This window comes from Lathyrus oleraceus, chromosome 6 (assembly GCF_024323335.1).
Source record: "Lathyrus oleraceus cultivar Zhongwan6 chromosome 6, CAAS_Psat_ZW6_1.0, whole genome shotgun sequence".
NCBI lineage: Eukaryota > Viridiplantae > Streptophyta > Magnoliopsida > Fabales > Fabaceae > Lathyrus > Lathyrus oleraceus.
In genome coordinates, this window is record NC_066584.1 from 303,150,275 (window position 1) to 303,222,363 (window position 72,089).

The 72,089-nt window shown below is 35.5% G+C and overlaps 5 protein-coding genes and 1 long non-coding RNA gene across 7 annotated transcripts; 2 read left to right on the top strand and 4 right to left on the bottom strand.

Moving 5' to 3' along the window:
• Window positions 1-4,450: 4,450 nt before the first annotated feature.
• LOC127098053 (uncharacterized) lies at window positions 4,451-8,664 on the bottom strand. The gene is made up of 3 exons (XM_051036553.1): window positions 8,517-8,664; window positions 7,051-7,647; window positions 4,451-6,489 (listed from the first exon to the last, which is right to left on the bottom strand). The coding sequence occupies exons 2-3, from the start codon at window positions 7,645-7,647 to the stop codon at window positions 4,537-4,539; spliced, it is 2,550 nt and encodes an 849-aa protein (XP_050892510.1). The 5' UTR covers window positions 8,517-8,664; the 3' UTR covers window positions 4,451-4,536.
• Window positions 8,665-24,701: 16,037 nt separating this feature from the next.
• On the top strand, window positions 24,702-25,172 carry LOC127095328 (uncharacterized mitochondrial protein AtMg00820-like). The gene has a single exon (XM_051034033.1). It carries the CDS (start codon window positions 24,702-24,704, stop codon window positions 25,170-25,172), a length of 471 nt encoding a protein of 156 aa, XP_050889990.1.
• Window positions 25,173-41,271: 16,099 nt separating this feature from the next.
• LOC127098057 (uncharacterized) lies at window positions 41,272-47,531 on the top strand. Its single transcript, XR_007793291.1, has 2 exons — window positions 41,272-41,754; window positions 47,223-47,531. It is a non-coding gene; the product is annotated as an uncharacterized LOC127098057 (long non-coding RNA).
• LOC127098056 (protein SIEVE ELEMENT OCCLUSION B) lies at window positions 41,993-45,472 on the bottom strand. Its single transcript, XM_051036557.1, has 7 exons — window positions 45,203-45,472; window positions 44,659-44,736; window positions 43,983-44,395; window positions 43,721-43,809; window positions 43,494-43,627; window positions 42,934-43,404; window positions 41,993-42,832 (listed from the first exon to the last, which is right to left on the bottom strand). Exons 1-7 carry the CDS (start codon window positions 45,350-45,352, stop codon window positions 42,224-42,226), a joined length of 1,944 nt encoding a protein of 647 aa, XP_050892514.1. The 5' UTR covers window positions 45,353-45,472; the 3' UTR covers window positions 41,993-42,223.
• A 278-nt stretch (window positions 47,532-47,809) lies between the features above and the next one.
• Window positions 47,810-50,815, bottom strand: LOC127098055 (protein SIEVE ELEMENT OCCLUSION B). 2 transcript variants are annotated; one of them, XM_051036556.1, is made up of 7 exons: window positions 50,500-50,815; window positions 50,355-50,408; window positions 49,818-50,230; window positions 49,651-49,739; window positions 49,355-49,494; window positions 49,019-49,251; window positions 47,810-48,935 (listed from the first exon to the last, which is right to left on the bottom strand). In XM_051036556.1, the coding sequence occupies exons 1-7, from the start codon at window positions 50,734-50,736 to the stop codon at window positions 48,092-48,094; spliced, it is 2,010 nt and encodes a 669-aa protein (XP_050892513.1). In that variant the 5' UTR covers window positions 50,737-50,815; the 3' UTR covers window positions 47,810-48,091. The 2 variants fall into 2 exon arrangements, with proteins under 2 accessions (XP_050892513.1, XP_050892512.1); XM_051036555.1 differs by having other exon boundaries at window positions 50,491-50,815.
• A 2,461-nt stretch (window positions 50,816-53,276) lies between these two features.
• LOC127098054 (protein SIEVE ELEMENT OCCLUSION B) lies at window positions 53,277-56,479 on the bottom strand. Its single transcript, XM_051036554.1, has 7 exons — window positions 56,160-56,479; window positions 55,821-55,889; window positions 55,308-55,720; window positions 55,088-55,176; window positions 54,859-54,995; window positions 54,237-54,722; window positions 53,277-54,144 (listed from the first exon to the last, which is right to left on the bottom strand). Exons 1-7 carry the CDS (start codon window positions 56,415-56,417, stop codon window positions 53,539-53,541), a joined length of 2,058 nt encoding a protein of 685 aa, XP_050892511.1. The 5' UTR covers window positions 56,418-56,479; the 3' UTR covers window positions 53,277-53,538.
• Between the last annotated feature and the right edge of the window lie 15,610 nt (window positions 56,480-72,089).

Below are 72,089 nucleotides of genomic sequence, written 5' to 3' on the forward strand. Positions count from 1 at the left end.
ACGGGTTCAAAATCTACTAACATGACAAACTGAATAATTTCTCCTTCAGAATCTACTTCAGTATCTTGCAGCACATCAAACTCTGCAAATCTTCTCGGAACGTTTCTGATTCTTTGTGGCCTCTGAACTTACTCAGAACCTTCCGATTCTGGAACTCCAGAAGTACCGACTTCAGAAGCATGACCACCTTCTGAATCTAGAATATTCTCATAATCTTGACTACCACTAGAATCTGAATCACCATCAGAATCTAGATCAGAATCAGATGCTTCCTCGGAATCAATCTCGCCTTCTGATTCTGAGTCACTCTCATAATCATTTTCAGGCTCTGACTCATCTTCAGAATCAGAATCAATATCTTCATAAGTTAACTCTGTACTGGAGTTGGACTGAGACTTGCTCCAATTCCATACTTCTGACTCTTTCACAACAACATCTCTGTTGACTTCAACTTTATTAGTGAATGGACAATAAAGCTTATAAGCACCAGTACTGTGATACCCCACCAATAACATCACCTTGCTTTTATCATCAAACTTCTTTCTAGTAGCATCTGGAACATGTTTATAACAGACATAATCAAATACTATGAAAAACTCACACTTTGCTTATCTCCAGTTCACCTCTCAAAAGGAACAGTTTCCTTTAACTTTTTGGTTGGACACTTGTTGAGCACATATGTTGTAGTGGCAACAACTTCTCCCCACAAAGTGTTAGGAAGCTTCTTCTCCTTCAGCATGCTCCTTGTCATATCAAGCAAAGTTCGGTTTCTCCTTCCAGTTAGACCATTGTGTTGAGGATTATATGGATCAGTCACTTCATGCTCAATTCCATTCTCCTCACAGAACTTATTGAACTCTGTAGAGTTATACTCACCTCCACCATCAGTTCTGAGAATTTTCAACTTCTGACCACTTTGACTCTCAGCCTTGATTATGAATTTCTTAAATTCAGCAAAGACCTCGTGTTTGAACTTTATAAGGGATACTCATGTCATCCTTGTGAACTCATCCATAATTGACATAAAGTATTTATTCCCTCCTAGTGAAGGTTCTGGAAATGGTCCACACACATCAGAATGCACTACTCCCAAAGCATGCTTTGCTCTTGGAGCTACTTCCGATGCAAATGGCAGTGTGGGTTGCTTCCCTCTCATGCACATATTGCATGACTTTTCTGGTTTCTTAATTGCAGGAATTTCACATACCGGTTTCTTTGAATTCAGGTGTCCTAAGCTTCTGAAGTTCAAATGACCAAATCTTTTGTGCCAAACCTCACTTTCCTTCACAACACTTGTTGCACTAAGGCATTCAGAGTCTGAAGTTTTAACATTCACCTTGAATGTTATATTCCTTCACTGTTATGACTCCATAATTAGCTTCTGATTACATTCATACAACTTCAAAAGATTGTCCTTCATGGCAATTGAGAATCCCTTTTAAATTAATTGACCTACACTCATCAGATTGCTCTTCATGCCAGGAACATACCAGATGTTCTGAATTAACGCAGATTTGCCATTATTCAGAATCACTCTAACATTCCCCATTCCTTCCGCATTTAGATACTTATCATCAGCAGATATGATCTTGGTCCTCTTCCCAGAATCAAAATCAACCAGCCATTTCTTATTTCTAGTAAGATGGTTTGAACAACCAGTGTCCATATACCATCAGTCTTCTAGAGATGCACCATCAGAATCAGAAGCCATTAATAACACATGTTCATCATGACAACTTCTGGCCATATTCGCTTCTTCTGATTTTCTCTCCTTGTTTGACCAACAATCTGCAGCAAAGTGGCCAAACTTCTTACAACAGTAACATCGAACTTTTCTCTTGTCATATTTATCTTTTCCCTTCGGACTCTCAAAAGTTGAGGTTTCTAACTTCTGAGACCTACCATGTATTTTCTTGGACTTTGACCAAGACTGCTTCTGGTCTTTCTTGACAAAAAGAGCTTTCAAAGCCTACTCTATCTCTCTCTCAAAGGTTCTTTCAGTCAGACGCAACTCTTGCGCCTATAGACTGCTTTGCAACTCTTCTATTCTCATAGTGCTTAGTTACTTAGGATGTTCAATTGCTACAACGATGTAATCAAACTAAGGAGTAAGAGATCTAAGTACCTTCTCAATGATACTTTCTTTAGAGAGAGTTTCTCCACACGACTTCATCTCATTTGTGATCAGAATCATTCTGGAAATATAGTCAGGTACCTTCTCATTATTCTTCATGTTGAGATTCTCGTACTACTTACATAGAGATTGAAGCTTCACCTTCTTCATTGATGCATCACCGTCGTAGCACCGCACCAGTGTGTCCCACGCAGCTTTCGTCGTCGTCGAATCAACGATTTTCTCAAACACGTTCACATCCACACACTGATGGATGTTGAACAACGCCTTCTGATCCTTCTTCTTCAGATCACGCTGAGCATTTCTCTGTCATCTGTTGCATTTTCTGGTAGTGCAGCATGAACGTAACCTTCGTTGATGAGATCAAGAATATCTTGAGCTCCAAATAACACACACATTTGAACCATCCAATGATTCTAGTTCTTGCCATCGAACACTGGAAGCTTGGTGCTTAGATTGTTTCCGTTCATTTTTAACCTTGTACAATACACTTATTGTAAGATAATGAAAATCGTGTCCTTCTCATTGATCTGAATAGAATATATATACATCAATGTGTAACATTTGGTCAACTATCTAATTATGATACAATATAATTATAGGAAACTAATTATGACTAATTATAACAAAATATTCTATTCTATCACACCCCCGCAGTCGAAGCGGGAGGTTCACGGACGCTTAGACTGGTCCGAAAATCATCAAAGAGAATGCGAAGAAGTTCTTTGGTGAAGATGTCTGCGATCCGATGTCTTGAGGGAACATGAAGGACGCGAGCCTGGCCACGAGCTACCTTTTCCCTAACAAAATGAATGTCCATCTCAATATGCTTAGTACGCTGATGATGCACAGGATTACCAGATAGATAGATGGCACTAACATTGTCACAATACACCAAAGTGGCCTGAGGAATAGGAAAATTGAGTTCCAGGAGAAGATTGTGAATCCAACACGATTCGTAGACAACATTGGCAACCCCCCTATATTCGGCTTCAGCACTGGAACGGGAGAGAGTTGGTTGCCTTTTGGAAGACCAAGAAATAAGGTTGTCACCTAGAAAAACACAGTAACCAGATGTAGAACGTCTGGTGTCAGGAGATCTCACCTAAACACAGTGTTTCTCAATCTCGCAGAATCAAGATATGTGATTCTGTTACGATTTTAAACAGAAATTCAACACGAATTCTACGAACAAAAATCAATCACACAACGCCTCACTATTTCACTCGTGTTTCCCCGTGGATCTGAACCGGAACTCTAAATGTCAATTGTTGGTGCACAAGATGATAAAGATGAACAATGGAAACAAGAAAAAGAAGATTGAATAATAACAAACATCCACTACTCTTAAAATGATTAACAGAAAAGGTGCACACACAATGCAAAAGGAATAAAGGTACAATTTGTTAACACCACTCACTTGCTTAAATACAAGTGGAACTTTAAGAGAAATACTAAAATACTCTCTAACAAACTTTGTAAAAAAGCTTATGAAAATATGAATTAATTCTAACACAAATCTCCTAATTTTGGGGACGCAAAAAATATGTTTCGAAAGAATTTTGCTCCCCTCGCTTCTTTTCCCCTCCTAAAATTTGAACTAAAGACATTAAATTAGAAATATTTTCTCCGCTTTTACCATTTATTTGTTAAAGTAACAAATAAACTTCAAAAATCAACCAAACCAAAATTCAAACTCATAACACATAACCAATACACCAACATAACATTCTATGTTATAAAATTTTCCTTAAATGAATTTAATCACTATCATTCATCAAACAAATATTTTGAAAATTTCGTTAACAGTAACAAAACGTTGGCCTGCTTAATTGCATTGTTCGTTTTGAAACTCTCAAAATTTGTAATAGAACAGTTGCATCTTCAATGTACAAATATTTTGGAAATTTCGTTAACAGTAACAAATCATTGGCCTGCTTAATTGCATTGTTCGTTTTGAAACTCTCAAAATTTGTAATAGAACAGTTGCATCTTCAATGTTCTTCAAAATTTGCACTGAGTTTGATTGTATTTCTGTTCATTTATTTGTTTCTTTCAAACCATAACTCAATTATTCATACACATTTATGTCTCAGTTAAGTTATTCATTTATCTCAAACCATAACCATTTATTTCTATTAAGGTCTTTGTGTTCGTAAAAATCTAGTTTGTGATGTTCGTAATAAAATTCGCAGTAGGAACTAGTTCATGCGACTCAACCATATAGTTGAGATAAAATTCACTAATCCGGCACCCTATAGTTGAGTCTATAACTGATTCAAATTTAATAAAACTGCTGTGAGTTTTTTTTTTATTGAAGAATCCATATTCATATAATAATCTATCTATATGTATATCTATATTCTATCTTAAAGAAAAATCTGTAAACAACTGTGCAATATTTAGCTAACACTGCCATCTCCATTCAAATGCTTTTCCTCTTGTACTAAAACTGCATTCCCATTATCTAAGCAATTACGACTTATCATTGTTTTGCCTCTTGTACGAGCCTTGCGACAAGGATTGAAAGGATCTTGGTGCATCTGGCTGTTTTTCTTTTTCTGTCTCTTTTGCACATGCAAGAATTCATTTGCTATACATTCCAATGCTCTAACTGTCAATGGTCGGGTTCTCGTGCTCTGTCTCCTGGGATTCTTACCAGGATGCTGTTCCAAAGAATCAACATGGCAAGGGGTTCTAAGAAGCTCCTCAACTACTTTATGAGTAGAAGATGTTAGACATGGACCTTTTGCCTTTTGGTCTTGCTCACCTTCCTCCTCCATTGCCATGGTTTTGTTATTTTCAGAATTTGACGGAACCTGTGGTACGTTGAAGGTGAAAGATTCACATTTCTCAACTTTAACACAAGAAACACTCCTGCATTGATAACTTTCATAGAGAATGTTCTTCTCAGTATTCTTTTCCACACTTCGGACTGCTGAAGAAGCAGTTGAACTCCCATTCTGCTGAAGACCAACTGGCTCACACACATTTTTGTTGGAATCTGGAAAGCTAGAAGACCGGGAGAATCTTGTTTTTTCTGATCCCAAACCTCCTGAAGAATTTTCAATGATGCGGCTTTTCTCAGCCTTGACACAAGCAGCCAATCTCCTCCTTTTAATAGGAACAGCTGCATGATTAGAATCACCGGATCTTACTTTCCGGTTGAATTGATGCTTTCTGATCTTGTTAAGTGGATTATTATCAAATACACTGGTGTTCTGATTTTTCTGGCTTTGGAGCATCTTGTTTGCATCATTAACAAGATTATCACATGCGCCTTTTTTACTGGTAGCACCACTGTTAGATACACCTCTGAGACTACCAGTTTTATTGATTTTCCTTTTGCCATATATCAGCATATTAGCTTCCGCCATGCTCGGTGAATAATCTGTTGGAGAGCCTTGGTTACTTTCTCTCAAAAGACCATTAGTCATCGTAGAAGCATCTTCTAATTCAACTGGCGGACATTTCAGTTTAACTTTCAGCTTCAATAGTTTTCCATCAGAAAGTCTATTTGTATCAATAGCTGTCAACTTTGTCAAATTTTGTTTAATGCTTTCAGACATATCCTTGTTATGTTTCACTTTCCTCATATATTTGTACCCTTTATATTTTTTACCAGCAGCATTTACTTCAACTCTAGGTACTGAATTAACAGGATTAGATTTCAATTCCCTTAAATCGGATGGCTTTCCCCGATGTACCAAACTGGTATCAACAACCATGAATTGGGTATGATCTTTATTGTAGGTAGAACATCGGGGCTTGAGGTAACATTGACGATGATCGTCTGATAAATCATCTTCATTTGATTCCTTTATCGGCTCGTCCTCATTGTAGCTGCCAACTTTAGCATTTTCTTCTTCTTTGAGAACGAGAATATTCGGTTCAGCCACTACTTTGCTCAAGACATCACTAACAGAATCAAAGTAATGATCACCTTTCACAAGTTTCCTCCTTGAAAACTTGTCAATGCCGGGAATAAGAAAAACCAGATAATCTTCGGAGGTAAGATAGCCTCGATTCTTTGGTTGCTCGGAGTGCCAACCTCTTGCCAATAAGCGGGGCCATACAGCTTCCCAGAAAAGATCATTACTTTTGGTTTTGCTCAGCCTGAATCCTCCTGTCAGAGATTGTATTATTTCGCTGGGTCCAAGAGAAGACAAATCTTTGCATGTTTGCGCTGGAAGAGCACGATTCTTCTTCGCAGGTTCCATACCAAACCTAGTCAGGTCTCCCTTCTCGTTACCAATACCTACTGCTTCCACAAGAACGCGGAGTCCAACAGCCGACTTCAAAGAAGATATGTATTCTTCTAGAGAAGTTTTTCCCTCCGCATAAGATTTAGAAACCTGAGTATAATAAATATAAGCAAAGTGAGGACTGAAACCTGATTTGTCAATAGTAAAATGGTAAAAATCACTCGGTTATTCCATCAAAATTACCAATGTATCAAATGCAAAGAGCATGTTGTATTACAGAAATAAGATGCTCCATAAACTAGTGAAGCTTTCACTTTCTAACATCAAATAGACTACGAGAAACAATCTAAACATCGTTTGAAGCTAATAAATAGAAGGTATTTTCAAAATATATGAAGTCTCTTATTCCTAATGGCTTCTATTCTTCTGCATGGATAATAAATCCATAAAATATGGACAGACAATTATTAAACAAAATTATCATTGAAATATGAAATATCACAGCACTCCAAGAAGGAAGTTAAAATTACAACTTGCAAGAGAGTGAAGAGTATATCAGAAAAGGGGCACAAGAGAGGGAAACAGATTTCAATCACAAAATGCAGGCAGCCATACAGGCTAAGTCAATCATCAGGCAACTCAAAGATATACTTATGCGGTTCATTAACAACAGAGGAGACGAGATGGAAATGAGATAACACAGCTGAATACCTGTAACATAGTATCTTGAGATTCTTCAGACACATGGGGATTCAAGCGAGACAATAGTTCATGTTGCCTCAGCCCGGTAAAAAGTTTCTTTCCAATCATACATTTTCTTCCTTTTAACTTCCTGCACTCCGACCATCTACGATATCCATCCGTTTTGTAAAACATTCCGTAGTAAAAAGAAAGTATTTCTCCCATCCCTTTGTTCTCCAAGAATCTTTCTATCTGAATAAAGTTCTTCCCGAAAATAAACAAACCAAGTATAAAACTTTTTGTATCAGCATCACTCCAGGTGCTACTCGATCTTCCAAGGGCCAGCTTATGATTTTCACTTTTGCCCAATTTACCTGAATCAATATCCTCATGATATCCCAACTCCTCATGTTCCCTATCCTCTAAACCAATTGCAAAGGAAAAGGATTTATCATGCAATGCCTCAGAATTTGCAGGATCCATTCGATATGAATGCTGCTCTGATTTCTTAAGTAATGAAGGAATTTCCGCCTGGTATTCATGACCTATTCTAGGACTCACATCATCACCTTCATTGGACGCATGCTCGGAGAAGATATCATTACCATTCTCCCTAAAGGACACCATCTGCCAAGAAATATAAGAAAACAAAACCCGATTATTATAAACTCAAATCAAGGCTTAAGAGGAAATGTAGATCAGATAACATCATCAAGAAGCATAAAAGTAATATACATTGATACTCACAACCCATATTCATATTTACAAGGCCACTGGTTTTTCAAAGCATCATAGTTATTGAAGGATTTCAGATTTAAAACTATTAGAATCCAACTATCTCTATCGAACCGATACTTTGTTTTGTAATTTTCCAACCCTTTGCCTTTTGAACAAACTTAAGAATACAGAAATTGTCAATACGACCTAGAACATGAAAATCCTAGCTTCAACATGGTTACCTAAATCAAAAAATTGTCAACTAATTTATTTCCCAAAGACAGTATTTTTGAGACAGCTTCAACATAAATAAATACACAATACAATGACCAAGGGAAAACATATAAAATAAAGATGAAGAATTTTGATCAGAATCAAACCCCTTATATGCATGTTCATTATCAAAACACACAATCAATAACAATAACAGGAAGATATAACCAAAAGCACATTGATGGATGACAACAGGAAGATTAAGATTGAGCATACACAATCTACAGGGAAATAGTGTAACCAATTATGACATAACAGAAGCACGTTGAACAAAGTTAAGGGTTGGTTGTTGATAAGACAGAGAGAAAAATGGTGAATGAATATTTGCTTGTTAAACTTTGAGGAGCGAGCAAGTGATAGAATTGTTAAATGGTAAGGTTTTGAAAGGAACAACAAGTATAGATAATAATAAGAAAACAAAATAAACAAAAGAGTGAACAAGATATATGTTTGATTATATGCAAGAAAAGACATTAACGTAAAAGGAGAAAGGAAAGAAGGAGAACCTGGTTTTTATGGAATGAGATGAATTTGCGAGGAATGAAGGAACAAAGCAACACAATGAACTATATAGTACTTGTAATACGTCGAGTTAAAATGTGACTCGAATGAGTTAGTCGGGCTGAGTTATATGTTGTGTTTCTGTGAGTTTTGACACAAATTGAATAAACCACCACCCTTATTTTCTATAGGTCTTTTAAATAAGTTTTTAAAATTACAAAAAAAAATTTTAAATATGTGACTTAGCCTATTATATTTATTTGGGAGTTTCTCTTTCCATTCTCACGAGAATCTCACGTCAATGTGAAAAGATTTAAATGTCTTCGGTATTTGGAGATGAATCTTCAGACGTATCTTTTTTTCACACACATGTTTATCGGTGTTTTTGATAAACAATTACTTAATTTTAAGTTAGTTACTTGAATGATCAAACTAGTACATCATATGGCAAATTTGTGTTGAGTTTCTAAGAAAAGAGAATATGCATTTCGATTTTGTTGGGAATCTTGCCATGAATATTTGGTGTTTCAATAAAATGACTACGTTGTAAATATAACTAGCAAACTGATTCCGACTGTGTCAAAATTAGTCTTTAAACGCTAAAGAAATAAGTATAGAAATACTTTAAATAAACAAAAGGTGTATTTGCATAAATGTAAAAATGGTAAGTAAGTACATTTTTTATCTTTAGGAAACACGTTTCTCTCTAATGTGATGGTACTTTAAGTGTGATCGAAGTTAACTATATTTTTTGTCACCCCTGATCCTAATGCTAGAATTCATATTTATAATGTTATAAATGTGATGACAAAGGTTCTTAGTTCTTATTTTAATTATGTCAAACCTTTTAGTAGCTCATACTGTGTATTTTGGACGGTGTCATCATATCGTAGAGTGCATTCATTCTCTAACATGCTCAAAGTATAAACTTAACGTGTATATGCGTATAGGAGCATCTCATATATGTCAATAATGCACTTGATCATTGTTGGTACCTTAGGTCCATAAGAGAATGGTTTGGATTGACCAAAATACGTCTCAAAAATTCATTTTTGACCATTTAAGAACTTTGAGTCGACTCATGCATTGGAGCGGTCGACTCATTCATGCATATCACATTTTATGTAACTCTCGGGTCTGGACAGGTCGAGTCATAGGTCGACTCAATCCTGGAAAAATAAGATGAGTCGACTCATCCACCTGTTGCATCGACTCATTACCTGTTTCATTTGAACCATGTTGCTACGGGTCTGAACAGGTCGAGTCATAGGTCGACTCAATTCTGGAAAAGCCTGTTTGAGTCGACTCGTCTCCTATTTGAGTTGACTCTTCGCCTGTTTTTCAACTGTCAACAGAAAAGTGAAAGATATACACTAAAATTCCTATTCATCTTCATTCTTCATTGCATGTTTCAACAACTACACATAACAATTTTGTTGATCATAGTGCATTGTTGTGGTGATAACGTCCAAATAGGATTGTGTAATCTTAGTTTGGGTAGAGGTTTTGAATGGATTTTTCTTGAATAAAATCGTAGGTTTTGTCCTCCAAGAATTGGGATTTTTTGCACAAATCTTTGCTTCATAGATTCAGCCGAGTGAAAGGTTTGAAGAACGGTGGATTCGTTCGAACAAGTAATGGTAACCGGAGGATTGTGAAGAAAGGTTTGGGTTCAAGCGTGTCGCGATTGAAATCAGCCGAGCTAGAGTTTTGGAAAACTTGGAGTTCTTGCAATAAGGTGGCTACAATCAGAGGTTTCACGCATATCCGTTCGAAATCAATCAAGCTAGAGTTTTGGAGAACTTGGAGTTCTTGCAATAAGGTAGCTACAATCGGAGGTTTGTTCGGAACTTTTGAAGCACTTGGTTCAACTCGAATCAATGAGAGAGAAGTGAATATGATTTACAACAACACTTAGGTTTGCTTGGTGGTGATCATTTCTTCTCTTGTATAAACTTTGCATTTGATAATAAATATCCCAATTCTAGTTTTAGAATTGGGGGCAGACGTACCCTAAGCGAGGACGAAAGGGGAACTGTCTAAACAAATCTAGTGTTGTTCTCTCTTTCTCTAATTCCTTAGATTATGCATAAATTAAATCTTGTGTGACTTTAATTGTAAACTTCATCTCGCTTAATTGTTGTGCATTAAAGTTGTTCGATAAATTGTTGCAATCACTTTGATTGCAACTAAGGAAAATTCTGCATAATTAATTCTAGTGAAATTGAGACTTGGTGTAGTGTGCACACCAAGTGTTTGATAAAATTAACTTCGCACAAGTTTATCGATATTTTGCTTGTTCTCTCATTATGTTAACTCATCATTAGTGGTAACTATATCAAGGATTTGTATATTTGATCGATTAATTAAGATAGTTGTTGATTATCTTTATCTTAGTCATTCTATTAGGTTTCACGCATATCCGATCTTTCCATTAACGGATGGTTTAGACGATCGTGATCTAGGGAGCTTTCGGAACCTTTAAAAACAATTTTAAAAAAAGCACTAAATTTTAAATACTAATTTATTCAACCATCCTTCTAGATTGGTATTATCGTCTAACAATAAACTAATTGTCTTTCAATGTTCAAATGATCATCTGCCCGACACGTCATTCTTGCATGTTAACTGATGCTTGATTTGGTTTTCATATGTCCTTGATGATTTGGATAAGACCAAAAAGCAGTTACTTCAGTTTGAATTTTGAATTTGTTTCTAGTCGATTCCAATGACCCGTCGAACTTCAAACCTTATTCAACTCCTTGAAAATTTTCTAAGTCCTCATCCAGACTCTTCGACTCCTACCGTTCCTGAGGTAAGTCTTTCAGTCGAAAAATAACTTGACTTTACCCTATGTTTGAAGAAATTCTAGCTGGCTTCCTTGTCGAATTTCTTTTTGGAATTTCTTGGCTAACAAATTGTCCCCAAAAATTCCACTTTCGAATTCATAGTTGAAAGAGACATATGGAATTTTTGAAGTTCCTACATTGTTCAAAGTCGTGATGTGACTTCATCGTCATCATGGCTACTCTCTATAACGTATTTTCGAGACGTGTATGCCCAGACTATCCATCACGGCTCCGAGTTTTCAGGAAATCGTGGGACATGTTTAGAGATTCAAATTCCCACTCAATCAAGCTCTAGTGGGACACATTTCAAAAAAGTTCATTTTTTAATTTCTTTTTCAAAAAAAAATTAAAACTAAGTTGTTTCTCTTCTCCAGAACTATAAATAGTTTATTCCTCACCTAACATTTTTTATTCCAAGCTTTCTTTCATCTTCCACAAAATTTTCAACTCTTCTTCTTGCAAAATCTCAGTTTCCTCTTAGATAAAAATGACTCACAAATCATCCTCCAAACCAGAGATCCCTGTGGTTGCATCCATCATCACTTCTACTCTTACATGGAACCAGCTATATGTTCATGAGCCTCATCTTCAAGAGGAAAAAGAACTTATTTGGAAGTCATGGGTATTGATTCCTTTTACTATTACTGAGATAACTCATGTTTTCTCTGGTCCTTTTCCTTATATAAACACCAATGTGGCTAGGGTTAGTAAGTTTTTCCCCTTTTACCATCTGACCCAACCTTTAGCAGCGATGAAAGAAACTTTAGATTTTAGTTACATGATCAGTCGCATCTTTCACTCTGCCCCTTACACCAACCAATCAAATTATATTAATTGGTTGAATAAGGTAGAGTCCCAAAAGAGACAATTTCGGAAGGATCAAAGTCTCTTCGACCTGATTCAAATATCTAGAGTAGGCCCCACATGTAACACCCCGATAATAATAAAATAATTATTTAAATTGAGTTAATAATATATTTATTAATTTAATTAAATAATTGGAATTTTTTATTATTATTTTTTGGGAATTATTGAATTATTATTATTATTGGAAAATATATATATGTTGGAATAAGGAAAAGTTCTCATTGGGAAAGGCATTTCACGTGAAAACAGAACAGAGAAGCATCGTGAGAAAAAGGGAAAAAGGGCAGAGAAGAGGAGCTGAAGAGCAAAGGTTGGAGAACGAAAGCTTGAAGCTCAAAGATTCTGCCGGATTGTTAAGGTAAGGGGGGTTTATCGTCGATTAATGGGTATTTTGGGATAATATGTCATGGGTAGTGATAAGCCGTCAATTTGACCCTAATTGGGATTTGAAATGCTGAAAATTTGTGATGAATAGGTTGAGTGAAAACCGTAATCAAATTGATAATTGTGTGTAATCAAACCGATAAATTGGTGATGAATGGCGACGAGTAAGTTTGAGTGGGAAGGGTCTGGGATGGGCACATGAGATCCCTGCCCAGAGAAAACGCGTCTGATGAACTGTCATGTTCGCCTAGCGAACATAACCTTCGCCTAGCGAAGGAACGCGCCTCAACCTCGCCCCAGCGAGCTTGAGAGGTTTTGCTACTGTAATGTTCGCTGTGGACTCGCTGGAGCTTCGCCTAGCGAGTGAGTGCTAGCTGTGTTTTTCACCAAAACAGAATGAGTTCGCTATTACCTTCGCCTTGAGCTCGCCTAGCGAATTAATTTACCAATTTCCTGGAGCTGTTCGCCTTGAGCTCGCCTAGCGAACCAGAGCTTCGCCACTGCCTCGCCTAGCGAGCAAGGCAGAAGAAGTGTTTAGACATGCGTTGCTGAGGTGTTTCATACATGTGTTGAGGAAGTGTTTTATACATGTGTTGATGATGTGTTGATACATGTATTGATGATGTATGAGGATATGCAAAATGTTGTGAATGTATATATTATGCATGTATTTGTGAATGGACTGTTGTATGGCTTAGAGTGTGAGCATATGTCCATTGTGAGTTGTTGTTGATGCTGCATTTCTAGATGATTAGTGTGCATGGCATAGCCTGTGGGGCTGTAGCTAATTCCCATTGTGAGGAATTAGTGAGTGAATTGTTGTGATAATTGTTGTTGATGTTGCATGCTAGATGATTAGCTTGCATAGTCTAGCCTTTGGGGCTGTAGCTAATTCCCATAGTGAGGAATTAGTGAGTGAATCATTGTGGAGTCTAGCCTTTGGGGCTGTAGCTAATTCCCATAGTGAGGAATTAGTGAGTGAGTCATTAGATCTCAAATGAGTGGGACTAGTGAGCTTAGTAGCCGTATCTGGATTGATCGGTGAGCTTGAACTATATGTTCAAGAATAGTCGGTACCGCATATGTTGAGTCTCATTGCATAATGAATGCATGGCATAGCCTGTGGGGCTGTAGCTAATTCCCATTGTGAGGAATTAGTGAGTAAATCGTTGTGTTGTGTTGTTGGTGTTGAATATGGTTTGAGGATTATACATATGATATATATTATTGTTGAATATGATGTTTGGACGGATATTGCCGTTGCTGAATGCGTAGTCTGGTTAGGTTGAATTAATGTGTTATTTACTTAGCATTACATGTTGTTCTATAATGCTTATTATATTGATTGAGGAACTCACCCTTACAACCTATTTTTCAGGTAACGAGAAATGAGTTGAGTAGAAGCTAATGCTTGGAGTCTAGAGTAGTTCTTATGGTCATGCTCTGATAGATGTAACATCGGGAGGGGATGTCTTAATTGATTTGATATTGGTTGTTGATGAGTTACATGTATTGTGTTACATGTTTTACATTGAGTTGAATTTTGTTCCGCTGCGAATTATGCAAAGAACCTTATTTTGATTAAATAAATGAGCATGACAGGATATTTTAATGATTTTGTGACATGATTGTGTGACACCCTTCGGGGCATAATTACTCTGATGAATATATTGTTATTTTAATTATAATCATTTGGGGTATTTAGAAGGGTGTTACATTAGTGGTATCAGAGCATCGTCGGTCGAGTCGAGTCGTAGTTATTCTGTTTCCCCTGTACGGGATAGGTGTTGTGTAACCCTATCAGTACTTAATTGTTTAGCTTGTTTGGGTTTTCAGAATAGAGATGGCTGGAAGAGGTAGAGATGATGCTGCGATTGCTGAGGCTCTGGGTATGCTAGCTGGAGTACTTGGAGGAAATCCGAATGTTGCGGGAATGGGAGCTGCTCGTCAGTTGAGTGAGTTCCAGAAGAACAACCCTCCAATGTTCAAGGGAGCATACGATCCAGATGGTGCTCAGAAGTGGTTGAAGGAGATTGAGAGAATCTTCAGAGTAACTGAGTGTGCTGATAACCAGAAGGTCAGGTTCGGTACACATATGCTATCAGAAGAAGCTGATGATTGGTGGGTTGCTACCCGCACTGAGTTGGAATCTGCTGGGAATGCTGAGATTTCTTGGGCTGTGTTCAGGGAAAGATTCCTGAGGAAGTATTTTCCAGAGGATGTCAGAGGAAAGAAAGAGATAGAGTTTTTGGAATTGAAGCAGGGTAACAGGTCGGTTACTGAGTATGCTGCGAAGTTCACCGAGCTGTCAAAGTACTATACTCCCTATAATGAGGCTGCTGGAGAATTTTCGAAATGTGTGAAGTTTGAGAACGGGTTGCGTCCTGAGATCAAACAAGCTATTGGATATCAGAGGATCAGGGTGTTTTCTGACTTGGTTGACTGTTGCAGAATCTTTGAACAGGATTCCAAGGCTAGAGCAGAGAGCTATCAGCAGAGGGTTGATAGGAAGGGTAAGAATCAGATGGATCGTGGAAAACCGTATGCAGCTGGCAGAGGTTTTCAGAAGCAGAGTGGGATGAAGAGGCCTAGTGGGGGAGACTCTAGTGCTCCTGCTAAGTGTTATAGATGTGGTCGGGCTGGACATCGTGTTCATGAGTGTACCAGTGCTGAGATGAAGTGTTTCAAGTGTGGAAAAGGTGGTCATTTGGCTGTAGAGTGTCGGTCGAAGAATGTGACTTGTTTCAACTGTGGAGAGGTGGGTCATATCAGTCCACAGTGTCCTAAGCCGAAGAAAGAGAATCAGTCAGGAGGCAAGGTTTTTGCTTTATCGGGTTCTGAGACTTCTGCAGATGATCGTTTGATCCGAGGTACGTGTTATATTAATGGCTTTCCTCTTGTAGCTATTATTGACACAGGTGCGACTCATTCTTTTATATCTTTGGATTGTGCTGTGAAACTTAAGTTAGGGATATCTGAGATGTTTAGTAGTATGGTGATTGATACTCCTGCGAAGGGTTCAGTGACTACTACTTCAGTTTGTTTGAATTGTCCTTTGAGTATTTTTGGTAGAGACTTTGGGATAGACCTTGTGTGTCTCCCGTTAGTGCAAATTGATGTTATTCTGGGTATGAACTGGTTGGTGTTTAACCGAGTCTATATCAACTGTTTTGATAAGACTGTGATTTTTCCTGAGATTGAAGAAGAAAAGAGTTTGTTTCTATCGGCAAGGCAAGTGAATGAGGAAGTAGCTGGTGGAGCAGAGTTGTTTATGCTGTTAGCGACTTTGGAGGCTAAAGGTAAACTGGTGATTGGCGATTTAGCTGTGGTGTGTGATTTTCCTGATGTGTTTCCGGAAGAAGTGAATGAGTTACCGCCAGAGCGTGAAGTTGAGTTCTCGATTGAATTGGTACCTGGTACTAGACCGATATCGATGGCTCCGTACCGTATGTCTGCTGTTGAGTTAGCTGAATTGAAAAGTCAGTTGGAAGATTTGTTGGATAAGAAGTTTATTCGTCCAAGTGTGTCACCGTGGGGTGCACCAGTGTTGTTGGTTAAGAAGAAGGAAGGTACTATGAGGTTGTGTGTGGACTACAGGCAACTGAATAAAGTGACGATCAAGAATCGGTATCCTTTGCCGAGGATTGACGATTTGATGGATCAGTTGGTTGGTGCGAGTGTGTTCAGCAAGATAGATTTGAGATCTGGGTATCATCAGATACGTGTGAAAACTGAGGATATTCAGAAGACTGCTTTCAGGACGAGGTATGGACATTATGAGTATTCTGTGATGCCTTTTGGTGTGACTAATGCGCCTGGAGTATTCATGGAGTACATGAATAGAATTTTCCATCCGTATCTAGATCAGTTCGTTGTGGTGTTTATCGATGACATTTTGGTGTATTCGAAATCTGAAGAAGAGCATGCTGAGCATTTGAGAGTGGTTTTAGGAGTGCTGCGAGAAAAGCAGTTATTTGCTAAATTGTCTAAGTGTGAATTTTGGTTAGAAGAGGTTAGTTTTCTTGGTCATGTGATTTCAAGAGGTGGTGTTGCTGTTGATCCTTCTAAGATAGAAGCGGTATCTAAGTGGGAAGCTCCGAAGTCTGTTGCTGAGATTCGAAGTTTCCTTGGGTTGGCTGGTTATTATAGGAAGTTCATTGAGGGATTTTCCAAGTTGGCGTTACCGTTGACGATGTTGACTAGAAAGGGACAAGCATTTGTTTGGGACTCAAGATGTGAAGAAGGTTTCCAGGAATTAAAGAGAAGGTTGACTACTGCTCCTATTTTGATATTACCGAGTTCGTCGGAGTTATTTGAGGTTTACTGTGATGCTTCATTGTTGGGTTTAGGTGGTGTGTTGATGCAGAATAAGCAGGTTATAGCTTATGCTTCGAGACAGCTGAGGGTTCATGAGAGGAACTATCCGACGCATGATTTAGAGTTGGCAGCTGTGGTATTTGTTTTGAAGTTGTGGAGGCATTACTTGTATGGATCAAGATTTGAGGTTTTCAGTGACCATAAGAGTTTAAAGTATCTGTTTGATCAGAAAGAGCTGAATATGAGACAGAGGAGATGGTTAGAATTCCTGAAGGATTATGATTTTGGTTTGAATTACCATCCGGGTAAAGCAAATGTAGTGGCTGATGCGCTGAGTCGGAAATCATTACATATGTCTATGTTAATGGTTAAGGAATTTGATTTGATTGAACAGTTTAGAGATTTGAGTTTGGTATGTGAGAGTACTCACAATAGTGTTAAATTGGGAATGTTGAAGTTAACAAGTGGTATTTTGGATGAGATCAGAGAGGGTCAGAAATCTGATATGCTTTTGGTTGATAAGTTGACTTTAGGGAATCAAGGCCAAGGTGGTGAATTCAGAGTTGATGAGAATGGTGTTTTGAGATTTGGTAATCGAGTGTGTATTCCGGATGTTATGGAACTTAAGAAGAGTATTCTGGAAGAAGGACATCGTAGTGGTTTGAGTATTCATCCTGGAGCTACGAAGATGTATCATGATTTGAAGAAGTTGTTTTGGTGGCCGGGAATGAAAAGAGAAATTGCAAGTTTTGTGTATTCTTGTTTGACTTGTCAGAAGTCAAAGATTGAGCATCAGAAGCCGTCTGGGCTAATGCAACCGTTGGCTATTCCAGAGTGGAAGTGGGACAGTATCAGTATGGATTTTGTTTCTGGTTTGCCGAGAACAAGTAAGAATTTTGAGGCTATTTGGGTGATTGTTGATAGATTGACGAAATCGGCTCATTTCATTCCGATCAGAATGGATTATCCGTTAGAGAGATTGGCTGAGTTGTATATTGAGAAGATTGTAAGTTTACATGGTATTCCGTCGAGTATTGTTTCGGACAGAGATCCTAGATTTACATCGAAGTTTTGGGAAGGTTTGCAGAGGGCTTTGGGAACTAAGTTGAGATTGAGTTCTGCATATCATCCGCAGACTGATGGTCAGACTGAGAGGACGATTCAGTCATTGGAGGATCTTTTGAGAGCTTGTGTTTTGGAAAAGGGAGGTGCTTGGGATTGTTATTTACCTTTGATTGAGTTTACCTACAACAATAGTTTTCATTCGAGCATTGGTATGGCACCGTTTGAAGCTTTGTATGGTAGGAGATGTCGGACACCTTTATGTTGGTATGAGTCCGGTGAGTGTGTTGTGGTTGGACCGGAGATTGTTCAACAGACTACGGAAAAGATTAAGATGATTCAGGAGAAGATGAGAATTGCTCAGAGTCGTCAGAAGAGTTATCATGATAAGAGGAGGAAGTCACTTGAGTTCCAAGAGGGAGATCATGTGTTTCTTCGTGTTACTCCGATAACTGGTGTTGGTCGAGCCTTGAAGTCGAAGAAGTTGACACCTCGATTCATTGGTCCTTATCAGATTTTGGAGAGGATAGGAGAGGTAGCCTATCGTATCGCTTTACCGCCGTCGCTTGCGAATTTGCATGAGGTTTTTCATGTGTCTCAGTTGAGGAGATACATTCATGATCCGTCGCATATAGTCCAAATAGATGATGTACAGGTGAGAGATAACCTGACTGTTGAAACACCACCTATGAGGATCGAGGATCGAGAGTTGAAGCAGTTGCGGGGTAAAGAGATTGCCTTGGTGAAGGTAGCTTGGGGAGGGCCAGCAGGTGGCAACGTGACTTGGGAACTTGAGAGTAAGATGAAGGAGTCTTACCCAGAGTTGTTCGCTTGAGGTATGTTTTCGAGGACGAAAACTCTTTTAGTGGGGGAGAGTTGTAACACCCCGATAATAATAAAATAATTATTTAAATTGAGTTAATAATATATTTATTAATTTAATTAAATAATTGGAATTTTTATTATTATTATTTTTGGGAATTATTGAATTATTATTATTATTGGAAAATATATATATGTTGGAATAAGGAAAAGTTCTCATTGGGAAAGGCATTTCACGTGAAAACAGAACAGAGAAGCATCGTGAGAAAAAGGGAAAAAGGGCAGAGAAGAGGAGCTGAAGAGCAAAGGTTGGAGAACGAAAGCTTGAAGCTCAAAGATTCTGCCGGATTGTTAAGGTAAGGGGGGTTTATCGTCGATTAATGGGTATTTTGGGATAATATGTCATGGGTAGTGATAAGCCGTCAATTTGACCCTAATTGGGATTTGAAATGCTGAAAATTTGTGATGAATAGGTTGAGTGAAAACCGTAATCAAATTGATAATTGTGTGTAATCAAACCGATAAATTGGTGATGAATGGCGACGAGTAAGTTTGAGTGGGAAGGGTCTGGGATGGGCACATGAGATCCCTGCCCAGAGAAAACGCGTCTGATGAACTGTCATGTTCGCCTAGCGAACATAACCTTCGCCTAGCGAAGGAACGCGCCTCAACCTCGCCCCAGCGAGCTTGAGAGGTTTTGCTACTGTAATGTTCGCTGTGGACTCGCTGGAGCTTCGCCTAGCGAGTGAGTGCTAGCTGTGTTTTTCACCAAAACAGAATGAGTTCGCTATTACCTTCGCCTTGAGCTCGCCTAGCGAATTAATTTACCAATTTCCTGGAGCTGTTCGCCTTGAGCTCGCCTAGCGAACCAGAGCTTCGCCACTGCCTCGCCTAGCGAGCAAGGCAGAAGAAGTGTTTAGACATGCGTTGCTGAGGTGTTTCATACATGTGTTGAGGAAGTGTTTTATACATGTGTTGATGATGTGTTGATACATGTATTGATGATGTATGAGGATATGCAAAATGTTGTGAATGTATATATTATGCATGTATTTGTGAATGGACTGTTGTATGGCTTAGAGTGTGAGCATATGTCCATTGTGAGTTGTTGTTGATGCTGCATTTCTAGATGATTAGTGTGCATGGCATAGCCTGTGGGGCTGTAGCTAATTCCCATTGTGAGGAATTAGTGAGTGAATTGTTGTGATAATTGTTGTTGATGTTGCATGCTAGATGATTAGCTTGCATAGTCTAGCCTTTGGGGCTGTAGCTAATTCCCATAGTGAGGAATTAGTGAGTGAATCATTGTGGAGTCTAGCCTTTGGGGCTGTAGCTAATTCCCATAGTGAGGAATTAGTGAGTGAGTCATTAGATCTCAAATGAGTGGGACTAGTGAGCTTAGTAGCCGTATCTGGATTGATCGGTGAGCTTGAACTATATGTTCAAGAATAGTCGGTACCGCATATGTTGAGTCTCATTGCATAATGAATGCATGGCATAGCCTGTGGGGCTGTAGCTAATTCCCATTGTGAGGAATTAGTGAGTAAATCGTTGTGTTGTGTTGTTGGTGTTGAATATGGTTTGAGGATTATACATATGATATATATTATTGTTGAATATGATGTTTGGACGGATATTGCCGTTGCTGAATGCGTAGTCTGGTTAGGTTGAATTAATGTGTTATTTACTTAGCATTACATGTTGTTCTATAATGCTTATTATATTGATTGAGGAACTCACCCTTACAACCTATTTTTCAGGTAACGAGAAATGAGTTGAGTAGAAGCTAATGCTTGGAGTCTAGAGTAGTTCTTATGGTCATGCTCTGATAGATGTAACATCGGGAGGGGATGTCTTAATTGATTTGATATTGGTTGTTGATGAGTTACATGTATTGTGTTACATGTTTTACATTGAGTTGAATTTTGTTCCGCTGCGAATTATGCAAAGAACCTTATTTTGATTAAATAAATGAGCATGACAGGATATTTTAATGATTTTGTGACATGATTGTGTGACACCCTTCGGGGCATAATTACTCTGATGAATATATTGTTATTTTAATTATAATCATTTGGGGTATTTAGAAGGGTGTTACACCACATATAACCAAAACATGTTATTAGTTGCACTGCATTTTTGGGAGGTTTTGATGGACACCTTCCAATTGTGTTATGGCATGCTAACCCCAACAATATTCCTCGTAGCTTCCATCACTGGTCTTCGACCAACCGGTGAAGTGTTTGACCCTTTTGTCGACATTGATGATATCATTGGATTTAACTCAAAGAGGGCTAGCTTCACCAATTTTATTACTGATCACTTCGATGAAGCCATCACTGAAGTTTCTGATGAAGACAATGTGACCTTCTTGTCTTTATGATTGTCCCATTTTATATTCTGCTTGAGTTCTCTACAAGCGGAAAAATCTTTTGTCACTCTCGTCAATCAGCTTCGTGCAGGGAAGAATGTTTGTCTTAGGCAATTAATTTTGGATACACTCTATGAATCTTTAAGCTTAGCATCCCAAGCCATGAAATCATTCAGTCCGACCAAGAACCCCAAGGGTACACTTATGTTGGTAAGCCCCTTCTGGCTTCCTTAACTTTGGTTAAATGCTACCTTTGAGCCCTCATTGACAGCTAACCAAACCGATCACTCTGCTGGAAAGCATATAGACTGACCTATTGAAGGGAGTTGACTAGCCTTACTTACGCCTACTGACAAAGGTCTTTTGACATAAGAAAGCTTCACGGAGTATTATATGATGTTTTCAAAAAGATATAGCTTTACTGAAATATGGCACCTTTAGTATATATGCTCCATGGGCTTGCGTGGTTCCAAAGGGAATTTTCTGCTCGCAACCTTGCTGAACAAGTTGAATCTGTCAAAATCTAGAAAGGTTTTCTCACACCAAGGTTGCTTTCAACTAGGACCTCTTCTAAGAAAACTCAAGTAGACTTTGTTGGATATCAACCCAATCTTGTGGCTTGACAGTTCAGCCTATTGTCAATTCAAACCTAGCTCTTATTTCCAACGCAAAAAGGACTTGTGTTTGAGTGTTGTCGGAATGACTGAGGAGACATACCTTGCACTTATGGCTGAGCAAACCGATGATCAATTGGAGCTTACCCCCTTCAAGTTACAAAGGTCTTTTTACTGTACCCAGAAATTCGACGCCTCGCAAAAATACTACTACACCGTCAAGTTTGTCGATGTGATGACCAAATCGATTCATTTAAGCACAACTTTCCTTCCTTTGCAGACAAAAATTAAGAAAGATATGAGCACACATATTAAATAAATTAACGCTTTCCAATGTTACTTCGATACTGTGTATGATCTTCGCAACCTTCGTTGAACCATCTCTAAGGCAGCGGCCACTTTGAAAGAAAAACTTCTCGAAAAACTACCAAAGCTAAAGATTCCTTCATATGTGGTGGATAGGTATCTTTTTGATTTGTTTTACTATAATCCAAAATTTCCACCTTTATCTTCATGTGAAATGGCTCTGGCTTTTTCGCCTCCATTTCCAAGATAGTTCGTTATTGGAAGTTCTTTAGATGACTTTAAAAAACTCGTAGCAAAAACTTGTCCAGATAGTTGTTTTGACCAAGTTTGACATACCCAACTATCAAGGACACCTTCATGTCGACATCAATCACGTCGAAGGTCTTTGCGACACTGCCGATGGTGAGGCCTCAAGGTTCGTTGGATTGTAATTTGTTTCTCTTTGAGTCTTTTTTGCTTAACCTTTTTTCTTCTTTGCAACTATCCCTATCAAGAAGAACCCTATGGACGTTATTGTCAGTGGCCAAGTTGGTCTGACATCACAGGTATTTCCAAGCTCAGTTATTATCTCCTTACTTTATAATAAAGCAATGTAAATTTATATATTTTCTTTTCACATGGTCATAATAAAGAGATCACTTCTACTACTGCTACCCCCAAAGGGAAAGCAAAGCAGCAACTAGGTGCCAATATTTAAAAGGAGGTAGCAGCACAGGCATGCTTAGGGATGGGGATTTGATTCATACCTATTGGGTACCCATAACAAATGCCCACAACGGGTAGGATAAAAACCCTCAAAACGGACTCGGGCATGGGCATGGGTAAATACCCACTAAAATAAGTGGATATGGGTGTAGGTGCGGGTACGAGTACCTTAGTATCCAACCCGCCTTATACTCGCATAATATATATTTATATATTATCATGTATATTATTATATAAAAGTGCATGTCTATCAATTTTTTTTTATAAATAATATAATATATTTTAATATAAATATTTGTTTATTTTATAATTCAACAGTAAAATTTTGGATTTTTTTTAAATATTATTAAAAAAACTTTAAAATATTTGATATTTCATAATTGATCGATTTATTTTTACTAGAAATGCGGGTAACGAATACATGTATGGGTATTTAGGTACCCACATGGTACGTGTATTGGTACAGACATTGACGCCCATGTGGGTATAGGCTCGGGTAAATGGCTTTTTTTAAAACATGGGTATGGGGACGGGTACTATAGTACCCTGCCCAAACCCTACTCATTGTCATCCATAGGTATGCTTCATATTTTTTTCTCTACTGTCGAAATTTATATGCGTTTATTTGACTTATAATTTTTTTATTGTTGAGATCACTCATGTTTTCTCTGGTCCTTTTCCTGATATAAACACCAATGTGGCTAGGGTTAGTGAGTTTTTCACCTGTTACCATCAGACCCAACTTTTAGTAGCCATGAAAGAAACTCTAGATTTTAGTTACATGATCAGTCGCGTCTTTCACTCTGTCCGTTACACCAACCAATCAAATTATATTAATTTGTTGAATAAGGTAGAGTCCCAAAAGGGACAATTTTGAAAGTATCAAAGTCTCTTTGACCCGATTCAGATATCTAGAGTAGGCCCCACATATAACCAAAACATGTTATTAGTTGCACTCCATTTTTGGGAAGGTTTGATAGACACCTTTCATTTGAGTTATGACATGCTAACCCCAACACTATTTGATGTAGCTTCCACCACTGGTCTTCGACCAACCGGTGAAGTGTTTGACCCTTTTGTCGACACTGATGACATCATCGGATTTAACTCGAAGAGGGATAGCTTCACCAACTTCATTACTGATCACTTCGATAAAACCACCACTGAATTTTCTGATGAAAACCATATGGCCTTCTTGTCTTTATGGTTGTCCTATTTTATCTTCTGCTCGAGTTCTTTGCAAGTGGCAAAATCTTTGTCACCCTCGCCAATCAGCTTTGTGTTGGGAGGAATGTTTGTCTTAGCCAATTAATTTTGGTTAAACTCTATGAATCTTTAAGCTTAGTATCACATGCCATGAAATCATTCAGTCTGACCAAGAACCCCAAGGGTACACTTCTGCTGACATGCCCCTTCTAGCTTCTTCAACTCTGGTTAAGTGCTACCTTCGAGCCCTCATTGACAGCTAACCAAACTGACCACTCTGCTAGAAAGGTTGATTTGAAGCTGCATTTTCGTACGTACAAAAGGTTGACTCGGAGATGCATCTTTGAAACCCCCTTAGTTCATTATTTTGTGAGATTTTCAGAGATGTATCTACAAAATATACTATGTTAGTTCAGACCAGAGATAGGCAGAAAACAATGGCAGAATGAAAAACCAACACAAATTAACATCAAAGTAAACATTACATAAATTTAACATTACATGTCATTACAAACAGGTGGTTTAGGACGTTGCAACATCCTTATAATATCTCTGACTGATCTTTGAATTATCGCATTCACTTTAATCGAACCATTTGTTGAGTAACGATAAAAGTTACTCCACACAACCTTTAAATCATCATTCGTCTTCAGTTTAAGCATAATAAACTATATCTTCCCTTTGTCAATGGAAGGTGAAGGAATATCTGAAAAAAATATAAGAATGTCCAACATAACAAGAACTAAATCAGTAAGACTAATCGATTATGAAGGATTTCCAGACCAAGCAATTGATGCAGAATGCGACTTAATAGAAGAGGCAATGATGGTTGAGTCAGAACCAATTAATTTGAATCAACTCATGGATGATTCAAATTGGTTGGCAACTATGCAAGAAGACCTTAGAGCAATTGAAAGAAACAAGACCCGGGAGCTCATAGACATATCAAGCAAGAAACCAACTGATATGAAGTGGATTTATAAGTTGAAACTTAGAAAAAATGGTGAGATTTCTAAATATAAGGCCAAACTAGTGCCAAAAGACTTCATACAAAAGGCTTACACTGACTTTAATGAAGTCTATGCACCTATTGCAAGATTGGAAACCATTAGAATTGTTATGGCTACTCCAACATACCAAGAATGGAAGATGCACTAATTAGATGGAAAATAAGAATTTTTGAATGGACCATTGGATAAAGATATTTATGTTAACCAACCACCAGGTTTTGAGATTAAAGGTCAAGAACTGAAAGTGTACAAGTTAAGAAAGGTCTTGTATGGTTTGATACAAGCTCCAAGAGCTTGGAATAAAAGGATAGATGACTTTGTAATCAAAATAGGATTCACAAAGTGCACTTCAGAGCATGATGTGTAGGTTAATGGTTCAAGCAAGCTCAGTCAAATCATCATAGGCCTGTATGTAGATGACTTACTAATCACAGGATCAAATGGATATGAGATCATGAAATTTAAGGCAAACATGATGCAAGAATTTGAAATGTCTGATATAGGGAGTTTGTCATATTTCATGGGAATGAAGTTCAATGACACAATCTAAGGAGTGTTACTTCACCAAAATAAGTATGCATATGACATTTTAAAAAGGTTCAAGATGAGCAAGTGTAATGCAGCAGTCACACCATTTGAGACGAGAGCTAGGTTGAGAAAGGATGCAATTGATGAACTTGTAAGTTCAACATTATATAAGCAAATAATTGGATCCTTGAGATATATATATACAACACCATACATTATATTTGTCAAAATGTTGGGCTGATAAACAGGTTTATGGTGAAACCAAGAGAATTCCACTTTACTGCAGCCAAGAGAGTACTTAGGTAGATCAAAGGAACAATTTGTCACGGTGTGTTGATGTTAAGGCATGAGAACACCAGTATGAATGCATTAGTATTCGGATACGCTGATTCAAATTTTAGTGGAGATCAAAATGATAAGAAGAGTACTGCAGGCTATTTATTCATGATTGGAGATGCTCAAATTTCTTGGAGTTCAAGAAAGTAGAGAATAATAGCATTATCATCATATGAAACTGAATATGTAGCAACATCCTATACAACATGTCAAGCTATATGGATAGAAATGTTGTTGAAGGAACTTAAGGTCATGCAATATGAGAAGGTGAAGATGTTTGTAGAGAATAAATCAACCATAGACTTAGTCAATCATCCAATGAAACATAAAAGAAGTAAGCACATAGAGAGGATGTATCACTTTCTTAGCGACCAAGTGAATAAAGGGAATCTTAAACTAGAATGTTTAAGATTAGAAGTGCAGTTAGCTGACATACTCACAAAACCATTGAAGAGGACATGGTTTTATAAGTTGAAAGAGCTTATTGGAATGAGAAGTTTAAATAATATGAATTAGGTGGAGTGTTGAGGATGTATAATCCATATTATAGATGTTCTTGTAGTTACAAAGTTTGTGAGATTAGTTCCAAAGTTTGTAAGACTAATTACAAAGTTGTGAACTACAAAAATAACAGTTTGGTTATTTTAACTTCTGTTCAATTCAGTTCAGTGGTTCTGTTCAGTTCATAATTTTTTTGAATAGTCATACTTGTAAACATGTATATATACATGTCACTATGTTGTAAATATCATCTCTTCTCTCACAATAACCAAAAAAAATTACAATAATATTAACTTACAATCAACTTAATCTTGTTCTTTATTCACTCTTAAGAAACACAATATTGTTCCAACACTTTAAGACAACTCAATTAGTAGTTGTGCAAAGACTCAGATGCAGAGGTACATGTTCGAACCCGCAACATCCCATTTGGTCACCTTTTAAGAGTGAATTCTAGCAACAAAATAATAATAATAATAATAAAATAAAAAAATAATAAAATCAGAGAATGTTTTTTAACCAAAAAAAGAACTAGTATATTGAAAGACACAAGCAAGCAACACAAAGGGGGGGGGGGGACCAAAACAAACCCCTTTAAAAAGTGATTCTAAGTCTTAGGGAGCCAAGCTTATCTGGAAAAAAATATTGTCTATGTCACTATGCACAAAATTGAACCAATTGTTAGTTCTAGATATGAAACCAATGGTAGCTAACAAATCCGCACAACCATTGGCTTCCCTAAAATATGAGTAACCAAAAAATTCATGTCAAGAGTAATAGCTACACATTCAAACATCTAGTTCTTATCTTTAAAGGAATAATACTAATGTTGGTAAACACTTTTACAACATAAGTAGAATCAGATTCGATCCATAGATATCCCATTTATGCTCCCTAACATGCTTAACTACTTTCATAACTACAGTGAGCTTCGCAAGCAAAGGATTACCATGACCCAAAAAATTAGCAAAGCTTACCACGTGATTAGCAACCTCATTTATGAAAATACCCCCCCCCCACCAAGAGCAAATAGAGGGAACTCCTAAAGCAAATTTGTCAATGTCGCATTTGATCCAACCCCTATTCGGAGGCTGCCAAAGGATATTGATTATTTTCTTGACCATGGAGGGATGAATTGAGATATCGAGTTTCTTAAGAATATAGAAATTCTCAATGGAAGAGTTAGAAGCTTTGTTGGTTTGGTTTCCAGCAAAACTGGCAGTCGCAGAAATGGAGGCAACACACGATTTCCATATGACCTTTCTACCCTAAAATCTAGCAAGGTTCCTAACTTTCCAAATTTCTAGAAAAGACTAACCAAGGTTGCATTGAATGTAACAACCAGATGGACACACCATTCAATCTTCATGGCCAACTTGCAATCCAAAAAGCATCCCAAAGGCCTGTGGATGTTGAACTGGTCGAAGAACCACCTCCAAATAGGAGTCACAAAATTACAGTCAAAGAAAATATGAGAAGATGTTTCAGAGGACTTACTGCAAAGGGAGCACATTGAAGAAATAGCAAAACCTCGTCTGGCCAAGTTCTCATCAGTAGAGAGACGATTGTGAAGAAAACGCCATATCAAAAATGATTTAGATAGAGGAATGCAAGGGTTCGAAGGGAAGCCATTCCACAAGTTTGAGCGTGAAGGTTTCACATGAAAATTATTAGCTTGTTTAAGGTTGATTTCGACATTCTCAGTACCAATTCACACCAACATGTCATCAATGTGTTGCTCAAGAAAGAAACACGCAGAAATATATTTCAGCAACTCAGGAACAACATATTGCAGATTTGAGGGCAATGACCAAGCTTTATCATGAAGGTAATCAAGTTAGAGTATTATGATACTTGGGGTGTGAAGGAGAAGAGCGATCCAAAATGCAGTGGAATTTAAAATTTCTCCTTTAGTGATCCTTACGAATGGGCATGATCAATGATAGAATCGTTACCTCTTGTGGCGATTGTAACCTTTGATGCAGATCTACGGAGCGATCACGAACGTTGAACAATGACAACGCCTCTACTCAGTTCACACGAACGGATTCCTTCAATCTCAGTGCTAGCTTTTATGAATGAAGGCTTTGAGTGAGAGAGAGAGAGAGAGAGAGAGAGAGAGAGAGAGAGAAACGAAATTGCAACTGCACAAATGCTTCTACACAAGGGTTCTATTTATAGAACCACTTGCGTGGGATGCAAGCTAAAAAGCCCACTCAAGTGTATGTGGCCCATATCTTATAATATGCCAAAATCACTTAAGCGCGTGGTACCTTACCATATTTCGTATTCTACTTAAGTATACCGTACCTTACGATGTTCTACAATTCACTTAAGTGCACCGTACATTACAGTATTCCTTAGTTACTCTATCTCTCATCAATCCGTCCTTTTGTGTGTGACCCTGTAGGTTTTCGCGGCATTGGCAATTATATTAAATCATGTATTTAACATAATAAACAGTGAGCGATATCTAGCAACACATCATTGCTACCCAAGACACGAAAATGTCATGTGATCTGACAAATCCTTTTGTGATAATACTTATGTGTACAATTACCCTTTTTCCCTTATGTCTATATTGAACACAAGGCATAGACCGTGTCATCCTTGTCCAGTTCAATATTAGGCCCATAGACATTTATCCTGTTACGCAGGATGGGCAAATTCCATCTAGGTCACTCATGTCCCTTAGCATGCTTCATGGAGTACCCATCAACTGTCTTTATGGTCATCCAATTACAGACAATGTTTGATCAGCAATAAGGCACTCGACTCTACATCTAGGGTCCATAGTGGTTTCAGGTGGAAGGGTGGTATACACCATTATCACCATGAGAATAACTTATGACACTTTGCATAACATTCTATATAGTATTCTCATAGCGGGTCAATCCAGTATAAATATTACTCTTAATATTCATACTTATGTTTAAGACTTGATAACTCCTTATCCATGATCCATGGGATGTGATCGTCAGTCTATATACATAACAGTCTTAATGCTTTAATGTTATCCCACTTCACAATAAAGCTCGACTACAGATACTTTAAGAATATTGTCCTTATGTTTAATGTGATCTCATGATTAAGTCACACTTGATACATTAAACAAACTAGTTATTCTAAGGACTTTATTAAACAAACATAATAAAGAAAAAGCCTTTTATTATTAATAAATAATTCGATACAAGTACCAAAAGTATTGGCCTCTAGGGCTTACACCAACAGGGTAAATATGAAACTTAATGACAAGAGGAATGATGACACTCTGTCATTGCATATTTTTGGTCAAAGAAACGGATCAAAACAAGTTAAAGAGTAGCAAAAATGAAGAATAAAGCCCAAAGAAAGAGGCAAAAATGACGAAGTATGGAGAAACAAGGACTTAGTGAAAATCAGGTGAAAAGGGGGGGGGGGGGGGGGCAAAAGCATGTAGCCACTGGAATAATCACGTAAGCCATCATGCAGCATCGTGTGTGTGATTTAAAAGTAAAATCAGCATCGCGAGCGCAATGTAGGGTATAACGCACACGATGGTCCTTTTTCTGACACGTTCTGGTCCATTCTAAAGGATTTTAAAGGGGAAATTTGGTACTTTTTCGATGGTTCTGAATTACATGTGAAGGAAGGGTTTGCAGTACCAAAAGGCATATTTGGAGAGCATTTGAAGCCATTGAAGGCCAATTATTCAAGGGATTTCTCATGCAACCTTCTTATTTGTATTTGGTATCATAATTTGTATTATGAGTAGCTAATTCTCTTTAGGTTAGGTTGTGTTTGATGAAACTATTTTAATACTGTTGATACACATGTTTGATTTGATATTGCTTGGATAATTTGAATTATAGTTCTATTCAATTACACCTAATTCTTAATGTTTTTCATGTGAGGTACTCTTTTAATCTGAACTTGGGAACATAGAGAATACTCACCATTAGTCTATACATTGAACCTAGGGCAATTATTGTGCTTACGCTAGTGGACTAAGGATAGAAAACTCTGAGTAGTGGCTTAGGAGTTAATGTTCTATTACATTGCCTAATCTTGCTTACGTTGGTGGACTAGGGATAGAAAACTCCAAGTATATATTAGTGAGCTATACACCAAGGGATTGGGTACAACGATTTCGTTAATTTATTATGGGATTATAATGATGATATCATTCATGTAATAGATCTTACATCAACAGTAGAGAAATATGAGATTCTATACATAACTTGACCCCTTTCGTATTATTGTCAGAACACTTTATTTCCTTTTCGCAATCAAAACTTGACCCCCCTCCCAATTTACTATTTTCTATGCATTGCATAATATTGTCTTGTTAAATAGCAGTCCCTGTTGATTCGATCTTTTTATTACCGCAACATTATTGGTACATTTGCCGAGAAGTCATTAATTTTTGGCGTCATTGTCAGGGACTGTTGATAATTTCAACAAGGCAACATTTGTGTAACGTTTTTTTTATTTAGATTTTTAGTTTTGTTTTTATTTTCTCGTTAATTACCGTACTACCGAGGTATTCCTTGTTTGTGTATGTGCAACTCAGGATCAACATTGACACTGTTTGATCAAAAAATTGAAATAACTGCATGTGCTATTAGGAGAGCAGTTAGAGAAGCAACTTTAGCTCAAAGGATTTTAGTAGAATACAATCCATTTATTTCTTCGAACTCTGAAGAGGAAATCACCATGGTAGTCGTACAACCACCTACTATGGAGGACTACTGTAAAAGGATCGACAAAGGACATGTTACTAGAGGGTTTGTACCGACAAACCCAGCTAACTTTGATATAAAATTTTTTGTGCTTTCAGCTTTAAGAGACAATTTGTTTGACGGGAACACAATTAGAGATTTGTGGGAGCATCTTGCTCGCTTCTACGAAACAGCTTCGATGTGCAGACCAACTGATATCACGGAAGACTAAGTAAAGCTAAGGTTGTTTTAGTTCTCGCTAATTGAAAGAGCCAAGGATTGGTTGCTTTGTGTCATACCCTAATTTTTAACCCTACGATTCCACATACCATTTGCATATTTGCATACAAACAAGATCACATTTTGGTACTCTCCCTCTCATCTTTGGGTTTACCTTGTGCAAGGATCATCAAACACCTCTTTGTTGGTTTTAGTTTTACCTTTTTGTTTATATGTTCATTTCTTATCTAACCGCTAATGAAAATACCAAAAATATGTTTTGTTCTCTTTAAGTTTATTGTGAAGAATGCCCTTTTCATCAAGAGCGTCAAGCATGACTCCTTAACTAGGTTTTGTTTTGGATTCCTCAGCAAAGTGTGTTCAATCATTTATTCTCAAGAGGCTTATCTCTCAAGCATTATCTCCAAGGTCCTCAAGCACCTTTCAATCTCATTTTGACCAAGAGTATCTCAGAGTTTTGTGGCTTATTTCTCAAGAAAAGTCAAAGGTTCATGTGTTTATTTCCATGCCTTCTTCAACAAGTTACCTCATAATTTGAGCAATCCAATCAAGAGACATTCAAGGACGCCTCATTTTGAGTTCGTATGATCATCCATGTACCTTGAAATGCAAGAAAAGTTCAAGTGTGCAAGCTTATTCCAAGATGGTTTGACCAAAAGTCAACATTTGAAGTCAAAGTTCCAAAGATCATAACTCTTTCCATTATCAACATTTTTAAGTGATTCTTTTTGCATATGACTCTTCTCATCATCCTATACAACGTATCTTTAAATGACAAGAGCCAATAATGCTTGGAGGATCATCAAAAATTTGGAGACATTATAGGTTATTTGTGGACTTAGTGAAATTTGACTTATTCTCAAGTGACTTTTTCTCAACTTTCAAGGATTACAACTTATTCAATTTTCAACATTTGAGGCTGATTATTTTTTCACAATATAATTTATGGTGCCCTCTATAAGTTTTCTTCAAATATCAAAGTCCAACTGTGCTTGGAAGGCCATGGAATTCATTGAGACATTACAAGTCATTTTCAACCATTGGATACTTAAATTTTTCTAAGTTACATGACCAATTTTTTGTGCCAAATTCAACATGACATAACTTTGTGCTCAAGCATCCAAATGTAACCTTTCTTGGCACATTGTAATCTTTGATATGATGTCAACACAATGCAATAAGAATGGGATCAAAAAGCCTCACGAGCAAGATGCCTCGTTGAGTTGAACATGGTAACTTGAAACTGAAGAAATCACCATGGCCCAAAATTTGAACTTCACTAATCTCAATTACAAGCCAAATTACCATGTGTTTTAGACCTAAACATGTTTAACTAAGTCTCCAGAAGTTAATTGACCCTTGAAATGCATTATTTGGCTGAGTTTTGATGGATTGCAAGTCATATTTTTCTCACTTCATGATCAAATTCGTTTTGCACGAATTAAGCTCGATTCCACACGTATTTGGATCCAAACACATTCACTATAAATAGAGGAAGCTATTGCATTCATTTCCAAGCTTTTGAGATTCAAGAAATCCCTGCTTCAGTCTGAAACTTTCCAGAAAAATTCAACTATTGTGTTTTGAATTCCAACTTGTTTCAATCCAAGCTCTTGATTTCATTATCATCTTCGGTCTTCTCTGAAGCTTTTGCAACAATTCCCAAGCTCCAAGATGATCTGAAATACTCTTACCAGATCGAGCTTCATCAACTTCTGATCACCATTTGGACAAGGTAGTTATGAGCATCATTTGAACTCAAACAAGTTACCACACTATAGTCCTTCATTCTCTGATGTTTTCCCCTAACTTATCTAGTGTTGATTGATCGTGTTCATCATTTTATTTTATTTTTCGTCGCTTACTTTTTTTTCAAACTTCTCTGAAATTCCCCGTGCCCAGTTTAGATAAATGAATTTGGAGCATAAGGTTAAATTCATGATGAGGAGGCAATCACATTGGTGGTGGTCTCGTATTATGAATTTACCAAACGATGGAACTCTAGTGAAGGACCATCGGAGAAGACGACGAGAGTTTTGTCTCAAGTCATTTGAGTTTGGAGACATGTTGGACAATTGAAATGTTCTGATTGGTTCAATTTAAATGCAATCCCGTGTTTCATTTTTGCAAAATCCCATTGTGCGCCCTAGCCTGATGGGTGTTGGATCTGTCACGTTAATTAATAAGGCTTGATCCAACGCTCTGTGTTTTTTCTGATTTTATTTCTTTTTATTTTTTCATTTTAAATTTCTATTTCTGTAAAAATTCATAGTAATTTCATTTTCATCCAAAAAATCCCAAAATAATCTCTAAAGGATCAAACTAGTACATTCTAGGACAAGTTTGTGTTGAGTTTCTAAGAAAAGAGAATATGCATTTCGATTTTGTTGGAAATCTTGCAATGGATATTTGGTGTTTCAAGAAAATGACTACGTTGTAAGTGTAACTAGAAAATTGATTCCGACTGTGTCAAAATTAGTCTTTAAACGCTAAAGAAATAAGTATATAAAGACTTTAAATAAATAAAAGGTGTATTTGCATAAATGTAAAAATGGTAAGCAAGTACATTTTTTTCTTTAGGAAACATGTTTCTCTCTAATGTGATGGTACTTTGAGTGTGATCAAAGTTAACTATATTTTTTATCACCCCTGATCCTAATGACCTGTAAAAAAGTAGTTACTTCAGTTTGAATTTTGAATTTGTTCCCAGTCGATTCCAATGATCTGTCGAACTTCAAACCTTATTGAACTCCTTGAAAGTTTTCTACGTCCTCATCCAGACTCTTCGACTCCTACCGTTCCTGAGGTAAGTCTTTCAGTCGAAAAACATCTAGACTTTACCATATGTTTGAAGAAATTCCAACCAGCTTCCTTATCGAATTTCTTTTTGGAATTTCTTGGCTAACAAATTGTCCCCAAAAATTCCACTTTCGGTTTCATAGTTGAAAGAGACATATGGAATTTTTGAAGTTTCAACATTGTTCAAAATCGTGTTGTGACGTCATCATCATCATGGCTACTCTCTATAACGTCTTTTCGAGACGTGTAGGCCCAGACTATCCATCATGGCTCTGAGTTCCCAAGAAATTGTGGGCCATGTTTGGAGATCCAACTTCCCACTCCATTGAGCTCTAGTGGGACACATGTCAAAAAAGATCGTTTTTTAATTTCTTTTTCAAGAAAAACTAAAATTGAATTGTTTCTCTTCTCCAGAACTATAAATAGTTACTTCCTCACTTCTTAACATTTTTTCTTTCAAGCTTTCTTTTGTCTTACACAAATTTTTTTAACTCTTCTTCTTGCAAAATCACAGTTTCCTCTTAGACAAAAAGGGATCTCAAATCATCCTCCAAACCAAAGACCCATGTGATTGCATCCATCATCACTCATACTTTTACTGGGAACCAGCTATATGTTCATGGGCCTCATCTTCAAGAGGAAAAAACACTTATTTGGAAGTCACAGGTATTGATTCCTTTTACTATTGCTGAGATCACTCATGTTTTCTATGGCTATTTTCCTGATATAAACACCAATGTGGCTAGGGTTAGTTAGTTTTTCCCCTATTACCATCAGGCCCAACCTTTAACAGCCATGAAAGAAACTTTAGATTTTAGTTACATGATCAATCACGTCTTTCACTCTGCCCCTTACACCAACCAATCAAGTTATATTAATTTGTTGAATAAGGTAGTCCCCAAAAGGAAATTTTTGGAAGGATCAAAGTCTCTTCAACCTGATTCAAATATCTAGACTAGGCCCCACATATAACCAAAACATGTTATTAGTTGCACTCCATTTTTGGAAGGGTTTGACGAACACCTTCCAATTGTGCTATGGCATGCTAACCCCAACATTATTCGACGTAGCTGCCATCACTAGTCTTCGACCAACTGGTGAAGTATTTGACCCTTTTGTTGACATTGATGACATCATTGGATTTAACTCGAAGAGGGTTGGCTTCACCAATTTTATTACTTATCACTTCGATGAAGCCACCATTGAAGTTTCTGATGAAAACCATGTGGCCTTCCCGTCTTTATGGTTGTCCCATTTTGACTTTTGATCGAGTTCTTTACAAGTGGCAAAATCTTTGTCACTCTCGCCAATCAGCTTCGTGTTGGGAGGAATATTTATCTTAGCCAATTAATTTTGGCTACACTCTATTAATCTTTAAGCTTAGCATCCCATGCCATGAAATCATTCACTCCGACCAAGAACCCCAAGGGTACACTTCTGCTGGAAGGCCCCTTCTGGCTTCTTCAACTCTGGTTAAGTGATACCTTCGAGCCCTCATTAACCGCTAACCAAATTGATTGCTCTGATGGAAAGCATAGAGACCAACCTATTGAAGGGAGTCGACTAGCCCTACTTACTCCTGCTGAAAAAGCCATTTCGACACAAGAAAGCTTCACGGAGTATTATATGATGTTTGCAAAAAGATATAGCTTTACTGAACTATAACCCCTTTCACAGATAGGCTCCATGCGTCTGCGTGGTTCCAAAGGGAATTTCCTGCTCGCAACCTTGCTCAATAAGTTAAATCTGTCAAAATCTGGAAATGATTTCTCATACAAGGATATTAACCCGATCTTGTGGCTTGATAGTTCGCCATTTTCAATTCAAACCTATCTCTTATTTCCAATGCAAAAAGGACTTGTGTTTGAGTCTTGTCAGAATTAATGAGGAGACATACCTTGCATTTCTTGCTGAGCAAAACGATGATCAATTGAATCTTACCCCCTTCAAGTTCTAGAGGTCTTTTTACTATACCCAGGGATTCAACGCCTGGCAGAAGTACTACTACACTGTCAAGTTTGTCGATGTGATGACCAAATCGATTCATCTAACCACAACTTTCCTTCCTTTTAAGACATAAATTAAGAAAGGCACAAGCACACATATTAAAGAAATTCACGCTTTCCAATGTTACTTCGAGATTGTGTATGATCTTTGCAACCTTCGTCGAACCATCTCTGAGGCAGCAACCACTTTGAAAGAAAAGCTTATTGAAAAACTACCAGAACTAAAGATTCCTTCCTATGTGGAGGATATGTATCTTTTTTCTTTGTTATACTATAAGCCAAAATTTCCACCTTTACCTTCATGTGAAATGTCCCTAGATTTTTTGCCTCCATTTCCAAGATGGTTCATTTGGGGAGGTTCTTTAAATGACTTAAAAATCTCATACAAAAAACCTGCCCAAAGAGTGGTTTTGACCAAGTTTGACATATACAACTATCGAGGACACCTTCATGTCGACATCAATCATGTCGAAGTTCTTTGCGACACTGTCGATGGTGAGGCTCTAAGGTTCGTTAGATTGTAATTTGTTTCGCTTTGAGTCTTTTTTGCTTAACTACCTTACTTTTCTTTGCAGTTATCCATATCAAGAAGAACCCTATGGACGCTACTGTCAATGTCCAAGTTGGTACGACATCACAGGTAATTCCAAGCTCGGTTCTTATCTCCTTAATTGATAATAAAGCAATGTAAGTTTATATATTTTCTTTTCACATGGTCAAGATAAATAGACCACTTCGACTACTGTTTCCCCCAAAGGGAGAGCAACGTAGCAACTAGGTGCCAATGTTTAAGAGGAGGTAGCAACACATGTATGCTTAGGGATGGAAATTTGGCTCATACCTACTAGGCACCCATAAAAAATTCCCATAACGGGTAGGATAAAAATATGCAAAATGGGCTCGGGCATGGGCACGGGTAAATACCCACTAAAATAAGCGGGAATAAGTTCGGGTATCAGTACATTAGTATCCAACCCGTCCCATACCGACATAATATATATTTATATACTATCATGTATATTATTATATACAAATGCATGTCTATCAATTTTTTTTAAAAAAATACCACTATAAAGTACCACACATTTTAATATAAATATTTGTTTATTTTATAATTCAATAATAAATTTTTTGAGTTTTTTTAAATGTTATTAGAAAACTTTAAAATATTTGATATTTCATAATTGATCGATTTATTTTTACTAGAAATACGGGTAACAAGTTGGTATGGGTACTTAGGTACCCACAGGTACATGTATGAGCTCGGGTACGAGAATTTTTTTTAAACATGAGTATGGAGACGGGTACTATAGTACCCTGCCAAAACCCTACTTATTTCCATCCCTAGGTATGCTTCACTTTTTTTTCTCTACTGTTGAAATTTATATGTGTTTATTTGAATTACAATTTTTTCTCCAGGGCCGGAAACATGCAGCCACTACAGTAGTTCCTCCTCCACCAGAGAAGACCAAAAAGGAAACACGTGTTAAAACACTAAAAAATCACTAGGTTTGAAATTGAATTTTATGATCTCTTTGATTATGGCTTATCTAAGATGGTCTTTGACTTATTTCTACCTTCCTTCTAGGAAACCCCAATCATGGAAGAAAAGGATGGTGTTAAGTCGCCTTCAAAAACAAATCCCCTAGAGAACCCCACACCTTAACCTTCTCCTGTTTTCGAAACTGAGACCAGGCCAACTAAGAAAAAGAAGAGAAAACTCAAAAATACCTCCTCTTCGAGTTTTGGCACTGTCTTCAAGCCAAAGTTTCAAGATAAGGGTGTTGTTCCTACTGAAGGAGGCAATGTCGAAGTTCAACCCAACGTTCTCCCTCATGCCACTAGGGAACGTTGTCTCATAGAAAATATCTTCTGATGATTTTTTTGTTCGAACCATGGTACATACAAGATTCCTTGATGAAATTTGACTCTAAATTTGTAGCCATCTTAACTTAGCCAATTTCTTTCTTGTTTTTAGGGAGGTCCTCTTCTCAACAAGGATCCTAAAACTTCCACTGTGTCTGGATTCGACTGGACTATGCCTCCCAGTTCATTCGTGAATCTGACTACAATTAGGGACCATTACATTGAGGCCAAGAAAGACAAATAAAATGATGTGGTGGTTGAAGATAATGATCACCTAAATGACTCTTCATCAGACACTAGTCCCGTACCACATCCTGAAGATGATGATTTCGACAATCTTTATGACAATGAAAATTCAACTAGAGGCCCAACCATTTCTGAGAAGGAGAAGACAAATGTTGTCTTTGAGGATTCTGAGGACTCTGAAGATTCTGAAAGCTCTGGGGACTAAAAGGACACCTTTCCCAAAAATGAGGAAGTCATATATGAATCAAAGGGAGAAAAAACGATGCAACATATGTTAACTGATGCTTGATTTGGTTTCCACATGTCCTTGCTAATTTGGATAAGACCAAAAAGTAGTTACTTCAGTTTGATTTTTGAATTTGTTCCCAGTCGATCCCAACGACCTGTCGAACTTCAAACCATATTAAACTCCTTGAAAATTTTCTAAGTCCTCAGCCAGACTCTTTGACTCCTATTGTTCCTTAGGCAAGTCTTTTAGTCGAAAAACAACTTGACTTTACCATATGTTTGAAGAAATTACAACTGACTTCCTTGTCAAATTTCTTCTTGGAATTTCTTGGCTAACAACACATCTCAGCGAAATTGTTTGGAAACCCTTTTTATGTTTAAATTTGGTCCGGAGATGTATCTTTATACATACAAAAGGTTTATTAGGAGATGCATCTCCGAACCCCCCTTAGTTCATTATTCAGTGAGATTTCCGGAGATGCATATCTAGAATATGCTATTTAGTTCAGACCAGAAACAGACAGAAAAAAATGTCAGAAAGGAAAACTAACATAAATTAACACCAAAGTAAACATTACATAAATTTAACCTTATATTTCATTACAAACATATGGTTTAGGACATTGCAACATCCTTATAATATCTTCGACTGATCTTTGAATTGTCGCGTCACTTTAATCAGACCATTTGTTGAGTAACCGTAAAAGGTACTCCACATAACCTTTAAATCATCACCGTCTTCAGTTCAAGCATAATGAATTGTATCTTCCCTTCGTTGTCAATGGAGGGTGAATGAACATCCGAACAAAGTGTAAGAAGGTCCAACATAACAAGAACTAAATCAGTAAGACTAACCGATAATGAAAGATTGCCAGACCAAGAAATTGATGTAGAGGGTGACTTAATAGAAGAGGAAATGATGGCTAAGTCAGAACCAATTGATTTGAATCAAGCTATGGATGATTCAAATTGGTTGCCAGCTATGCAAGAAGAGCTTAAAGCAATTGAAAGAAACAAGACATGGAAGCTCATGGACAGATCAAGCAAGAAAACCAATTGGTGTGAAGTGGGTTTATAAGTTGAAACTTAGACCAAATGATGAGGTTGCCAAATATAAGGCCAAACTATTGCCAAAAGACTTCATACAAAAACCTGCTATTGACTTTAATGAAGTTTATGCACATGTTGCAAGATTAGAAGCCATTAGAATTGTTGGGACTACGGCAAGATACAAAGGATGGAAGATGCATCAATTATATTAAAATAAGAATTTTTGAATGGATCATTGGATGAAGAGATCTATGTTAACCAACCACCAAGTTTTGAGATTAAAGGTCAATAATTGAAAGTGTACAAGTTAAGAAAAGTCTTGTATGATTTGAAACAAACTCAAAGAACTTGGAATAAAAGGAGAAATGGCTTTCTAATCAAAATAGGATTCACAAAGTGCACTTCAGAGCATGATGTATATGTCAATGGTTCAAGCAAGCTCAGTTAAATCATCATATGCTTGTATATATATGACTTGCTATTCACGGGACCAAATGGATATGAGATCATAAAATTTAAGACAAACATGATATAAGACTTTGAAATGTATGATCTAGGGAGTTTGTCATATTTCATGGGAATGAAGTTCAAAGACACAATCAAATGAGCGTTCATGCACCAAAAGAAGTATGCATATGACACTTTGAAAAAGTTTAAGATGAGCAAGTGTAATGCAACAGTCACACAATTGGAGACAAAAGCTAAGTTGGGAAAGGATAAAACTGACAAACTTGTAAATTCAATATTATATAAGCAAATCATTGAATTCTTGAGATATATATGCAACATTAGACCATATATTTGTCAACGTGTTGGGTTGATAAACAACTTTATGGTGAAACCAATAGAATACCATTTAACTGCAGCTAAGAGAGTACTTAGGTACATCAAAGGCACGATTTATCGCGGTATGTTGATGCCAAGGCAAGAGAACATCAATATGAACACATTAGTATATGACTATACTGATTCAGATTTTAGTGAAGATCAAGATGATAAGAAGAGTACTGCAAACTACTTATTCATGAATGAAGATGCTCTAATTTCTTGGAGTTCAAGAAAGCAGTGAACAATAACATTATCATCTTGTGAAACTGAATATGTAGCAGATTCCTATACAACATGTCAAGCTGTGTGGATAGAAATGTCGCGGAAGAAACTTAAGATCATGGAAAATGAGAAGGTGAAGTTGCTTGTAGATAACAAATCAGCCATAGACTTAGCCAATCATGCAATGAGACATAGCAGAAGTAAACACATAGAGAGAATGTGTCACTTTCTTAGAGACCAAGTGAATAAAGAGAATCTCAAACTGAAATATTGAAGATTAGAAGTGCAATTAGCTGACATACTCATAAAACCATTGAAGAAGACAAGGTTTGATGAGTTGAAAAAGCTTATTAGAATGAGAAGTTTAAAGAATATGAATTAGGTGGAGTGTTGAGGATGTATAATTCATATTATAGATATTCTGATAGTTACAAAGTTTGTGAGATTAATTACAAAGGTGTGAACTAACCAAAAATAACGATTCAATTATTTTAACTTCAATTCGATTCGGTTCGATAATTTGATTCAATGCATGATTTTTTTAATAGCCATACTTATAAATATGTATATATTACATGTCACTATGTTGTAAATAAATCTCTTCTCTCACAATAAAAAAAAAACAATCATATCAACTTAATCTCCTTCTTTCTTCACTCTTAAGAAACATAAAATTATTCAAACACTATTAAGACAATTTAATTAATAGCTGCGTAAAGACTACGATTTTGAACCCAAACAAATCTTTAAAGTGAATTCTAGAAGAAGAATAATGATAATAAAATAGCAGAAAATGTTTTAAAATTTGAAAGAATTATTTTGGTGAATGATTTAAAATCTGGATTAAATTTAAAAAAAAAATCAAAATAACACCACTTTATTGTAAGCCAAGAATGTAATTCATGATCGAACGAAAACAGCTATGAAATTTGATCGTAAAACCGAAAGATTGGAGGGAGATGGTGGCGGCGAGAAACAAAAATGAAGGAGCAGCAAGCCACGGAGATGGAGATGGAGATGGCGCCGAAAGCTCAGACAGTGGTCCCATTTTTCATACTTTCTTGATACCCTCTCTAAGTGTTCCTCGATTGATGTTTGTATTGTAATTCAATACAGGTTTTGAAATTCATGTTAACGACAGCCTACAGAAACTTGCTTTATAGATTTTTAATATCCCCAGGTAAATTCTCTTAACGTTTAATCACTTTCCCCTTTACTTTACTGTGTTTTTATTCCATCTTTAAGTGTTTTATGTTGAATTCTGCTGAGTTAGGATTGAACTTAATACTATTTCATCGATTTCACCTTCATTCAACTAGCTTGCTTATTCGTTGTTTTATTAATACATAAGAATCTAAACCAATCAAATGTGGTTGTAGCTTAATTTATAACTAAAACAGACTCAAACAAAATAGAATTGCATTGCACACAAATTTTATTCAATTTTATAATAAACATTCAAGATGAAGTGAAGCCATCATTTATTTTATACCATTTCCTCAAAATGGTTACATAGCACCAGACTTTCATCTCCATTCACAAACACACATGAATATATAGTAAATGTAGACATTAATAATAATATCAATTCAAAAACCTCAAATTTATAAATAGGACCAAGTAACAACCTCTTCTTCCCTCTTTCAAATTCAGATTTTGCCATTCTGTGGAGTATCATCGTGGTGGCAGCACTTGTAGTTAACTGATGACACCTCCATCACACGCCCACAAGTTGGATTTGGGCATGATATGGTAGCTATAACATTTCCATTAATATTATTATCAACATTGATAATTTCACATGGCTGCCGAACATTTGTATCTCTCACCTTTGTCTCATAATATTCTCTGAAAGCAATATCAAACCCTTCTTTTTGAAGCACTTTATCTTTCCATATATCAAAATCAGCCAGCGTTTGATACATAGCTTCCCCATGACCCAAAACCTTAACATTGTACCCTTTCGTCAGAATAGCCCAACCCTGTGGATCTTGTTTCAGACAAAGCAAACTCTTCACAATATCTTGAATCTCACAGTCTAGACCATCTTGGTGCTTTTTAAGTCTCTTGCTTTCTATTTCAATCCAAAAACGAGGAACAATCTTAGGCTCATCTTTTCCCAAATGATAGTGTTCTATTATAGCATCTGCCCTTATGATAGTTTCATGCCTTTTTATTTTCTCCAATGCTAATGTGAAGTCTTGAATCCATTTTTTGTCACCACCTCCATAGATGAAGATGTATCTGTCCCCTTTCACCTGATAACTCACATGGAATACATATAATCAATTGTTTCACATCAATCACTATTATTAAATAGTAAAAAGTCAAATTAGAACAAAAACAAATAATGAGTAACCTGTATTCCAAGATTGACTCTCTTTGTAGCATCCCAGAACCACTTCCATTTTTGAGTAAGATCATAACCATCCTTTTTCCTAAAAGGGAATGCATCTATTCCCCATTGAAAAATCAAGTCCATTGCATCATCATTCATTATTTCACCCAAAGGGCTCAACACTGGAACAATAGGCTTATCCCAATAATTCAACTTCTCTCGTATGAGTCCAATGCCTGGTAATTCAGAGAAGTACTCTACTGCATAAAGTTTGATCTTGTTCTTTAGAAGATCAAACTTGATATTCTGGTTGTCACCGCAGATGGGGATCCACAAAATCTTGAAATCATCTTTTTTGTAACCTTTCACTATTTCTTGTGGATTGTCATGCAATCTGTCATAGATAGAATTCAAAAGCAGAATCTCATCTTCAACTTTGTGGAGGCTTGAAATGAACAATAACACATATTTCTCTCTGAACACTTCAATATCCTGTTTGATACATAAAAACAAAAGAATGCATATAATTAAGTCCAATATAATATTTAACAATAGAAAATAGTTGAGGTTCTAGTACTAACCATTTTAGTTTTGGTGTTGCCATCATATATTAGAAGATTATCTCCATTGCGTTGGATCAAAAGCTTCAAGAAATCTACAATATCTTTAGGATTTGAAATTGCTTTCTTGCGCTTCAAGTATTCTTCTACAGTATCTGCAAGAAATATGGACGTAACACTTAACTCTGTTCATCCAAAGGATCGAAAATAACATTGCTTCCTAACATACACAAAATTAAATGTGTCACCTATTTGTCCTTTGCTCAGTTTCAGATGTTCCTTCAATTTAGAATCAACCAAAGAGAGCCTGTCTTTAAAATTCGATAACGCATAGTCCCTAAACAAAAACACAAAAAGATATGCAATTAATACAAATGTATGCTATCAGATTATATTATAAAAAATTTAATTTCTACATTACGATGAACTCAAATGAAAAACCAACAGAAAGGGATCAAATTGGAATGAAAAAAACTTGAGAGATCAAATGGAAACCTAAAAATAACTTACGATACACCAACGATGTTGCCATTAGCAGCAACAATGGAAGCAATTATCCAATAAACAGCAACAGGGATATCTTCCAATGCATCAGACAAAGAAGGAACTTCAAGAGTATCATAACCAACACTAGACCAAGTGGCCCACTCATGAATATGCAGAAACACTTCCATTATCAAATCCACCAAATCTGTAACAGGAAGAGTGACCTTTCTGTTTTGAATTTGATTCAGCTGTTTCAAAGTGTTAACAAGTTGATCTGAAGTTGAAGTATCAGTGAGGTACAAAAGGTTTCCATATGCCAAAGTGAAAGCAGCAAGAGTAACAAGTGCTTTTGCATCCCATGAATAAGTTTTCAGGTGTTGAAGAATCCACATTGTTGTTTGGTGTACATAACGTTCGCCGTGAGGCGTTGTTATCATCTGTTATATATATTATAAATGACAATTTAGTACTAGTCAATGTAGAGGATATACATATTAATTATACTAAAAAATTTCTTAATGTATGTGAAAATTAGCAAAGAGATTTATAAAATCAGTATTTTGAAGGACACTGCACACACAACATCATGAAACAAAGTCTCCCCCTTTTTGAAGCAGAATAAAGCATGAAGCATTTAATCTAATTTAATATTAATATAGAAATAAAGTACAGAATAAATTCCATTATGCCATCAAATAACCTGACAAGAAATCAGCTTCAGTGTGCGGAATTCTGGTTGGAAACCTGTTACACCAGCTCTGCTTTCTGCTAGCCTTGTCTGTGATTCACAAGGTAAACCAATAAATATGTTAGTGCTCTAAATCTTTTTTATAGGAACTTGTCTTCGAAGGACATGTTTTACGGTAGTCGTCGCTGGAATTTCAGACAATTTTTAAGTACTGGTCTGCGGTGTTTCACAGTAGAACTTGCCGTTGTGTAAACATATGCTATTTTCTATAATAAGTAATAAACATACAGAATATTTTTTTAAGGCAAACATATAGAATACTTCGATATCGATGCATTGATATATATATATATATATATATATATATATATATATATATATATATATATATATATATATATATATATATATATATATATATATATATATATATATATAATATATATATATATATATATATATATATATATATATATATATATATATATATAGAAAGAGAAATAATTGATTATCAACAATGTGTATAAGTGAAAAAATGAATGAAAGGTGAGTTTACCTTAAGTATAACATTGGATACAATGTGGAAAAGGACTTCTTTATCACATTTGTCATCATCATGGAGGTGGGTCAGATAAACTTTATCCAGGATGTGAGAATCATTCAGATCAAATGGGTTTGGAAGTTTAGTTCCATTGGACAGTGACATGATGATAAATTCAACTTTAACTTCTTTTGAATAAGCAAAGAGTGCATTGTGTTGTGGATTGGTTCTTCTACATATTTATAGCCTCCAGACTCATTAGAGTTTACAATTGGCATAGCTACTTTAGTATATAAAATTTGTGCTTACTTGAATAAAAAGAGAAAATATACTAAGTAGCTTCTGATGGGGCCTTCTTTAGGCGTGAAATGTGCCACTCTGGTATGGTTTTCCCAACATACCCCTTATAGGCTTCATTAGGCATGTAAGAATGCTTAGGATACCACTGTCTTTTTTGTAAAAGATAGTTTCATTCCACTGCTCTAAATTCTAATAGGAAAAAGGAAAATCAAATAGGTGAAAAAATGTTATTATATCCTCAAGGAAAGAACAATGATATATTCCTGAATGCTACTGATCAATAAAGATGCTTCATGTCAGAAATCTTAGTATGCCTTTAATCATGTTATGTTGGAGTTGATTGCATGAAACACCTTAAAACAAATCTCACAATAGTTCATGGTAAAAAAAGAAGTATATGTCATTGACTCAATTTCTTATTTACAAAATGTACCCACCTAAAAAATATTAAGTGGGTATTTGAATTTTTTTTTAGAGTGTTATAAGGTTATTGTTTGATATTTGTTTTGGAGAATGTAGATATTCTAAAGTTGCAGGGTACTTAAGAAAAAAAATTATATATTGTGCAAATTTTAATATTATTTGGCAGTCGAGGTTTTTGTTTCTATTTGTGTTTTTTCATATTATATTCTCCTGTTGGTTGTATTTCATAATCTTTAAGTTGTTTCTTCCAATAGTCTTACACACATCATATGATAATATTTGTATATATAAAAAAATTCAAGTGATAACATTAGATTTGTGTAAAATTTAATTTCTTAAGATATTGATGTATTCATACACTTAACTATTCTTGGTATTCAAATACACATTGGAACTCAATAAATTTGAGCCAAATTTTGTTGATTCATTTTAACAGTTAAAACTCTCTTATAAAAGTTTCTTACTCTCTTTGGCATCTTTCTTCTGTGCATGTTGCCAATGGACATCCTTACTCAAGAACTCTCTTTCTTTCATACATGGAAAAGCAAAGAACCATTATTATTGGCTTTTTGGCTGTCATAAAGTTCTTTAGATAGAGGGCTATATTGAAAGAATGGTTCCATAACTGTATTAATCTTATGGATGGTCATTTTTCTACTAAAATCTGGGGTGTTTTAGTAATCTTGTATTTTCCTTCTAATCTTTAGTGTCGATGTCTTGTATAAGGATTGAGTATCCCTTCTACTCTGAATAATATACGAGTTTCTATTTGTTTTTAAAAAAATAAAAAGATAGTATTATTATTAAATTTTGTTTTGGATCTAAATCACCCGCAACTATTACACAATGCAGCGATATGTAGAGATTTCTTTGTTTAGATCAAATGGCGATATAGGTCATTGCATGGCGCAACGGTTGTAGAGGACTTCTTGTGGTGGACAATCATGTTTATTGGCTTATAGTGATTTTCTTACAGTATATGTTGTGTGAGAGATTAGGGAATGTTTGGATCTCTTTTCAAAAGCTAATATATTCAATACAGACCTTTCTCATTTTATATTTTAAGATTATTTTCTAGAGAAGATGATAATCCATCAAACCTGCACTTGGATGATGATTACCACATGCACTACCATCTGATCTTTAGCAATAGACCTAAATATTCCTAATGACTTTGATAAGTAAGCACTGCCATAAATTCTTAAGTTGTTTATATACATGTTCATATGTTTTTTGATTTTAGTGTAAAAATTATTATAATTATAATCTTTGTATTAAGTATGTCTCTTATGTGATTAATTTTAAATTATAGGTCGGATAATCGAACACAATAAGTAGGAGAAATCACAGTGGATGGAGAAGTTAATAAGTCACAGTGGATGGAGAAATTAACAAGATCGACAAATCAATTGTCTTCTCCGACAATCAACATGGTGTTAAATCTGCATTTCAGGTCTGTCATGACATGTAGAAGAGGTTAAGTTTGATTTATTGAGCTAAAAAATTGCGGGCTTAACAAACTAGTATAAATTATAAAACCATCCTCTTGAATATCGATGTATGTTTTTTAATAGCAATAATCAGCATGCTTTCAGTGAAACAATTTTTCCCTGTTATCTCAGTTTGTGAGTTGATCACTCTTGTTTCCGAATACATAAGAACCTCATTGAGCATGCATATATTTGGTTTAATTATTTTCTGTTTCTACATATCTATATTTCTACTTTCACAACATTTTTGTTGTGAATGATAAGAATTCATACAGTTCAAGAAGTAGCTCCGTTGATGAGTTCAAAGAGACCGAACATGTACTAACCAGTAGCTCGAGAGTTCAAACCAAAAACAAATATAATCCACTAAGATTTGTTTATAAAAAGTAAAAGTATCAAAACACAGGTGTAGTGTAAGCACAACAAATTTGATTCAAGAAATTCAGTAACATACAGACGAATAAAAGCCATTATTCAGTTTCAACCCATTCAACAAGGGAGACAAACTGGCCAACACAACATAAATTCGTCTGGAACAAAACACACAAACACGTGCTTATCAAAACATACAAACATGTGCATATCAAAATTAAACAAACTAAACATGAATTTAAACTTCAAACTTGATGATTATGAAGCAAATCAAACGATTTGGATCATAATCAGATCCTTAATTCTTCCTCCAAATTAATCAAATGCAGCAACTATTTTGATCATCACGATGACAACACTTGTAATTGACAGAAGTCACCTCCATCACACGTCCACAAGTAGGATTAGGACAAGTTATAGTAGCAAGAACATCTGAAGAATTAACAGCACAAGAAACACTAGATGACATCTCTTTCAGCTTAGTATTATAATACTCTTTGAAAGCTATGTCAAAGCTTTCTTTCTCAACCACATTGTCTTTCCACTTCTCAAAATCAGCCACAGTTTGATACATAGGTTCACCATGACCCAAAAGTGTAACGTGATAACCTTTACTAAGAAGAACCCATCCCAGCGGGTCTTGCTTGAGACATAGCAAGCTTTTTACTGCCTCTTGTATTTCGCAGTCTACTCTGTCATGACATATTTTGTTCTGTTTTCTTCCGTCTATGCCAATCCAAAAGTAAGGAATCTTTGCCGGGTTTTGTTTTCCTAATTGATAGTAATCTATGTTAATGTCCACATTCTTGATGCTTTGATTTTTTTGAATGTTTCCTATTGCTCTTGTGAAGTCTTGTATCCACTTAGGGTCGTTTCCGCCATAGATGAATATGTAAGTATCCCTTTTCATGTCCTCTATGTTGATATCAACTTTCTTCATTAAATTCCAAAACCAAGCCCATTTCTTAAAGAGATCATCACCATCCATTTTCCTAAAAGGAAAAGCATCAAATCCCCATTGAAAAATGATTTCCATTGCATTCTCATTCATTATTTCACCTTGAGGATTGATCACTGGCACAATAGGCTTATTATCCACATAATTCAATCTGTTCTTTATAATCCCAACTCCCGGTAGCTCAGAAAAATATTCCAACACATACCTGCAAAAATAATATTTTGAATAAAAAGATACAAAATTACAAGAACCAAAATTCATGTAAAAATCACGTGATCTAACACATACCATTTCATGCTTTCCTTCAAAATTCTGAACTGATTCTTGGCAACTTCATCCCATATATCAACAATGGGAATCCACAAAATCTTGAAATCCTCTTTCTTGAAACCTTTTATCACTTCTTGCGGATTATCCTGCAATCTGTTATAGATTGAATTTAACAGCAAAATCTCATCTCCAATGCTGTCTAGACCCGAAATGAACAGTAATACATAGTTCTGCTTGAAGACTTCAAGACCCTGTTTGGTAAAATTTTATAAAGAAAAAAAAACATAATCATTTAGTAATGTGTGTATGTATTTATTTGTTCTAGAAATTTAGTAAAATGCTTTTAGCACTAACCGTTCTAACTTGGATGTTGCCTTTATATATTAGTGGTATTTGATCAGAACCATTGCCTTGTATCAGAAGTCTCAAGAAACCAACAACACCTTTAATGTTTTCAGACTCTTTCAAACGTCTATAATAATCGTCTATCCTATCTGGAAAAGTAGTAGGAGATTATATCGTTAGACTAGTTATTTAGTTAATGCATTAATTAACTGATAATTGGTTTGTTAAGTCAGAGGTTGTCTTTAGCTATTGAATTCGAAGCAATGAAGTAACCAAATAACACATGTATGTAGTTAATTTTGTACCAATTTGCACTTTGGAATTTTCCAAATGATCCTTCAATCTCATAATCACACCAGAAAGCCTTTTTCTATAATCTGATAATATATGCTCCCTGAAAGCAAAAAAGTTATCATTTACACACACTGTTGGAAATTCAACATTTTACTGTTATTTTAAGTTGATAACTTACGATATACCGACGAGGTTGCCGGAGCAAGCAACAACGGTAGCAACAGTCCAATACACAACAAGAGGAATCTCTTGCATTGCGTCAGACAAAGAATGGACTTCCTCTATATCATAACCCATAGTAGACCATGTTGCCCACTGTATAATGTGTTGAAACACTTGCAGTAAAAACGCGACAATGTCTGTGATATCAGAAGGAACCTTTCTGAATTGAACTTGGTTAAGTTGCTTCAATGTGTTTCCTAATGTGTCAGATGATTGAATCCTATAAAGGTGCATGAATTCACCATACTCCAAAGAGAATGCAGCTAGAGTTATCAATGCTTTTGCATCCCATGAGAAGCCTCTGAGATGCTGCAGAATCCACATTGTTGTTTGGTGTGCACATTCTGCCGTGCCACGCGTCGTTATCATCTGATACATGCCATCATCAGCAATCCGATTTAAAAGAATAAAGAAGCGATAAGCACAAACAAGGAACATACGATGTTAGATGTCAAAGTTCGGTCAATTTTAATTAACACAAATTATAAACAACCTGACAAGAAATCCTCTTCAAGGCAGGGAAGTCTGGTTTGAAAGAAATCTGAGTCTGAAAACAAAAAAAAAAGTTAGTTGAGTTGCACAATTTATAATATGAAGTAGCAAAACTTAATGAAATGTTAATTAATTACGTTTAGTACTTGATTAGTTCCAGAAATTTGAGAAGAACCAGAGATGATGTTCGAGACAAGGTTGAAAAGCAGATCCTTATCATATTTCTCGTCATCATTGACATGAGTGAGATAAACTTTGTTGAGAATATGATAGTCTTCAAGTTCAAAGGGGTTAGGGAGCTGAGATTTCTGCTGTTGTTGGGAGGTACCATTCTGTTGGATCTTACCACCATTTGGTGCAACATAGGACAGTGCAATAGACATGATGATGATTAATCGTGATTTGTCTCTAAATTAACAAATAATTAGCAAATTAATGATCACACCTTGCTTAATTTGTGTTGCGGTACTTCCCCCTATTTATACTTGGCATGATATAATAGACAAATATTTTTTAAAGTAAAAGTAAATAAAATAAAATAAAGTAGATTCTTTTTTGTGTGATTGAATAAGGTAGCTTCTTCGTGAGTGGTCTCTAAACGTGAAACACGACGATGCTATGTGTTTTTCACAATATACCCTCACATTGCCATTTTATTGGAATTGCTTTAAGAAAACATTCTCTTTTGTATTTTTGTCTTCATTACGACAAAAGACAATCTTCTGCGAGTGTGTCTGTTCATTTGAGTATCACTGAACTTTTGCTTTTGAACTAGATAGATAGTGGCATGCCAATGATGGAAAGAAAAAGAAAGATGAATAAATATTGTACCATTCTTTTTCTTTAATTAGTGTCAGTGATGAGAAATAAAGAACAAGAGTTTTTTTACAGATAATGTTTTTGAAAATTAAATTTATTTTTTATAAGTGATTAAAATATAATCAATGTACATATTTGATAAGGAAGTAAATGTTGAATTGTTTGTCTAAAGTATTGCCTCTGACATTTTTCAATGTTTTTTGTTTTGTTTTAATTATTGATTAAAACAAACAAAATAATAAAAAGGTATATTGAAGGGATTTAAACTCACAACATTTGAGTAAGAAAGACACCTAATCATACATGATTATCATTGAATTATTGTAACTTATGTTATACCTTTTGAACGCTGAAATTATATATTGCTTCATATAATCAATATTTTAAAGAGTTGCACCTTTTCACGAATTCTTATGAGCATGGTTGTCAAGATTTCAATGTAGATTTAAAAATCTTAGGATTTTATGATCTCCCTCACTCCCAACGATCCGGATCTTAAGTAAAATCGTGCGTTGTAGCTAAAATGTGATTTTTTTTTTATAAAATCATTGATTTTGTGCGATCTTTGTCAGTTTCGAGTATGATTGATCATTTTCCGGCCACCACCATTAAAAGTGAGAAGGATGACGAGATACATAGGCACAACAATTACGGTTCAGCGGGGATGAATGCGTGTCTTTTGAAATGATAGTTTTAGATTTAGGGTTTAGAGAATAACATCTCACTTATAATCTTAGTAATTGACCAAATATGTTCCTAATGTCTAACAAATATTTCATGTGGTAGTCATAAGTATAAAAGTTCAATCATATATGTCTAAAGAATATGAAAAAGAGTAATTTTCTCATAAACACTTGCCTACTAACATATATCATGTAAAAATACTTAAACTATATAATATTATTTGTAAATTTTAGTAGGATATTACGATTTTTGTTGCAATCTTATGTTTTACGATCTTGTTACCCCTTCTCGATCTTACAAAAATAATTGAGTAGAATCTTCCGATCTTAGTTACGATTTCATATTTACGATCTTGTTATTCTCTCTCGATCTTATGTAAGATTTCGATCTTGACAACCTTGGTTATGAGTTTTTCTATAAATAGAGAAACTTTATAGGCCTAAAGACACGAAAATTCACATGTTTGATGAGCTAAAAATCATATCTAAATCATTTATTATGTAAAATATCGTTGGTCAATATGCTTTATCTGCCACAGTGAAGAATATGTAGGTAATGTTGAGAATAACAAGTGTGAGTAGTGTGGAGAAGTCTCACATTGGTTAGAAGTGTGAAGACTTGAGCATTTATAAGTGGGAGAAATCACACACCTATTACTTTGAAGTTGTGTGAGTAGTGTGGGGAAGTCCCACATTGGTTAGAAATGTGGAGACTTGAGCATTTATAAGTGAGGGAAACCACACACCTATTACCTTGAAGTTTTGGGTGTGTATGTGATGTGTCTTTCACAAATGTGTGTTGCTAATAAAAAAAGTCCCCCAAAGTAAAATGCCCCCTCCCCATTTGTAGCCCAAGAGTGGTACCATGGTACCAAAAAAATATGTGTATTCTTCCATCTTGATATGTTGATTCAGACCATGGTACCAAAAAAATATGTGTATTCTTCCATCTTGATATGTCGATTCAGACTATGATGATATGGATGATAGAAGGTCTACAACAGAATATGTATCATGCTAGGACCAATCATATTGATGTGAGGTTTTAAAAGATCAAAGAATTATCATCAGTGACAAGTTCAATCCTTAATCATGTTTCTTAGTGTTAAGCAGGAGGTGTACCTCTCCAATTGTTAGATTGTTAAGTATAACTCATATATACGCAGACACAGAAGAAATACAAGGGCATGGAGTCGTAATATTATATATATTGCTTGTAACAATATAATTCTAATTTCATTTTTGAAATAAAACAGAACTATAGATGCTCTAAAATCGTAGAGATAGACATCATTAACTGAATTACGATAATAAATATCGATCGTGTTTATTATTTTTTTACTTTTGTTTCTTTAATCTTTTGTTGGTTTTTAACACTAACCTAGTGCTACAATAGTAACAACTAAGAACAACATAAAAGATGGAGAGATGAAGACTTTTTTAACATTTGCAAACACACATTAATTTTATTCATTCATGAACTTCAATATCATACATGATACATATTGAAGCCACTATTATTCTCACCCATTTAAAGGGTTAATACATAGCATCACACACAACATTTTTAGTTTAGACAGACACATGCTGTCATCAAACAAAAACAAAACAAAAATTGAAAAAACACAACCACAGCAAACTAACTCAAAACAATCACTTCTCCCATGCATCAATCAACAAGAATCAAACACCAAAATTATTTGGTTCATCACGATGGCAGCACTTGTAATGAACAGATGAAACCTCCATCACACGTCCACACATAGGATTTGGGCATGCTATAGTAGCTATAACATTTGAGCTATAAGTATCGACATTAACAACTTCACATGGTTGACGACCAGATAGCTCTTTAGCCTTCATCTCATAATACTCTTTGAATGCAATATCAAACCCTTCCTTCTCCAACACTCTATCTTTCCAATTCTGAAACTCAGCCAATGTTTGATAAGCAGGTTCCCCATGACCCAGAAGCTTAATGTTCTGTCCTTTGCTTAGAATAATCCATCCTTGTGGATCCCTTTTCAGACAAAACAAGCTTTTCACAATGTCTTGAATCTCACAGTCCAGTGCTTCTTGATGCTTCTTGTTTTGTTTCTTCCTTTCTACACCAATCCAGAAACTAGGAACGCGGTTAGGGTCTTCTTTGCCCAATTGATAATTCTCTATTATAACATCAGCGCGTTTCAGAATCTCGTGCCTTTTGATCTTTTCTAGCTCAAGTGTGAAATCTTGGATCCATTTGTTGTTGGTACCACCATAGATAAAGATGTATCTGTCCCCTTTCACCTGAATAATCACAGAAAGACAATTTCATAAAGATCAACGGATTTGAATTGACTTATTTGAACTTAACTACTGAGAGATATTCAAATTATTACCTGTAGTCCAGGAGTTGCTTTTTTTATTACATCCCAAAGCCACTTCCACTTTAAAGTAAGGTCAATACCATCACTTTTCCTAAATGGGAATGCATCTATCCCCCATTGGAAAATCAAGTCCATAGCATCTATATTTGTTATGTAACCTTGAGGGTTGAACACTGGGATAATTGGATTACCAATGTACCCTATTCTTTCTGGATCTGTTATTATCCTGTGGCCTGGTAACTCATAGAAATACTCCACTGCATACCATTTGATTCCGCTCTTCAATGCTCTGAAACGTTCCTTGCGAATATCGTCCCAATTGTTCACAATGGGGATCCACAAAATCTTGAAGTCTTCTTTCTTGAAACCTTTTATTGATTCTTTTGAGTTTTCTTGCAATCTTTCATAGATTGAATTCAAAAGTGAAATCTCATCTTCAATGCTATCAAGACTCGAAATGAACACCAATACATGTTTGTTCCTAAAAACTTCAAGACCCTGTTTGGAACATAAATGAACAAACAAACACATGGTTACTAAATCTCTTCCGATTTATCTGAAGTAGTACAAATGATTATTCTACAACGGTCTCTGAGAAAATTTGAACTCCATCTCTTGATATTTCAAAACTAACCGTTTTAACATGAATGGCACCTTCATAGATCTGAGGACTATCAGTTCCGTTACGGTGGATCAAGGCTTTCAAACAATCAACAATATCTTTGGGCTTATCAAAGATCTTCCTGCGGTTAAATAAATCGTCTATGTAGCCTGCAACGAAACAAAATAACCTCTTATTATAGCATAGTTGAGTCCAAATCTCATTGGATAAAGAAAGATGAAAAGGCTAAATTTTTACTAACTTATTTGTAGCTTGCAATTGTTCAAATGCACAACCAATTTCTGAACAATGCCAGAAAGCCTCTCTCTATACTCTGATAATTTATAGTCCCTAAAGAAAATAAAGATAAGTAATAATGTTATATTATAATATTGCATATGAAAACATAACAGTTAGATCGAATGACGCAATAGTATTAGTGACTGCGACCGCAATTGCAATCTAAAACCATAAGAACTTACGAAACACCGACTAGATTGCCGGTAGAAGCGACAATGGAAGCAATTGTCCAATAAACAAAGACAGGAATCTCTTGCAAGGCTTCTGTCAAAGCAGGAACATCTTCTGGATCATAGCCTTCCGCAGACCATGTTGCCCACTCTTTTAGGTGCAGCAACTGATGCACTATGAATGAGACCAATTCAGTTATATCAGTTGAGATATTTCTGGTTTGAATTTGATTCAGTTGTCTCAACGAGTTTCCAATTGGGTCTGTTGCTGTGACCCTAGTAAGGTGCAAATAGTTTCCATACTCCAAAGTGAATGCAGCTAGAGTTATAAGTGCTTTTGCATCCCAAGAGTAGGATCTCAGGTTTTGGAGAATCCACAGTGTTGTTTGGTGAACACAGTGTGCAGCACTACGTGTAGTTATCATCTGTTGTTTGTTATATATATGAACTATATTAGCAACATATAATCATTAGTTAAAATCTTGGTCAACTATATAGCATGGATATAAAGTAGAAATTAATAACCTGACAAGAAATCAGCTTCAATGTAGGAAAATCTGGTTTGAAACCGGTAACAGGAATCTGTGTATTAGTCTGTAAAACAATTTGAAAAGTTAATTGTGCTTTTCAAAAATCTAGTAGTATCTTTATTAAGGTATACTATGAGTTTATTGACATAAATTTAACATTTAATTCATAATAAAGTAAATGCATATAAGTCCGCAAATTTTAATTCAATTGGCAGAAACCAATAGCCGATATTACTAGGTTGAACGCTATCACCAGAGTTCAAACCCTGGTACTCACTGTTGTGTGGTTGGTATTACGACTTTGTTTAAAAGAAAGGAAATGCGTATACATAACCTGAAGTACAAGAGTGGAGACAAGGTCGAAAATAATATCAGTATCACAAAACTGATCATCAGTGACATGTGTGAGATAGACTTTGTCCAAGATTTGAGAATCATGAAGTTCAAATGGGTTTGGCAAGTAATTATTAGCTTTGTGGTGTGAATGTGGAGAAGTGGCATTCTTTTGGATCAAACTGTTATTATTAGTGGCATTGCCACCATGTTGAACCAAAGTACCAGTTGCAGCAGCAGCTGAGTTAGAAAAGGACATGGTGACTCAAATCTCAGAGAAGTAGTAATTTCTTGGGTTTGGTTTATGAATGGTTGATTGGTTGGTGCAGTTGCATAACTTATTTATAGGCTAGAATGCATGAGAGTTTAAGAGACGTTTACATTTCTTACAAAAAAGTTTGATACCCTGTCTGAAGGAATGAAAGTGTGTAATGAACTAAAGTTATTATTTTATTCTTATCAAGTATATAGTAGCTTCTTTATTGAAAACAAAAAATAATGGTATCATATCATATAGTAGCATCTGAATCTCATGCATTTGGTCTCTAAACGTGAAACACGCTGCAAAGATGTGTTCTTCATAACATACCCCTTTGAGGTACGTCAATTCATTGAAACAACTTGGGTTTTTTGGAATTTCATCTAACTTCCATCTTTTTTACTCTATGAAGCGAATAATGGCAACCCTTAGCTTTTGGGGAAGAGTAAAGAGATAGAGTCATAGTACTAGTACTGTTTCATTTTTTTATATAACAATTTTATCGAGGGAAAGTATCAATGTTTTTAATTAAACCAAGTTTTGTTTTTTTATTACTTCTTTAAATTTTGTCTTTTATGTTACATTATGTTTGTATAGTTAATCTTTAAATTATGTTTATGTTCAAGTCTTCTTTTATTATTACATTTATATTGTAGGGTTATATTTGTCAAAGTCCCAAATAAGGCGATTTATAGTGTAGGGTTATATTTGTCAAAGCTCCAATTAGGGGCGACTACGGGGTCTCCGCTCAAAGTGATGTCGTCCAGGCGACATCCTCATTGGAGCGTCATGCCTTATTCCCTAAAAAAGTCATATGAGAAAGAGTCATGCCTTATTTCCTAAAAATAGATAGTCAACACAGAGATGACCATCATTGGAGCGTCAGACTCCTTGAAATGAAAATTGTTGTCTGTCACATTCAGGGGTGTCGTCCTGCGAAGGTATATGGGTCTACTCTGAGCCTCCATCACCATATATCAAGAGCCGGTAAGGAAACTTGTGCATTAGTTTGCTGCTAGCCCTCACTGAAAAATGTCCACCACCATCATATTCAATATATGACAAGGTCCATTAGAGTCACTAAAGGATTATCTCGTGCAGTTCAGTGAAGCCGCCATCACTGTCGTTTCCCCAAACCAAGAGATGTTTGTGGGGCTATTCCAAAATGGACTCAAGGCGGGACACTTCAACAAGTCTCTCGTCCAGAAATTGGAACTTTTGTTGGCATAAGTGTCACAAGAGCATAATGTTATATAAAGGGCGAAGAAAGCAACACCGAGAAGAAGGCATGAGACATCAAGGAGTGTGTTCCTAATGCTGAAGGTCACAACCATAAAACACACATATAATATTGGAATACATCCATTCATATTATGTGCCATACATACATACATTATGCAATGAGACTCCATGCATGCGGTACCGACTATTCGTGAACGTATAGTTCAACCTCACCGACCAAATCCAGGTACGGCTACCAAGCCCACTAGTCCCACTCATTTGAGACCTAGTGACTCACTCACTAATTCCTCACCATGGGAATTAGCTACCACCCCCAAAGGGCTATGATATGCACGCTAATCACCTAGCATGCAAACATCAACAACAATTCACAACAACTCACTAATTCCTCACCATGGGAATTAGCTACCACCATAAAGGCCACAATATACATGCTAATTCACCTAGCATGCAAACATCAACAACAATTCAAAATAGACATATGCTCACACTCTAAGCCATAACAGTCCATTTACAATTGCATACATAACAGATACATTCACAGCATTATGCATACAATCATACATCATCAGCATGTTTATCACATAATCATATCATGTCATACCACACAATCAATCACAGCATTAGCACACTCTACTAACACCTATACTGCTCAAAACAACGGGAAATGATCCCTACCATATCATACATCAGCTAAACTACATCACTCATCTGAAACGACCAAAACTGCACAACAACAGCTCAGGAAAACCAAAATTCTGCCCATACGCGTATGCCCCATGTCCATACGCGTATGGCCCATTTCCTGGCCAAGCCCATACGCGTATTGCCCATCTCATACGCGTATGCTACGCGTACTACTTCCTCCTACGCGTACCAACAGAAACAAATTTACGTTAAAAACATCATCTTCTTCATCCATACGCGTATGGTCTCACCCCATACGCGTACCACCCACAGAATACGCGTAATGACGGCGTATGGCGCGTATCAACGCAAATCCCCTCCCCTCCAAGCCATCTCATACGCGTATTGCCTAGTGCCATACGCGTATGACCAGAACCAAAATTTCAGATCTGCAATGGGTTTTCTCTGCTACGAGATTCCTCAGATCCAACCTCCCACAGTCCAATTTTACACAGTATTCGTTCATATCATCTAACACGAATCATACTCTATCCAATTTCACAAATTCTAATATTTTTCCATCTAATTCTTACGAATTTCTTCAATTATAACTCAATCACATTCATCCATAAGTTCATACATTTCAACATTCATCATTCTAATCAGGGACAATTCAATGGCTTATCACTACCCATTACATGTTAACCCATAATACCCATTAAACGACGATAAACCCCCCTTACCTGAGTTAATCCGGCAATCCTTCAGTTTCAAGCTCTTCCTCTCTTCAACCCTTGTTCTCTGGCTCTTTTTCCACTTTTCAGTCGCTTCTCTGTTTTCACGTGAAAACCTCTTTTTATCAAATGGGATATTTTCTAATTCCAACTTTTATATTCAATAATAATAATTCCAAATAATAATAATCCAATTATTTAATTAAATTAATAAATATATTAACTTATTTTAAATAATTATCTTATTTTTATCGGGGTGTTACAGTTCACACCATCAAAGGAAGAGTAATTATACCTCTCCCATAAAAACAATAACGTGTTCAAGAGAGTGGGCAAGATGACAGATAAATGCACGCCCATGAACACTCGTTGTAAATAGGTTTAGCGCGAGGTTCTTCACATGCATATCCTTACCCCTCCTGCTCCGAAGGCAGATGTAATGGGCCATGAACCAGGTCGATGGTGCAAGTTTCATCGAGTCAAGGGACACCACACTATGGATTGTTACCAACTCAAGAAAGAAATCGAGAGGCTAATCTAGGAGGAAAACCTCGAGAAACATGTCAAGGGCGACTCTTCTCCTGGGTCATACACGCCTAACTCGCAAGAGCGAGATGACGCGGGAAGCCCCAAGCCCAACAAAGCAAATGACACATCTCAAGGCGAGGACAATAAAGTTGTGCATCACACGCTTAATACTATAGTAGGAGGATTCGTCGAGGGCAGGGAAAGTAGATCCACCCGTAGAAGGTACACTCGTCATATTCTAAATATAGAAGATATGCTCAATGTTGAATGCAAAGGCGAGACAAAAGTGTCAAAAGCCAAAATCTTCTTCTCTAAGAAAGATGCAGCCGACATCCACCCTCATAGTGATAACCTCGCGGTCATCGTCGTCAGATGCGATGAATAAGAGATCGAAAGAGTCCTTGTGGACCCATAAATTTCTACATACATTTTGTATTGGGAGGCTTTTGAAGGACTCAACCTCGACTCAGAGGACTTAAAACCCTTCAATGGCTCGGTGGTTGGATTCTCTGGGGAGCAGGTTCAAGTAAAAGGATAGATCATGCTAAAGACCACTTTTGGAGAGCAAGACCAGTTCAAAGAAATAAAGGTCACATATTCGGTTATTGATTCCTCCTCTTCTAATTACAATATGATTATATGGCGACCAACTTTTAACCAGATGAACGCCGTTTTGTCCACTTTGTATTTGTGCATGAAGTATCCGCACTCTGATGGGCGAGTGGGAGATATCCAAGGAGATCGTCAGAAAATATTATGTATAGAGCCTCAAGCTAAAAATGGTTCATACTCTAGGTGTAAAATCTAGCAAAGCGGATTCAGGAATAAAGCCACCAGGAGAAGCCTGCCAAGGCAAAGAGGCTCCTCCTCCGACTAGTGAGGACACCAAGAATTGAAGGCCTAAAAGGAATTCCTCCCGTGCATTATTTCCCCTCTTCGCTTTATATAACACAGGGGTTTTTAATGAGGTCCCACATTTTATTATTTCAAATAAGATCTCCCTATGAGACGACCAAAATGCTGGATTCCCTAAGTGGGATCCTTGTTGCCTTATGATGCAACAATCAAAATGTTAGATTCCCTAAGTGGGATTCTTGCCACCCTCAGAGGCAATAACATTAACATCAACAAAGAGACTAAAAGGTGTCTATTATAATATATCAAAACAGAAGCACACATTCTCATGATTACAATTCTATTTTCTTTGTGCCACGTCATCTAATAATCCTACGTGGGACATTTCAAAACTCATTCTTACTATTCATTGAGTAAAACAAAACTTATACTCTATTGGAGGTCACTGGTTCGAATCCTCCTAAAGACAGAAAAATATCTCAATTTGAACAAAATGGTCTATCAGACCAACTATTACTCTAACTATGTTTATTCCTCTAATAGTTATTTCAACTAAGAAAATTATTTCAAATTTCAAAAACAAAAGAGATGTGAGACTCCAAACAGAATAAAATATTTTATTTTCCAAAAAATATAGCAATACAAATAACACTTGAAACAATTATTTTTAATCTTAAAGTAATTCTTACATAATTTTTAGAGAAAAGTCACAATGAGTTGACCTTAAAAAATAATAGAGTATACAACAATCTTTTATTGTTTCTATATACTTTACTATTGCATTTTTCATATAATACCAAATAATAAACTAAAGACAAATAATAATATTCTTGATTTCTCGCATATGTGAATAATAGAGTTTTCCCAAAATTGAATTATAGTTTACTATTTTCTTCTACATTCCAATTAATAAAAATTAAAATAAATAATTAATAAAATAATTAAGCTAATATAGCAACTAGCATTTTCAACACTTATTCACCAGATCACTTAACAATAAATATCTCAATGAAAGATAACTACAAAAAAGGAGACGAGAATCAAAATAAAACAATGTCAATCTTAATTTACAAGAATGTATTTTTCTTTTGTAATAAAATATATATTTTTAGATGTGATTAATTCATATCATTGTCTCAATTATAACTCACAATAAATTATTGTAATATAAATTTATTAATCATATTTTGTCAAAATAAATTCTTAACATATTTAAAATTTAATAAAAGAATGAATAAATTAATTTCCAACCGTGCATCGCGCGGGTCTTCATTTAGTTTCAATTAAACCGTGTATTTTGAAAAGCACTACGGAGATTGTATTATATATAGATATATTAAAGTTAATTATATGATATAGTCGATGTGAGATTAATATACATTCGTAACACTATATATTTACAAATATAAACACTCCCTTTCAAGTTTGAGCATATAAGTCAAATGCATCAAACCTGCCACATATATAATTAGTTATGGGACTTCGTATTGATCATTAGAGTTGACAAAGCTTGTGAAGATGTCGCCTGATTCAATCTTCTCTTTGAAAAAAAGACAGTTTATCTCAACATGTTTAGTCCTCTTATGGAAGACTGAATTTGAAGCAATGTGCAATGCAGCTTGATTATCACAAACGAGTGTCATTGGTCTTGCTTCTTCAATTTGAAGTTCTTTGAGCAACTTTTTAACCAACTGAGTTCACCTGTTGTCATTGCCATCACCCTATACTCTGCCTCGGTGCTTGATCTTGCAATACATTTTGTTTCTTACTTTTTCAGGATATAAGGTTTCCTACAACAAGTACCCAATACCCAGAGGTGAATCGTCTGTTAATTGGTGACCCTGCTTAATCAACATCAGAATATTCAACTATCTGAGTATGTCCCTTATCTTCATACACGAGGCTTTTTCTTGGAACACATTTGATGCATCTCAGAATCCGGACAACAACATCCATGTTTTCTTAGCAAGGAGAATTAAGAACCGACTGGCCATACTAACTGCAAAAGAAATGTCCGGGCGAGTGAGTGTGAGATGATTTAAATTTTCAATCAATCTTCTATACCTTTCTGAGTTAGATAGAGACTCCACCTGATTGGGTAGGAGTTTGACACTTGGATCCATATGAGTATTAACTGATTTAGCGTTCAACAAACTTGTTTCTTCCAAAATATGCATAGCATATTTCTACTGAGCAATTACCAAACCATCTTTAGATTGAGCTACCTCAATACTAAAAAAATAGCCACTACAGCAAAAATTACTTTTGGCAACAATGGAAATCTGCGTCCTAAAGTTTAATATATTAGTCTAAAGCTTTAGGGGACGATTTTGTAGGCGTCGAATAAAAGGCAATGTTTTTAATAAACGTACCCAAAACACGTGAAAAGGAAACACTTTCTAATAAACAACAAATATAAACCATGGCTTAATTTATAATTTCATTTACAAAACACACGGAACCACACCTAAAACAAAGTAAAAGACTATGGTGTTTAATAAGCAACGCATAAAAACCGTTGTCTATAGATTAAAAAACAAATCACAAACTTATATATAACTTCGATGTTGTGCGCTTTAGACTTTGAAAGATATAATTAGTATATAATTTCATGTTCATTTATATCATTATACATTTGCGGTCATATACCTTTATATTATCATAATAAGTTATTTGCCAATATTGTTAAATGAGAAGAAGCATATTTATAAATCGAAAACATATATAAATATGAAGTATTAATAAGATGAAGTGTAATAAACACTTTGAAATGTAAAAATTATTAATATTTTTAAAATAAATCCAAGCAGTATAAGCTATAGTTATTTGGATAATGTAACTCCATAAAACAAAACATAATCGTCCATATTTGAATCAATGACAGTCTTCATCACATTCACTCTGTTGAGGATCATGAGAATGATCATCTTGAAAATTATCATATTGAAGATCATCGTCATCTTGATCATATTGAAGGAGATCATCATTATCTTGATCATATTAAAGATCATCATCATGAAGATCATCATCTTGTTCATCTTGAGGATCATCTTTGTTTAAAACCTGTAAATATGAAGATTTTTTTATATATTACTCAATTACGAAGTTACAATACCAAAGCAGCATATGCAAGGCTTCAAATGGCTCAACATCCATGAAATAATTATTCAATTCAAGCAATTGATATCTATATATTACTCACTAACTAAGTTTGCACGTTTAAAATTCAAACTCAAATCTATGAAATTTATACATGAATATTATCAACTAAACTAATATACAATGATATTTCTAAAAAAACATAATTAAAACATGAATGGTAACATATGTTCACAGTGTTCAACCTAGTTAACATGAATACTAACTTACCAAGGTCTTTTTATCTAAAATTGATTCGAGAGATATTGTTTCAATTGGAGTATTCCCTATTGATCATTACTAGTTATCACAATATCATTTACATACACAATAAGATAAATACACCCTTGGGCTGAGTGACGATAAAACAAAGATTGGTCAGCTTCACTATGAACCATACCAAACTTTTGTACTACATGGCTGAATCTATCAAACCAAGCTCTCAGAGATTGGTTAAGACCATAAAGAGATTGATGTATCCTACAAACCATACTCAATGACTACCCCTAAGCAACAAAACCAAGTGGTTGCTCCATATATACTTCCTCTTCAAGATCACCGTGTAAAAATGCATTTTTTATGTCAAGTTGATGAAAAGGCCAATTTGGAATGGTTGTAATGGAGAAAAGAAGTCAAACTGACGCCATCTTGGCCACAGTCAAGAAAGTATTAGTATAATCCAACTCAAAAATCTGAGTGTATCCCTTGGCTACCAAACGAGCTTTAAATCGATCAATCTTACCATCTGAACAAACCTTCATTGTATAAAACCAACGACAATATACCAAAGATTTCCTATGGGGAAGAGGAACCAGTTCCCAGGTACCATTGCTTTGAAGAGAACATATCTCATAAATCATTGTTTGCCTCCACTTAGGGTAAGATAACACTTTACCTAGAGTTTTAGGAATAGAAATAAAAGACAAAGAAAACAAGCAAGTATAATGCAAATGGAAAATATAGTGATAACATAAATCAATATAATGTGGAGAAGGATTTCGCGTTTGAAGTATAAATCTTCGAAGGGAAATCATAAGATTAGACTCAGGTGGTAGGATTAGATCCGGTGATGGCGGGGGCGTCGAAGGAGAGTCTGCAATGACCTCAGGGACATCTGTGACCTTAGGGGTAAGGATGATAGGCGTTGGATGACGATGTTGATATGTTTAAAGTGGTCGAGAAGTTAAGGCTCAACCGTAGGAGTATCCAATGGGTCATGATCTATATGATGATGGAGAATAATGGTAGACATGACATTAATAACTTCCGAAAGGGGTGTGGGAGTACTTTCTTTAAGAAGTTCCAGAGTTACGTGGATGGACTCGAAATATGGAACAAAATCGAAGAAGGTAACTTCGGCTGATATGAGGTATTGTTGTATATTAGGTGAATAACAATGATAACCTTTTCGGGATCAATGATAACCAATAAAGACACACTTTAGTTATTGAGTTGATAGTTTATCAAGTCCAGAAGAGAGATTGTGAACAAAACATGTAGATCCAAAGACACAGGGATGAATTGGGGGAATAAGGGAACAGGGAAAAAGAATTAAGTGGGGTATTTTGTTGTTAAGGGAAGATGAGGGTATGTGGTTTATAAGGTAACACGCTATTAGCAGAACATCCCCCCAGAACCGAAGTGGAACATTACCATGGAGAAGTAAAGTCTGAGTGGTTTCTACGAGATGCCTATTTTTGCGTTCGACTACCCCATTTTGTTGAGGTGTATGAGGGCCTGATGTTTTGTGGAGTATACCATTGTTGGACATAAAAGTTTTAAATTTTTGGGATAAGTACTCACGAATATGCACTAAGGCTTCATAAAAGCTGTAAAGCATCCCTGCAAAACATAATAGGGTTTCACCTTTGGTACCCAAAGTTTCTTGGGTCCCAGTGCGTTAGTAGTTCTAAAAGGTCTAAGGTTACTACTTTTTTACCTTTTCAAATTATAAAAACAAACAACTATAAATGGCCAAATACATTACAGTGAGAGCATTTATAAAGAATTCAATTCACTTTCTTCATATTTAGTTCTTTATTAGGTGCTCTATCGGATTTAAATCCTAATCCAGATTTATTTAAGGAAGTCCTTTGACTTGATAGAATCAAGTCAAAGTTTTATTTTCCTTAGCAAATTTACTTAGGGTTTCATGCAAGTTTGTTACTTCCTTTTTCCACCGAAAAACAAGTCTCACATGTTCTAGCAGGGTTTCTAATATTATCTATTTCGAACTTAAGTGTTTAATTTCTCTTCTCTACAAATTCAATATAATCCTTGAGATCTAAGTTACTCTTTTAAATATTATCATTTTCTTCAATTAAATTATCACTTAATTTAAACAATTGCTTGTATGATAACCTTGTTGCCTCACGGTCATCTTCTTTGTGAGATACTTTTAGGCAGACTTCATTTTCTTTGTTGGGAGAAGATTCTTTGAAGGTTCTTCCTGAGGTTGATTCTTCGTCATTTTCAAAGGCTTTATTTTCTCTTCTTTTCTCTAAGACTCCACTAGACAAAGCTTCTTCTTTTTCACATTAGGGATTTCAATTTGACTCATCCCCAATGGGCACCCTCAAACTTACCCACAACGGATAGGGTAAAACCCGCAAAAATGGGTACGGGCATGGGCACCTTGGTACCAATCCCGCCCCATACTTGCACACTATATATTTATGTATTTTTATTTTTATTTATATATTTTAGTTTATATTATTATATAAAAATATATGTCTATCAATTATAAAACGTATATCAATGTTAAACCATTACATATTTAATATAAGTGTTCGTTTATTTCAACAATAAGTTATTTGAATTTTTTTAAATGTTTTTAAAAACTTAAAATTATATGATATTTTATAATTGATCTATTTATTTTTAATAGGAATGCGGGTCACGGGTACGGGTATGGGTGCTTACATACCCATAGGGCATGAGTATGAGTGCTAATTTTGGCACCCAAGCGGGTATGGGCTCAGGCACGGGGATTTTTTTTAAATCGCGGGTATGGGGATGGGTACTATAGTACCCTGCCCATTGCCATCCCTACTTCACATCCTCTTACAAATGAAGTTCCTTCACTTGATGTTGAATACTCCAAAGATTGTTCAACTACCTCAATATTTATCTCGAAGGAAAAACGAGAGTTGACTTGTAGGAGTTTCATGAAGTTACCGAGGATTATTCTAGATTTAAGCTCATTCCTTCATCTTTAATTAATTTAACTACTCTGTTTATCTTTTCAAAAGTTTCTTTCTTCTTCTAGTTTTCCTAAAAGCCATAAACACTCCCATCTCTTGATTTAGGGTCTGGGTCTGATTTGTGATTCCAATTCTTAGTTCTTAGATATTTTTTAGTAACAAACATTATAGCATTACTTCTAATATTTCTAAATTTAGATAAACATCTATGAACAAAACATTCATCTTATTCACTTGGTGTGTTCATTGGATCTTGTTCGACAAATAAACTGCATATATAATTTCAAGAGTATCCCACATTTCCTTGGAAAATTTACAATTATGAACATAAAAGAATTGATTATCATCTAAAGACATAACTAACAAGTTCTTAGTTTTGAAACCAATATCAAACTTTATCTTTTCCTCTATGCACCAAATGAAATCAGGTTTATTTACTACTTCTCTATTTATGTGCGAGTATGGATAACAAACTCTTAATTAATGTATCCAACAATTCTAGATCAAAACTTTGAATAAAGATGTTAAATCTTGCTTTCCAAAAATCAAACATATCACTATTAAATGGTAGAAGTGTGTTTAGGAAAGATCTCTTGTTAGAAATAGTCTTGGAAGTCATCCCCCCTGAGACGATTAGTCTTTGAACACGAGTTAGGCTATGATGTCACTTGTTAAACATGTAACTCCACATACAAAAGGAGAGGGTGAATTCCGGGGGCTTGAAAAGTGTCTGTTTCAAATAAAATTGTTTTGTAAATCAAAGTTCATTTTTTTTTGAAGAAAACGTTTGAATATTGCAACGAAAAAAACAAAGTAAAGAAAATATTCGAAAAATCAAAAAAGATAAGAGAAAATATATGACATCAGGATTTATAGAGGTTCGGTCTAAATGAAGTGACCTACTCCTATCACCAAGAATTGACCTTGAGAGTATCCAATAATGTTTATCAGCTTTTAGAAGGTTAAGCTCACGAACCCCCTTATACATGGAGAATGAAATTTCAAGTTAACTTCCAACTAAATAGTAAATAATGGAAAGAAGTTGTTAGTCCTCATTCCAAACACAAAATAAGCTTCGAGCAGTTAGTCCCTAAGCTAAAATAAGATTTTATATGGACTTATCTCAAACCATTGCGGAGTTTTGAACTGCCTATCCTCTGAGTCAAAATGGGGTTCTACACGGGCTGACCACAAACAAAACCAAGATCTTACACCAGGCTAATCTCGAACCAAGTTGATCAGCTTTTACATCAGATTGAGCTCAAGAACCGATAAGAAGATTTCCAATGGTTATCTTCAAGAACCCATAAAGGGAGCTTTTACTTAAGTGGCCCAACTCATGAACCAAACAAAGAATTAATACTAAATCCCCCAGCCAAAACTTTTTAACGGGTTTAGCTTCGTACCCAAACAAACACTTCCTAAGGATGAAATATTGACTCAAGAGAAAAAAGAACTCTTGATGAATTTACAATATTACCCTTTATAGAACAATTTCCTCACTTAAACACAAGAGCCTTTATCAAAGCACTATAGCCAACTATCATGTGAGAGAAAGTGAAAATATTTGAGTGAGAGATAGGGATATATATATATATATATATATATATATATATTATATATAATATATATATATATATATATATATATATATATAGATAGATAGATAGATAGATAGATAGATAGATAGATAGATAGATAGATAGATAGATAGATAGATAGATAGAGAGAGAGAGAGAGAGAGAGAGAGAGGAGAGAGAGAACACTATAGGCTCTAAAAAAAATTTAGGTTGTTTTCTTTGATAAATAGAGGCTTTAAAATGAGTTTTATTGAGTGTGTGATTTAGCCATATTAATTTTCAAAAACTCTCTTGTGTTTTTATAAAACATTATCGCTCAGAAACGATAAAACGAGCTTTCACAATTCATCTCTTTCACACTCTGAAGTTTCAAGTCTTTTTCTGAATACACCAATCACATAAGCACTTTACTTGAATCTTCTTAAAGATGAGGCTTGAGATATCTTCAAGTCAGATGTCATCATTAGAGGATATCACAGTGATCATTATACCATAAATCTTTGACTTTATTCGGAGGTAGAGCTTGAACTAACTATTTTATGCATATTTGACTGATTAAAATACTTGATTTGTCTTTATGATTAAAATAAATTTACATCTCTACGAGTTGACATCAAAGTTAGGTTGCATCTTTACAAGTTGTCATCAAAGATGGGTTGTCATCATCAAAACCATGGCAAACATGACTTGCTTAGCTTTGATCAATTTATGATTAAACCTGCAAGCACAAAGTTCCACATTCTCCACCCCTTCTTGATGATGACAACATATCTCTCATAGATGTGTTAAAAGAAACAACAGGTAGATAAAAAAGGAGTGTTCAAACTCCCCATCAAATATGTAGAGAGTACACTCCAATCCCATTGAGAATATTTCTCCCCCTTTATAATACGCTTAAATACACTTTTGGTCCCCCTATTTCAATATTTTTAACGTTTTAGTCCTCCTTTAAAAAAAGGTAATGCTAACTTGTTCCCTAAGGACACAAGATAAGAACTAAAGAAAGTAATTTTGTGTTGAAAATTGTGTATTGATTTTAATAAAGATATAAAATTAATTTTAGAATTGTTTCATTCAATACAAACTTTCTACAAGTGGGTGTCTTATCTTGTGCCCCTAGGGCACAAGTTAGCATTACCCTTAAAAAAACTAAGATTTTTGGTCCTTCAATTCAACATTTTTTGGGATTTTTTTGGTCCCCTTTCAAATTTGTCTTATTGGCACTTCACTTTATGACGTGACATTATATACATGGTGTCACGTATAAAATGTCTGCCATGTCATATTTTTAAAATATAAAATTAATATAATAATATTATTTAATATTATTAATAATTTATAAAATTAATAATATTTAGTAAATAATTATTGGTGCCACGTGTCAACGAATGAATGGCCAATGAATAGTTAATTAACAAAATAAACCTCTTTGCATATGGTGGGAATAGAACCTATGTCCTCTTGACAAAAACACCATTACTTAAATTGCAGCGAATATTATTTTGGTGTTGTTATTGTTCAATTGAAGAGAGAAGTATGAATGTTGTTAATCATTTGCTTAAGTCTCAATTATGGTTATATAAATATTGATGTAAAATAATCACGTACAATTCTATTATAGCATTGATGGCAAAGTCTTTCTTAGCTTTGGTTAAAGTTGTGTGTTTGAATCCCATGAGTATCAAAACTTTTATTGTGTAAATTATATGATTAAACACAAACATGACATGGTGCCATGCCAGTGCCACTTGTACAAATTGGAAGGGTGGACCAAAAAAAATCATAAGAAATATTGATTAGAGACCAAAAATCTAATTTTTTTAAAAGGGGATTAAAAGATTTAAAATATCAAAATAAGATGATCAAAAATGCATTTAAGCATAATAAAAAAAGGCGGATAAAAGATGCAAGGAGAAAATTAAAATATGCAAGCATATAGTCATATAAGCATTTTAGAAGGAAAAAGCACACACTTCATTAATTCAAATTATACTGGAATTCAAAGTACAGAAAGAAGAGGAATTGCAAGAATTGAAACAAATGCAAAAACAGAAAAACAAACACACTTAAAGAAGTGTAAGAAGAGAAATTACAAGAATTGAAACAAATGCAAAAACAGAAAAACAAACACACTTAAAGACTAAAACACATAGATGAGACTATTCTTTGCCATAAGTATCATCATTCATTAAGATGTCCTTCTTGATCTCAACAATATATTTGGCCATATTTTTATTGCTAGATCATTCTATTGGCACATCTCTATGATACTATTTATCATAGTGGTTTCTATACTAGTTATTATAAGTCTTATTCTTCTATCAAATAGTGTCTCAATTCTCCATGTTTGATGCGGATCTTCATTTTTCTTAGTGAGGAGTAATCAATCTTATTGTTTGATGACTCCGCTCCTTATCCTATAGTGTCGATTTCAAAGGCACTCAAGAGTTTAGTCATCAGAGCTCCATAAGGAAGTCCTGCTAATGAAGTTTGTTTGTAGTGGTTCAAGTGAAGAAGTATGCCTTTAACCTAATTAGTTTGAAACTGATGGGTTAGAATCTAAATAGGGAAGACGTCATCCCTGATGATATTTTTGATGTTGTTGTTCTTTGAAAAAAAAAATCCTTATGAGGAGGTAGTGAATAAAACACACTTTTGGTTTTAGGAAGTTTGCCTTGATAAGAAGTTCCATATCCTCTATGGCATTAACAATGAAAGAGAAGATGGAAATGGAATGCTTGAATTTATTAAACTTTATAGGTCTTTCGTAGGTGTAGGTTACCCCTTGGAAGGGCAAGTGAAACATCCTTCCAAATTTATCTTTATGAATATCTACTTCAACTCCTTTCACAGTTGATTTCAGGGATGTTCCTACAATTGTCATATTTAAGTAGAATTCTTTCACAAGATTTAGAATTATTTGATCATGTACCTTAGTGAAGAATTTTTTTAGCGATCCTTAACATATATGGATGTATGTTTTGTAGTTCCTCGTGAAGTTTTCCTCCATAAAAGATGGTCGAATCACTTTTCAGTTGACCATCATATTTCTTTCTTGAGTTCTTGCTAGTATGTCATCCATAAAAACTTTTCTTGATGAGTTATCTCCAGATTTTGGCTTTTTGATGAGGCCATGATGATACTTATGGTGAAGAGAAATACTCACATAAGAATATAGAAGAAAATATGAGATGTAAGAGAGTGAAAAAAGTTACTTATTTAGTGCAGAGCTTCTGGCATTTTTAGGCGGTAAAACTTGCACAAAATAAATGAGGAATGTTTCAAATAAAAATCAGAACCAAAAGTTGCCAAAATATCTTATCCAGTCGATATTTTTAAGGCTATAATGATTGGTTCATAAAATTTTCAAGGATCTTGCGCAATTTCCATTAATGCACTGATTTGACTAACTTGAGGCGAAGTTTCTATCAAATATGATTTGAAAATTTAAGCGCCATGGTGATCTGATCGATTGAATTGTGGCCCCAATCAATTGGGGTTTTTTAATTTAGCCTCCTTAGTGCTTATTGGGCCTTGTGTTGGATTCTTCTTTGGCTTCCTCATTTTTTGAACCCCTAGCCAGCTTGTTTGTACCTCTTTCTAGAAAAAAAAACACTAGAAAGCTCATTTGATTGGTTAGCAAAAATATTTTTAATTGATGAGCAAATATAAAATTCACTATTTTAAAGGATTAATCAGAGCTTTCTAATCGTTTAACCTTTAGAATAATATACTACCTTGATTACCAACTAATCTTGACAAAAA

Coding starts and splice junctions, on each gene's coding strand:
- LOC127098053 (XM_051036553.1), bottom strand. CDS start 7,647: ATGGTGTCCTTTAGGGAGAATGGTAATGATATCTTCTCCGAGCATGCG. Junction 6,490..7,050: donor CTCAAGATACTATGTTACAG/GTATTCAGCTGT, acceptor TATTATACTCAG/GTTTCTAAATCTTATGCGGA.
- LOC127095328 (XM_051034033.1), top strand. CDS start 24,702: ATGGAAGGTGAAGGAATATCTGAAAAAAATATAAGAATGTCCAACATA.
- LOC127098056 (XM_051036557.1), bottom strand. CDS start 45,352: ATGTCACTGTCCAATGGAACTAAACTTCCAAACCCATTTGATCTGAAT. Junction 44,737..45,202: donor TATCCAATGTTATACTTAAG/GTAAACTCACCT, acceptor TGTGAATCACAG/ACAAGGCTAGCAGAAAGCAG. Junction 43,628..43,720: donor ACTGAGCAAAGGACAAATAG/GTGACACATTTA, acceptor TATTTCTTGCAG/ATACTGTAGAAGAATACTTG.
- LOC127098055 (XM_051036555.1), bottom strand. CDS start 50,736: ATGTCTATTGCACTGTCCTATGTTGCACCAAATGGTGGTAAGATCCAA. Junction 50,409..50,490: donor GAACTAATCAAGTACTAAAC/GTAATTAATTAA, acceptor TTTTGTTTTCAG/ACTCAGATTTCTTTCAAACC. Junction 48,936..49,018: donor TTGAAGGAAAGCATGAAATG/GTATGTGTTAGA, acceptor TTATTTTTGCAG/GTATGTGTTGGAATATTTTT.
- LOC127098054 (XM_051036554.1), bottom strand. CDS start 56,417: ATGTCCTTTTCTAACTCAGCTGCTGCTGCAACTGGTACTTTGGTTCAA. Junction 55,721..55,820: donor TGAAGCTGATTTCTTGTCAG/GTTATTAATTTC, acceptor AACAAACAACAG/ATGATAACTACACGTAGTGC. Junction 54,723..54,858: donor GTGCCATTCATGTTAAAACG/GTTAGTTTTGAA, acceptor TGTTCCAAACAG/GGTCTTGAAGTTTTTAGGAA.